The sequence below is a fragment of the Cibotium barometz genome, chromosome 37, assembly GCF_041138505.1.
Source record: "Cibotium barometz isolate CiBa-2024 chromosome 37, ASM4113850v1, whole genome shotgun sequence".
Taxonomy (NCBI): Eukaryota; Viridiplantae; Streptophyta; class Polypodiopsida; order Cyatheales; family Cibotiaceae; genus Cibotium; species Cibotium barometz.
The window spans coordinates 6,689,801-6,761,889 of NC_141082.1; the positions used below are offsets into that span (position 1 = coordinate 6,689,801).

The 72,089-nt window shown below is 43.0% G+C and overlaps 1 protein-coding gene across 1 annotated transcript; it reads left to right on the plus strand.

Annotated features, from left to right (window-relative positions):
* The first annotated feature begins 4,205 nt into the window (after nt 1-4,205).
* Nucleotides 4,206-49,845, plus strand: SURF1 (Surfeit locus 1 cytochrome c oxidase biogenesis protein). Its single transcript, XM_086776515.1, has 7 exons — nt 4,206-4,429; nt 5,561-5,626; nt 24,034-24,131; nt 24,214-24,497; nt 29,365-29,536; nt 48,514-48,803; nt 48,938-49,845. The coding sequence occupies exons 1-7, from the start codon at nt 4,318-4,320 to the stop codon at nt 48,990-48,992; spliced, it is 1,077 nt and encodes a 358-aa protein (XP_086632641.1). The 5' UTR covers nt 4,206-4,317; the 3' UTR covers nt 48,993-49,845.
* The last annotated feature ends 22,244 nt before the right edge of the window (nt 49,846-72,089 follow it).

Sequence of the window (72,089 nt, forward strand, 5' to 3'; positions counted from 1 at the left end):
AAAAAGAGACCTGCCACATGCATATATATTATTGATATTTGAAAGTAGATGTAAACCGACTAAGGTTGCTCACTATGATATGTTGGTATGTACTGAACTTCATGATAAGGTGATTTATCTGAGTTGCACAACATAATCAATCATTGTAATGTCCATGGACTATGTGGGAAACTAAATATGCGCTCTCCTTGCACGGTTAATAGGAGTTGCAAACATCGTTACCCTCGAAAGTTTTATGAGACTACTGTCGTTGATGACAATGGGTATCCAATTTACATGCGGCGAGATGATGGTAGTTTCATCATCATAGGGTGGATAGTCAATGGGTTGTTCCACATAACCCTTTTCTCTCTATAAGATACAAAGTCCATATTAACATAGAAGTATGCTCTACCATTACAACAATTAAGTATTTACATAAGTATGTATACAAAGGACATGATAGAGCTACTATAGAGTTGCAAGATACACATGGAGTTATTGATGAGGTTAATCAATATTTGGACGCATGGTACGTGTCCACATCAGAGGCATGCTTTCACTTATACCAATATGACTTGTATGATGAAAAGCTTGATATACAAAGGTTGCATGTTCACCTTTTGATGCAAAATAATGTGATATTCAATGACCATGATGATTTACGTGATGTAATTAGTTGACAGAAACCAAAGAACTACTCTCACGCGAATGGTTCAAATCTTATCAATTGCATGCAGATGTAAATAGCTTGCTATATGTTGATTTCCCTTGCAATTGTGTGTGGAATACAACTCTTCAATCATGGACTAAAAGAAAAAGGAGAAATATGATTAGACGTATGTATAATGTTAGTTATCCTTGAGGCTGTTTCTTTGAATAATGGTGGTGTTTTTTCCCTTGATGGACCAGGCAGATCAGGCAAAATATATATTTACAATGCCTTGCTATCTCGATTATGTGGAGAGAATCAAGTTGCTTAGGCATGTGCATCATTTGGAATAGCTGCATTGTTACTTTCAAATGGTCGTACATCACACTCACGTTTCAAAATCCCATTGGTTCTCAATGCTTCTAGCACATGTGGTATCAAAGCTAATAGCCCATTGGATGAGGTGTTGAAGCTTACAAGGTTAATCGCCCGTTGGATGTGGTATCAAAGCTAATAGCCCATTGGTGTTGAAGCTTACAAGGTTAATCATTTAGGATGAGGCTCTAATGATGCATCGGTATGCATATGAAGCATTAGACATGACATTAAAAGACATTATGCAAAGTGATATAGTGTTTGGTGGAAAAATTATGCTCTTTGGTGGTAGTAACTTCAGGCAAATCTTACCCATTATGGCAAAGGGATCGCGTGAGGATATTGTTGATGTAACGTTGTTTCAGTCATATATTTGGAGATATGTGAATGTTGGTGACTTCAGGCAAATCTTACCCATTATGGCAAAGGGATCGCGTGAGGATATTGTTGATGTAACGTTGTTTCAGTCATATATTTGGAGATATGTGAATGTTTTAAAGCTTACCCAAAACATGCGAGTCAGACAGAGTGCTTATGATTGTATAGAACTAGAATTTGTCAAATGGACTTTTCAAATTGGAGATGGCTCTATCGGCCATCCAAACAATCAACGTAGAGTGGTAATTCCACCATGAATGTTGATCCATGGGAACTTCCTTTTGAGTTTGGTAGAATGGGCATACAAAGATCTTCCAAAGTGGAGGATTATGCATACTTCTTCAAAGACCATGCTATTCTTGCACCATGAAATCCAGAGGTCGATGAGATCAATGAACTAACCTTGAGTGCATTACCTGGTCTTAAAAGAGAATACCTTGAGTGCATTACTTGGTCTTAAAAGAGAATACCTTAGTGCAGATTTGGTTGTTTCTTCTGAGAATGACAGAATATTGTATCCAATTGAGTACTTGAACAGTTCAAACTTAGGGAGTGGTTACCCTCCTTACCGCTTGCTTCTAAAGAAAAATGCTTCTATCATGCTACTCCGCAATTTGGACCCTCGGGCAGGGACTTTGTAATGGTACCAAACTGATATGCAAGAAATTTCACTCAAAGGTGATAGAAGCCGAAATCATTAGGTATAAACATTGGAGATATGGTCTTTATTCCCAAAATAACATTCATACCAACTATGCTTCAATTACCTTTTAACATGAGAAAGAGACAATTTCCAGTGAGGCTAGCTTTTGGTGTGTCAATAAGTAAGTCCCAAGGATAAATATTGAGTTTGTTGGGACTTTATTTGGTCATACAAGTATTCACACATGGACAATTGTATGTTGCTATGTCACGTGTTAGATCTGATGCACTGAAAGTGTATGTAAAGGATACCATAGAACATGAAAGCAGTGTTCAAACGAAGTCTTTAAAACCAATGTTATATACAAAGAGGTGTTGCAAATGGTATGTAGAAGAATGTAAATGTAATCTATGCCCAAAAGGTAGAGAATGAGCTATGGATACAATAGCCTACAAATGTTAGAGACTACATTCATAGATATCTCTGTATCAATCAAGTAAGTATTTGAAAGAAGAATGTTTGCAAAGATGTGACATATGCAATCTATGTTATTTTTTAGTAAGTGTGCATACTTTGAAGTTGATTGATGTTTCTTTTAGAATGATAATTATTTTATTATGATGCGAAGACATGAAGGTAAATAGGAGTTGGATGGCAAAATTCATTCAATTTATCTCACACTGCACTACCCTTGCCGGTAATATTGAATTGATATGTATAAATTGACTTACATTGTGTGGATTAAATGGTTAACATTGAGGTACCATGCATATTCACAATATGGAGTCTCTATCTATTACTCAAATGGTTAACATTGAGGTACCATGCATATTCACAATATGGAGTCTCTATCTATTACTCAAGGGGTGGTTCAAATTGTTGAGATGGCTGTAGGGCCTCAGTGAATTTCTGTTTGTTTTTTTAACATTTGGATAAGCAAATGTTTTGCTTTTGACTTGCTTTTATATACAGTGGCATTATTTATTTTTCTTGCTTGGCTCGAAATACTGAACGTCGAGAGAGAGAGAGAGAGAGAGAGAGAGCTGAAAATCTTATGTAAATGATTAGTGTAGTGTAGTGTCATATTTGATATCATAGGTATATTGCTTATGATGGATATGGCAAGGAGATCATTTTCATTTATTTATGGTGATGAACAAGATATTAAAGGTATTATTCTCGAGATGGTTGCTATAATATAGGTATCATTGTTTACCATAAGCTATTTAATTTTCATGGCTCAATTGTAGACTCCTGATTTGGGAAGAATAAGCAACAACATCTTTAGTGATCGAATTATTAGAGAGCACAGGTGTATTACGGTATAGAAACTTGCATTTTATGTAGTTTTTATATTTTATTTAAAAAATATAAATTATTATTGATACATTTTTTTTTTGCAACAGGAAATATATTTATTCTTTTGAACCTAGATTATTTCTAGGTTTATATGGTTGAGACACTTACATAGAGAGTTTTAGGCTCCTTGGAATTTACAATCTAGGATTGCGGATCAGCTTCATGTACATGTGATGTTTGTAGACTATGAAAAGCCTAATAAGTTAGATTTTCGGTGCATAGGCACTAGACATTACAAAATTTTTCAATTTGCTGTCTACAAGCCAATTCAAACGCTATTCGTCTCAAATATTAATCCACCGAATGAGTTTTGTAAGGTTTTATTTTTTTATTTGAAAATTATATCTTGCAATAGCTAATGCTATTATCTCAAATATATTTTTTGGGCGGATGGAGGCGAGGAGGATAGGCTTCCAAGGAGAGATAAGCTAGTCGTCTGAAGATTATTTTAATGCTTTGCTCAGGTGTGTTAAGATTGTCACCACTATATTGGGTTGGGATGCTAGATGTATATTTTAATGCTTTGCTCAGGTGTGTTAAGATTGTCACCACTATATTGGGTTGGGATGCTAGATGTATATTTATGTGAAGTTTGGTGCTTTATTCAAAGAAAAGTAAGGCTTTGAGAGCTCCTACATGGATATATATGGCAAGCATGGTATGTTTCTATATAGGTTGCTAAGTTGAGAACCATGAGACCCAAAATAGGCTTTGAACATAAAGCTTATCTCCACTCACCCCAGTCTCTGTTTTTATGCATGCAAGAATACTCTTGCTCGTCATGCCAATAGTTACCCAATAAAAGCCGTCCATTTTAATGTAGTAACAAAAAGCACAATTTGAGGCCCACGGGTGTAGTCCGAGCCTCGAGGTGTCGGACGGCGTATGAAACCTGATAACCTATGTTGTTGCAACCAAGGAGGGGGTGGCGATGATGGGGTTTCTGGCAAGGCTGTGGGCGTCCGTCCGCTTGAAGGAGCTTGTGGGGAAGGACAAGCCAGGCAACGCTTACTACCGCCACTTCAAGAGCGTAAATGGCGCATGTAAACATCTCTCTCTCTCTCTCTCTCTCTCTTCACCATCAAATTTGTTAGAAGGCCATTTTCAAATCATAGAGCTGGTTAAACAGCTTAAAAATCGAATGCTACTTCTACCCTCAACCCTAAACCCTAAACCCACAAAAGAAAAAGGGAAGAGGGTGTATGGTAAGAGTTTTTGTACGAGTTCCTTTGTACAAATTATCTGGTTCTTGCAAGCACAGTTAGAATCGTGCATGGGGATAGGAGGTGGGTGGAGTACATGATCCAAGGGCCCTTCCAGGTTTCTTGTGCTTGAGCAAAACAGGCTCATAAAAAGAAAAAGGAAGCAACATACTAGACATGAAGGTATTGAGCCTCACTGTCACACTTGAGTAGTCACGTTGGTCATGTACTTGGATGAGGTCAAACACTGGGCCAAGTTGCGTGCACTGGCACACCTGCTGGTTGCTAGGAGCTTTGATGCTGAATGCTGGAAAAGGAGGTGGCTGCAAAAAGCCACATTTGTTTGTCGAACAAAGGCTGGCTTCAGAAGCTAACTTCTTGTCCGGGTCTGCCACACAATCAGGCTGCCCTCTGCAGCTGTCCTCTCCTTGGACGACAACTCCACATCAATATTCTGCCAGTAGCCTGCATGTGGAGAGGGGTCAGGCAGGTCGCCTGAAGCCACCTAAGTCGGCATGCATTTGGGCCAGCTGGGTTGCATATAAAAAATATCCTGCCCCCTGCCTGCTGGCATTCTCTGCAGCTGTGGGTGATTTTTTGATACGAAAGAGAGAATCAAGTCTTATGTAGGTTAATGAATGCTCGCCTTTAGAATGTCCAACACAAGCCCTTTGGAGGTGTATTGTGTAATGTTGATTGGCATTTGGTGAATCCCATTTATATGGTGGTTTAAGAGTTTTAAGGACTGGTTTGCAGATAGAAAGTTTTATTGCCTCCGGTTATAAGCTAAGAAATAGGTCAAGGTGTCAATGAATCTGTCTCTCTTGCTCTGCATGCTTTGCTGCAATGCTGTAGCATGTAGCCTGTGTGGCTTGGTTTTATTTTTTTTTCTTTCTTTCTTGTTGAGGTTCAAGCGGAGCAAGAAAGATTTTCTCATATGTTGCTGAATGTTTTTCATTTTTGAACCTTAAGTGGTCGAGAAGGAGGAAGAGAAAAGGCGTTTCAGTTCAAAGAGCCTTCAGCAAGATGTACGTACAGGTCAGTGCATTCTCTTTTATATAAAGAAGTGCATTTTTTGTTGCAAGTGTATTTTGTGGGACAGGATAATAAGAGCTGTCTCTTGAGAAGTTTACAGAGGTACTTGAAAGACAGGCAAGAGTAAGGTGTGTTTAATGCGAGGTTTAATTTTCTGCGTTAAAAGCTCTTGCAATTAAGTAAGAGGAGAAAAGGGTAAAAGAGGGCAGAGCAAGGAACTTCACATAACAAAACATTTCACAAATGCCTCTTTGTCGGAATAACAATTCATTTGCAGTTCGAAGAGAGTAGTTTCAATGTTAGGGCTGATTCTATTACTTCTTTGCATGGGCTAAAGCATAAGAAGATCATGAAAAAGGTTTGATCTGGGTTAAGTAATAGTTGTTATGTTTTTGGGATTTTAGGATTTGGAATGTTCAAGATTTTAAGAAGGATTTATAGACAATGCGGACAGCTTGTAAACATGCTTTCTTTTTATCTAAGGGCTGTATGCTAAAAAAAAGATATTTTTCAGAACTATGCATATGTGCACACCACATTTTAAATCTTTACATTAATTTTGTTATTGTTTGCTTCATTAGTGTGTGTGTGTGTGTGTGTGTGTGTGTGTGTGTGTCTTGTGCACTTGCAAGATGCCCTGGTCCTAAGACTGAACAACAGACTCTGGCACATTGCCCACAGGTGAGATGTTAATGGACAATTACTGCAGATTTCAGACCTATTTCAGAGACACCAGCGCTGCTTGGGGCTTTCTACTTTTGGACAGACCTGTCCAGGATACAGATCTATGTATTGTTTTCATTTGTTTCTTGTACACTAAATTGTACGGGGGTGTACTAGACACTTCCAGTTCCCCTCAGATTTTGGTATTGTAGGCTTTTTTGGTCTTTCGCAGACGCTAATAGACCTCTCTCTCTCTCTCTCTGAGATACGAGGACTCAGGATACTTAGAGATGCACATGTCGCATGCCATGCGGATAACAATTGGCCATCTGAGGGCATGTTCTCATCACCTTACGGTTGAATCTGACAGAGCCGAGGGCATCCCATGAGATGCGCTTATATACAGAGTATGCACCACTGGTAAGGTGGAGGATGAGGAGCACTATTTGTTCAGATGCCCACCCTACTATGAGATCTGAAAGAAATTTCATGCTCTCTTCTGGGATTGATTTGGCCCTCTCTCAGGGGTCCCGCAGAATGAGGACCAGAGATGTTTCGGCTTGTATTTACTGGAGCTTCGCCATCAGAGAGAGGTCATGCTGAGGAGCACTCTGAGAGACAGAGCCTGTCAGGCGCAGTTTAGACCTCCAGTACAGACTTCTTCGGTGCACATGCGTCCACTTCAGAGGCTACCACCCAAGCACGTGACCCTTCAGCTCCTTGTACTCTGATGGTCACGAGAGAGCCATATACATTCTGGGGACTAGACTTCCCCGACCGTGAGGGCCCCAGCCTCTACCCATCAGCTGTAGATCTGGGATATACTCCGACGGCAGAGTACATAGTAGTCTTCATAGCCACAGTTGAATGTGTATGGTTGATGAGGTTGTTAGCAGACATGGAGACAGAGTGGTAAAGTACCTATTCTCATAGATAGTCAGAGTGCTATTGCCGCTGTTGAAAATCCAGTTTTTCATGCAGGGACAAAGCACATAGAGGTTCATTATGATTATGTGAGAGAAAGACTTCATGCAAGCGACATTGACCTTATCTCTTGTCTGACATAGGACACTGTGGTAGATATCTTCAGTGTTCACAAAGGTTCTTTCGAGGAGACAAGTGTGAAGCTTTTGGAAAAGCTTTAAGCTTGATATGCTTTGTGACTTGATATTACTCTATGCATCCACATTTCCATGAAGGGGTGGGCGTGGGGGTGATTGTGATATATATTTTAACGGAAATGTTTATTAGGTCCTAGGATATTAGTTTAGTGACATTCTCCTAGCAAAATATCTCACTTATAGAGTGTGGTGTTAAGAGTATTATTGTGACCATTGAATTAGATACCACATTTCAGTTGTGATTTAATCTTGGGCTCTTGTTAAGGCTTCATTATTATAGGCCAATAAGCTAGTGCAATAGCGACTCGTGGAGTTCTCTCTTCTTTCTTGTGTACTTCCACGCTTGCACACCTTGTCTTGTAGGCTACTTCACGCCAACATAGGGCCTCTCCTTGGCTCATGAGGCTCTTGGTTGTCCTCGCGTAGGTGTAGACGCTTTAGGTGGACATGGATGTGTCTTGCTAGAAATTCCCACTTAGAGGGGGCCCTATTCCTAGTGTCGTCGGGGCGGGTTGTTGCTATGATGGTACGTGAAGGTTCCCCCCTCAAGTGGAAAGGTGATGTGGAAGAAGACAGGGATATAAACCTTGGGTTCTCATTTGGGCATCACCAACTTTAGTCGTGCCGTAGACCAAATGCGCATAAGGATGATCACTTGGTCCCGCAAAGTGTTCTCCATCGAGGTGGTGTCCGAGTCTCGCGGCCTACACTAAGTCTAAGGGGGAAAGAGAAAACAACCACTCCAACATTTGACGGGTGGGGTGGAAGTGGTGGACAACACAGACCCAAAGAGGCACCATCACCTCCACAAGTGAACTGATGTTAAAGGGGAGGCATTGGAAGGAGTTGTTGGTATCCACATGATCTGATTGGTATCCACAGGATTTGAAGCTCAAGCTATGGAGGGTGGAAGATTTCCATGATGTGAGTGTAGGAGGTGTAGCATTTGATGGGTTGACGGTTGTGACACGCAACAAAGCCTTCTTTAAACTTGTGAGTTTATGCAATTCACTTTACTTAAGAGAGAAGAGTTGAGAGAGAAGATAAGAGTCGACACCAAATTGTGTCCCCGTTACCCATTGAAGGCCCCCTTCCCCCCCCTTCCCCCCCCTCTGCAAGCAAGAGTATTTTCTTGTATTACTTTGGAGAACTTGGACAATGATGTGAATGATGATTGGGGACAGCCAAACGCAAGGACGAGGAAGACCGAACAAAGGTTGAACCATATGCTAACCCAATAACACTATAGAAGACTCTTTGAAGCCACTTATGCAAGTCTAGATGTGTTGAGGATATGCACATATGCTGGTTGAAGATGAGAGGATCTTCTATGCTGTATAGGGGATGAAGCATGGGTGCTTGAAGGCTGATTTGTATGCTCTAGAAAAACTTGAAGGCTTTTAGGTACACATGTTCACTAAATGCTTGATGAACTTCTTGAGAAATAAGATGATTTATGCAAGGGATGAGGGGCTACTTATATAGTGCCTTGTGTTGTTGGTTGGTGGATGCTAACTGCTCTTGGCCTGTTTTAAATGCCCATGACTGCCTGAATTCAGAGTTACCACGGAATGCTGTTCCACACTCTTGGAACGTGGGAACGACGTTCCTTGCGAGAGGAAAATCCGAAACGCGGGGGAACACCCAGGAATGTTCCCATTTGTGGAACGGCTAGTTGAAACGTTCTAGAACGTTTCGAAGCGTTCCGCGCGGAGCGAACCATCTGCAAGCCGTTTTGGGGGGGGGGGTGCGTCGACAAAAAATGGCCGTTTCGGGCTCCGAAAGAGCACGTGTCTTTCTTTACTGCGGCACGAGACCATTTTGAGCATGCCGTCTACGTTTTGGCACCATGCAACTTCTTATCTTTGCACAATGCCACCAAGCTCCACCACTTCTCACAAGCAATGTTAGCGCGCTGCTCTCTCTGTGCGACCATCCATTGCCGCATGTGAGTCGATTGAGCAGTTCACTGCCAGCTTTGTTTTGGAGCTCATCGCTTGTGTTGCCTCCGTTTCGAGCCTCTTCTAGCTGCTCAAGCCTCATGCCCTACTACCTAGGGCTAGCTAGTAGCCGCCAAGGGCATAGCCTCCTATAGTAAGGCTTAAGCACTTGTCACTATCCTTCTCCAAGCAGCATGGCTTCGAAGGGGTGGGATGAGGTTGATAGCAGCAACAAATATTCCAGCAAGGGAGGAGCAAGGTAGTGGAAGTGCCGCTATTGTGGCAATGAGAAGAACGGAGGAGTAGATAGAGTCCGTGCCCATCTCATTTATTGGAGAGAGGCCATGGCATTGTCACCAATTGGCCGACCATTTGGTCCATCTCCAGTTTTTGCGTCTGGTTCACTTGAGGCCAGGCCGGTGTCTCATGTGAAGAGGCCAGTATTTTGCTGACATGGACGGGAGCCAGACTGGTGCCACCCGTGTGTTAGCAGGATGGTGTCGTATGGACGGGAGCCAGACTCGTGCCACCCGTGTATGACCTGGACTGTGTTCGACCCATGGGATTGTCACGCCATGGAAGAGCCAGTATTCGTGCCGTGTTTTGCCTATGGGACTGTCACACCATAGGGAGACTCGTGCCTGGAACTGTGTCTTACCTATGGGACTGTCACTCCATAGGAAGACCAGGTTTTTATGTTTTTTTATGTCGTGCCAGTTTTGTGCCGATAGATATTTTGTACTTGTTCCATGAACGGATGTCCATGTTACTATTTGCACATGCACACATGATTTGCATGCTTGAAACTGTTTTCGCATGACATGTATTTGTGTGTTTGCCTGTTTGACGTGTTACTTACTGAGCGGGGACGCCTGCCAGTGAGTCGTGAAGTCTGCTCTGTATTCTGACGAGTTTTGGTGCATGTGAACAGGTGGTAAGTATGTCGCACATGTTGTTTTAATGTTTCAAATTCTAACCTTTTATTTTATAAGGTTAAGTGTTCACATTCACTTAAATGTGGGCAACCCCTTTGGGCACCCACTTAGGGGCCAAGGTGGGGAGCCCCACTTAAGTGAGTGTGGGGGTGGGCGTGGTCACCTACCCATACTCCCCACCCACATGCAAACGTGGGAATCACCAAAGTAAACTTCACTTTAAATTTTATTAAAAAAGGCTTCCTCCATCAAGCGTAGATGATAAATCGCTTCCATCCTTCAAGCGATTATTCACCAACTTGCGCCTTCTCTCCCTCGGGCGACTGTTTTCCATACCAACAGGCTGCGCTTGTTCACTCCCAGGCGGCTGGCTGCCCTACATCCCTCCTACGTTTGCTTCTCCCAGGCGGCTGGCTGCCCTATCGACTGCATCACCAGGCGGCTGCAGCCAGGCCAATTACTGTTCCTCAGGTGGCTGCGCAGGCTGCTGTGTACCCTCTATCAACGGGCTTTGATCTCTGCTCCTACAGGCGACAGCAAACCTGCAAGAACCTCAGCGTGCTGCTCCTACAGGTGGCAGCAAACCTGCAAGAACCTCAGCGTACTGCTCCTACAGGTGGAAGCATTCCTACAGGCGGCTGTCTTTTCCTCTGTAGGCATCCATTACCAGTGGGTTCTGCACGCTTCCTCCTCCTCCTCCTCTACACAGCAGCCACCATCAATAGAAGGATACCGCCGGCTGCTCCTCCACGCCATCTTCTCTCCACACTACAGCCAGGCCTCTCCTCCAAGTGGGTTCTCCTTCTTTCACAGTAGGTGGCTGTGGTCTTTTGTGGTGATACTTGTCTTGGTGGTTCACCACGAGGCAACTATTTCTTCATCAAGGGTGGCTTCATCATACCACAAGTATTGGTTTTCTATCAACCATCTACAAGTAAGTGAATTTCAGATTTCAATAAAGTATTTTATGTTTAAATTTGATAAGGGATTCATCCCGCTCGGCCAACACCCGTTCGGTGCCGGGTTGTCCAAGCTCTATTGGAGAACCTCGGTCCAAAAGTGCTGAGATCGGGAGAGCCAGGCGTTAGTACGAGAGCGCCTGTTTGTGCGTGGTCTTGGAACACCAGTGAGGCGCTCTCCGCGGAGTCCAGTGAAAGCACAGGACCGTAGAGATTGGACCACACTAGTGGTCGTACTGCTTCGAGCTTCTACATCGAAATTCGACTTCGAGCCTATTTGTTTGGTACTGCTTTCATATGTACATGGACATTATCTGGTTCTTGGAACCCATGGAGCATTGTATTTATTAAATACTCCCAATAAATATATCATATATTGAGGGGGGGGTCGGCCCGTTCCGGCCCCAGTGCTGGTGTCCATCTTTCCATTTCATTTCATTTAAATTTCAAGTTGTATTAAGTTGTCCATTTCAAATTTGTGGTTTTAAAGTTGTGCTATTAAGCGTGTGGGTGTCCAACGGAGTCTTTCCCACTTGACGGGATCGGTTTCATTGGTATCAGAGCACGGTTGTTTCCCTCTTCCTAGTTGGCCTGTGTGGAAGGCTCTTTAACAATATTATCAGTGTTCTTCTTGGGTATTTGTGGAATAAGCAATCTTTTTCAAGATGATTGCTTTTTCCACAAATACCATAGGGATTTAAGCTAAAACAATCCTTTTCCAGGTGATTGCTTTTACCACATATCTGCAAGCTTTATCTTTGGCTTGTCCTTTGAATGATCCCTTGACCTTTACAACAAAGCCTTGTTTTGTGACAGCTTGTATTGACCTTTTCTTCTTCTTCTTTCTTTCTTCTTCCTATAAAGAACTAATGATTCCCTCCAAGGTAGGATTAGGAATGTTCTTCAATACTCCTCCAGCATGCGTTTGAGAAGCAGTGCCACGGCATCATCTTCAGTTACTGGAGATTGAATTGCAGCTTGTCCTCATCCGCTTGACATGCACAGCAAGAGATTCTCCTTTTTTCAATTGTAACTCAAAGAAAGTAATTTTTAAAGAACTTTGAGTTTTTAGTACTAGGCTGTAGCTCCCAAAAACACATCAAGTTTATCCCAAGCTTGAGTAGGTGATTCAAGATAAAAAATGTGATGGAGGTAGTCATCACCTTAGCCTGTTACGACCCTGTGTTTTCCTTTGGACAGTGAGCAGGTGGGCACGGGCACGGGATGGATAGTGTGAACGGCACCAGCAAGAAACCCATGTGTGGCCAGCCCAAGTGTGAAGAAGACAAAAGGATTTAAAGTTTATAAGGTTTTAAAACCTTGGATTATTTAAAATAATAAAGGATGCGTTTTTTTAAAAGCTATTGCGTTTAGTTTTTCGAGAAAAGCAAGCTGAGGCGCCTCCTTATAAAGCGAAGGGTGGCGGAATTCAAATGTGACGTGGTGGTGTGAGGCGCATCTAAGGCTGGTCGCTAGAGAGCGCAGGTAGCACTGGAGAGAGAGAGAGAGAGAGAGAGAGAGAGAGAGAGAGCAGGGGTCAGCGTTTGGTTTACTTTCCTTCGGCTAAGGCGAGCATTGGCCTCAGATGGTGGTGTAGGTGGAGCGATGGCCTCAAGTGGTGGTGTAGGCAGAGCGATGGCCTCAAGTGGTGGCAGAGGCGGGGCGCTAGTGGACGACGATGGCATGGCCTTCGAGACAAGCTCGGGCGTGGAAGTATACAACAGCTTCGACACCCTAGGAATCCGGGACGAGCTTCTGCGGGGCATTTACGCCTACGGCTTTGAGAGGCCCACGGCCATTCAGCAGCGCGCTATCCGTCCCATCATCCTGAACTGTGACGTCATCGCTCAGGCCTAGTCCGGCACCGACAAGACCTCCATGATCGCTCTCGCGGTCTGCTAGATCATCGACACCTCCGTTAGAGAGTTCTCTATTTTTCTCTCTTTTGGATGCACGTGGGTTGGTTGAAGGAGAATAGAGATAGGCTTTTCTCTATCTTCTCTCTCTGGGTTATGGAAAAGCACAAGGTGTTGCTATGGAAAACAACCCTGGTTTTGGCACCGTGATTGGATGGTGTATCTGTGGGTTTCTAATGGAAACAGGACATTGGTTTTCAAGAGGAAACAGGACTTTGGTATCGAGGAAACATGCCTATGGTTTATGGGATACAAGTCTTTGGTTTATTGGACACAGGTCTTTGGTTTCATGTGGAAAGCATGTCTTTGGATTCATGTGAACAGGTTGTAGTCTTCTCGAGGTTACATGCAAGCTTTGACTATAGGGAAGGACATATGGTTTGGTACAGCCCTACTGCCGTTTGGGAAAGGGTTTGAGGGATACATGGTAGGGATGGAGAAGACCTTTTCAAGCAGGGAGGTGTTGTACAGGTGTGCCTTCTCCATGGTATGCTGTGCTGTAATAACGAGAGTTCTCTTTTGGAAGTCTTGGGTGAAACTATAAGGGATCCTGTTGGTGGAGTGAAACCGGCCTGACGGGCGGTGAAACAAACACTCGCACATAAAACACTTCAACTCCATTGAGGACCTAGAAAAGGAAAACAAACAGGGGGAGCTAGAGTGCTCCTGCAAACAGTACACGGACACCGATTGGCCCCAAAATGCAATGGCGCCCCTTGCGGTATTTCTTTAATTGATTATAAGAGCTTTGATTACAATAAGGCTGGAAACTCAGCCGTCACAATAGAACCCCTGAAGCTTGCAAAAAACCTGCATCATGGCTTCTTGTCCACTCGGCATCCACAAACAAATCCAGCCATTGTTCACATCGAAAGACTCTCTCACATTGAGTCTGCATACAGAAGCTTTCTCCCATGATCAAGGCTGCCACAACCATCCATAGCCTCTCACACTATGAACAACATCACACCCTGACACATCCAGTGCTTCTGCATCACAACACAGACTCCCAAACTCTCTCTCAAAAGAGAACTCGTATCACAGCACATCATACCATAGAGTCGACACACCTGTACCAACCTTCTCTACCTTCCAAGGGTACTATCCATCTCTGTCATGGATTCCCTGTCCCCTGTCCAATCAGTAGCAAGGCTATACCATACATGTGTCCAGTCCTGTACCTTCTGCCTGCATGTGACCTATCTCCTGGAGAAACCCAAAAACATGTTTCCTCCAGAAACCTATGACCTGTTTCCACATGAAACCCTTAGGCATGTTTCCCTTTGAAACTTCTGTCCTGTTTCCATACAGAACCATTCATGGCACCATTCAACAACAGTGCCAACAACAGCATACATCTAGTTACCTGTTCCCTCATGAAACATCTGGCAACATAGAGATGCCCATAACTGTAGGTCCCTCTGTTCCTTTCTAACAGGAAGAAAACAATCTGCCCCATGAGCACGCAGCCATGCGAGCTTGCTTCACTCCCATGCCAAGAAACATAACCAAGTGACCTGTACTTGCAGACAATAACCCAAGTACAAAGCTGAATTTGCAGCCAAACAAAAACAGCCCATAAACAGTCTCAAAACATTCCTGTTGCAAGGAGGATCAGCACCATGTGCACCTCTGTAGTCCTGGCCACCTGAGAATCCAGGGAAAACAGCCCCTCCTTTCTGCAAAAACACGCCGTCCTCCTAAAAGCACACGCCTGGCTGCCTATGAGATACACTGCTGCCTGTACGATGCGCCTGCACCTGTCCGTACAGGTCAACACCTGCAGCAGCCGCACCAAAGTACCCTGGTGATGCGCCGACTGTACCAGATGAGGCGCCACCTGCAGCTGTACGATACTGTACTGCCCTACCTGTACCTGCTGGACAGGACTGCAATAGTACACGCTGCACACGTGTGTACCTGCTGGACAGATCTGCGCCGGCATCTGTTTGTTCTGGTCTGCACCTGCACCACAGCCATCGCCTAAACCTGCAGCAGCCGTACACTGTACCTGCAGAGCAGCCGTACACTGTACTGCAGTCGTACAGATCCACACGGGCTCTTCTGTGCGCAGCCAAAAACCAGCAGCCCACATATGCAGTCTGACGACCATGTTTTCCTTCTCTTCCACGTAGCTTCCTTGCACGCCTCCCCAAAAGCAAGAGAGAGAGAAAGAAGAGAGTCGTGGGCCTCCAAAAGTGGAGTAGCCTCTATAAATTGCTTAGGGGCCTCCCAAGGTTTTAAAACCTTTAAAACTTTAATTTTTTTGCCCACCAAAGGTTATAAAACCCTTTTTAAATTAAAGTATCTTTGCCCCCTTCACACTTGGGGTTGTCCACACATGGGCTTCCTTTTTAACTCAAATCTGATGCCATTCACACTGTCCACCATGTCCCCGTGCACACTTGCATACTGTCCAGAGAAAAACACAGGGTCGTGACATACCCCCCTCTTGAAAAATGGCAAGCGTCCTCGATTGCACTCAATGGCACAGTAAAGCATCTTATGAGCAAAGACACCCCATATGGCAAAAACAATGGCCCTCCAATGCATCTGGATGATAAAACAATCATCTTGCACAATAAGCCACACTATCACACCAAAGTGACAAACACCTCTTGCTTGTTCCTTCAGAACCTACAGCAAAAGTCTAAAACCAAATGGAAACATGTTAACTATGTTAGCCAAAAACAAAATCATGCATCATTCTACATATGGCACACATATGCATGACACACACATGCATTCGCAAACAATATGCTTCTCAAAATGCTCTACCTACTCTAGAGTAACAGTCTAAGGGCTGCTCGCAAGCCTTACGCCTATGGGCATCCCGCAGGACCCACGATCGATGGTACAACATGAGCATATGAAAGCACTCAATGCATCCAAACACTACATCCACTAAGTACTTCCCACATATGTCTCATGGCCATCCCGCAAGAGTTACACCCAGTGGTGCATCCATGAACATCATAAAGCACTTGATGTATCATACCAATATACATGTAGCACACGACACAATCCAGAGTATTACCCAATGTATTCTCTATGGTACCAGGATCCAATGGCACCAGAATATAATAATACCTCATGCATACATGCACAAATAGAGTTCAATCCATATATGAACCAAACCAACTCTAGGACTGCTCGCAAGACTTATGCCCTCCATAGAGTTATCCATAGTTGCAGTTATAGTTCAAGGTGCGCGCGACTGTGAACCATACTCAACCATCATCTAATGTGTCTAGAACACAAGATCATAGAAGTCCCATAAGCAGATGTACTGTCAGCCTCAGTACCTTCGGGTGAATACAAAGATGTCACCAAGCGACTCCTAGATGACAACTGAGCCTGTCTGTAACAAGGGAGCGGAGGTGCTACCCCCCTCTTGAGCATCAGGCAATGCTCCAGACCTATGCTCTGCTGAACCTGAATGAGCCGTAACAAGAGTCGACTCCAACTCAAAGGCATCAAGATAAAGCTGCAAATCCTGAGGTGAATCTGCGAAGTCACCCTCCTCCATCCACTTCGCATCCATCAGTGAACCTCCTCCACAAGGGGCGCCACTGCGTTTTGGGGCCAATCGGTGTCCGTGTACTGTTTGTAGGAGCACTCTAGCTTCCCTTGTTTGTTTTCCTTTTCCAGGTCCTCAAAGGTGTTGAAGTGTTTTGTGTGTGCGAGTGTTTGTTTCACCGCCCATCAAATTTCTGAAGGCTGATTTTACCATATGCCCTGTCTGCTCTGAATAGATCTTGTTCGGTTATGGGCTCTTCTTCATTGGTTGCATCAACATCAGAGGAAGAGGTCTATCTTGCTACAAGAAACAGGCTGGAAACTACCATGCCCTGTCTTGTGAACAAGCAATCGACTTGATCCTAAGGTCTCCTTTTTTTTTTGTTGCTCTAAATGTGTCCTCGTTTATGCAAATTTGAGAAAGTCTGGCTAAGTTTGTAATTACTCGTTTTGGTTCACTAATTTAATTAATCGAGTCTATGTGATGTTTGCTACCCGTTTTCGTTTCCAATTTCATGGGGTGCTGGTTTTGTTTCCGTTTCCCGTTTCTAGTGACTATGAAACTCTCTCCATCTGCTCCATAGCCATGGTTGCCTTCACCTTCAAGCCACCATAGCTCCCCCCAATTCAACATGGTATCAGAGTGGGAATGTTAATATGGAATCAGCATCTACCTGACACAAACTTCAAGCCTATCTACGCTTCTCTAGCACATTGATCGCAGGCACCTCCCTATACAGTTGCAACCTTGCTACGGTGTGTTGCTCACCTTTAGTTGCTGCTGCTACTCTCAACGCCCGCCTGTCTACGCCAACCTGCAGCTACTATCAACAAGGTTTTTCAACACTGTCAATACCCGCCACTCTATTCGCTTGACACCTCAGGGCATAAATCAAGCATTAGAGTGCTGCTATAGCCTCCTATAGCATCATTTCCAAAAACCCCCTTGTTTGGAAACCCTATTTTTTCCTCGGGCATGAAGTGAAATTTTTTAGCAAGTACAAGCTCTCACATGTTCATAGACAAGTTCAATGGCCAAGGTTTCCACACCTGGCAAATGAAGATAAAGTTTCATGTGATGAAAGAAAATCTGTGGGGTTTGGTGAAGAGCACTACCAATGCAGGCATGGCCGTTTCTGGACCCGTTTCCCCTAATGAGATAGGGCATGGCCGTTTCCGGCTGTTTCTAGGTGTGAAGGGGGTGCGAAACGCGTTTCCACGTTTCCCACCTCCGTTTCTCACGATTCTTGTGACTATGGAGAGTTTAGAGTGTGAAGACAATGCTAGAGAGAGTGAAGTAGGCGACTCAATGATGGGATTGTTGACTGATTTCTTCAATGAAGTACATGCACCTTTATGGGTTACAAAGGTTGCCCTAATGACACCATTGCTTATGTCAGGCGCACATATAATATCTAGATATTATTCTTACTTCTGTAAGAGTGGGTTCACACAAGTGTCACCACGAAACGTTTCAAGTCTGAAACATTTCACCCCGAAACGCAAAGTTTCAACCTGAAACGTTTCACTTTGTGAGATAGGCACCAACTGAAACACCGGACCAAAACGCCTATATATATATATATTTATATATAAAGTCAAGAGAGATAGATGCTAGGTCTACTATTTGTTAGTATAAAATCTTAAAACTACTCACATAATACATTACCACGAGTGATAACACAAGTATAAAAGACATCTCTACTATTAATATTTAAACTTCAAATCTCAAAGTTTCAAAAATTTAGACGTTTCACTTTGAAGGTTTCAGTGGGCGTTTCATTGAAACTTTGAAACGTTTCATGTGTTTTAGAGGTTTCACGTTTCAGGCTACCTGAAATGCATTTCACGGTGACCATGGTTCAACTTCACACACATACAAGACTCTTACACACTACCACTCTCTAAGAGGTGGTTCACACTCTCACACACAAGCAATACCTTGATCCCAAAAGGATGAAACCCATATGTGGCCAATCACAATTTGCATGGCATGGGACATGTGAACACTCAGGTAGCCCGGCTATTGTAGCTTCGGAGGGCCAAGGGGTTTTGCAAAACACTTGACCATTAATGCAATAAAACACTGAAATTGACCATAGCCTTAAACATATGCCTCTTAATCCACATAACTGTAAAAGAGAGATGTGCACAACTGACACCGCATAAAGGTCAGAATGGGCCGATCCCCCCCCCCCCCTTCCCCTCTCTCCCTAGTGGAATATTTTATTACCTAAGGAGAAAATATCATGTACAAGCTTTGAGGGTCTTACTCTTCCCATGGGAGATGCCGGATTATCCATATACAAATGCCATAACACAGCCCAACACGAGGCAACCATAAAATTCAGCCAATACACAGAGGTACAGGTATAGGGGCTGATGCAGCTGGCACAGTGGATGGTACAGCCGGTACAATGACATTTTTTAGAGAGGAGTGAAGTAGTGTAGGCTGCATAGAGTGATGTAGACAAGAAGGCGAGCAACCAACATGGTAGAAGAGAGTGGCAACAAGAGAGAGCCTCTTGAATAAAGAGAGCGGCTCCAATTTATAGATATGGGGCTCCCATGAGGAAAAAGGAAGGCTATAATGACAAGTGGAGAGCTGAGGTGACAAGTGTGAGGCCACTTGTCCCGCTTTGATCCACTTCCTTGCCATGTCCCAATGTAAGAGATGGTTGCTTCCATAAACTTTATCTCTAAAAATATCCCAACTGGTATCCCATTTGTCATAGGTACTCAGGCAACTCTTGGTATTTGCTCAATTCTTGATGTAATGACGTGAACAAAGTTTCCATTGGAGTTGGGCCAAAAATAGCGATCCTTTGTATTGCAAGATAATTCCCCATTCTCAAAGCTTGTACTTTCCAGATATTTAGATGTCTTGGAGTCCACTAGAGCCCTTTCATACCTGGAAATGTCTAGGTTGGTGATAGCTATCGGAAGAATCCATCCTAAGAGTGAGCTTGAGGAAGTGATCTCTGGAGAAGTTTGGTGAGAGCTCCGAAGGTGTGATCCATTTGCAGTGGGTGTAGAGGATGAGAAGATCTAACTGGATAACCCATTCTCAAAGCTTGTACTTTCCAGATATTTAGATGTCTTGGAGTCCACTAGAGCCCTTTCATACCTGGAAATGTCTAGGTTGGTGATAGCTATCGGAAGAATCCATCCTAAGAGTGAGCTTGAGGAAGTGATCTCTGGAGAAGTTTGGTGAGAGCTCCGAAGGTGTGATCCATTTGCAGTGGGTGTAGAGGATGAGAAGATCTAACTGGATAACCCATTTGGTGTCCTCACGAGAGAGGTGGAGAAAAGGGGAGTCCAAATTGTATTGTAGGGTTGGGAGGTGGTCCACGTGGAGCCCATATTGTGAGAACCAAGTGGAAACTCGGGTATACCAGACTTTAGGGTTGCCCTCGAGTGCTCGTTGTCTCGAGGACTACAGGGCAAGCCTCGGGTACTTGTGGAGATCCATGTGAGTGATGTGATGGAGGTATGCGATCGTCTAAAAGAGTGTATCTCCACTACAATTGGGGTGAGCAAACACTGCCTAGACAATGTGGTGTGGGAGTGATGGTTTGTTGCGGATCATACGGGAGAACATCATGACGTGGGGTCTCTCAACTCGTTGCCAATCCTCATCGGATAAATATGGCTCCAGAAGGCTGCTCCATACATCAAGGCTGGTGTGATGAGGGTGTCAAAAAGCCAACCCTTCGTCCTGGACTGTTGGAAATGTGCTTGGAAGCACTGCCGCTCAAGTAAGCTCAAGGCTGCATATCCCCATGTCACTTTGGCATGTGCTGCGTGAACCATGGTGAAGTGTGGGCTATTGAAAGTGACACCAAGGTAGATATAGGATGAGACAATCTCCAGAGGATCCCCTCTGTACGTGAAGGGGCGGGAGGTATTGAAGACCATTACCTTGGTTTTACCAAGGGTAACAGTGAGGTCCCACCGAGTGCAAAATTCTTGCAAGGCATCCAAATGTGAAGCCTCTCAGCTGAATCTGAAAGGAGGATGATGTCATATGCATAAAGTAGTAGGGGGATCAATATGCCTGCCAGTGAGGGACCAGCCCCCTCCTCCCCCCCACCCCAATCTATCAAAATGAAGCTCGAGATCTCATCAATGTAGAGGCCAAAAAGAGTGGGTTATAGAGAGCTGCCTTGTTTCACCCCAATATTGCTGGAAATATCTTGTGATGTATCTCTTAGGGCTTTCACTCGTCCGGTGACGGATTCATGGAGGACGATGATTCTCCAAACCATGTCGGATGGGACTCCTATCTCCTATAGATGTTGTAGGAGGCAGGCTTGAGGTATAGTATCAAAAGCTTTGCGAAAATCCACAAAGCAGTAGTAAATCCTTTGATGTCGTGCTCTGCCCTCCTCGATGATGGCACAAAGGGTGAAGATGTGGTCAAGGGTAGAGTAGCTCCTCCAACAGCTTGCTTGTCTTGAGGCTCTGCATGCCTACTGTCTCTGTGCAAATGAACCAAGTTCCACCTCTAGCACTGATCCATAGAGTTTGGCCAATGTGTGGCCAATCATGATCGTCCTGCAATTATTTGGATTAAGTGGATCCCCGGCTTTGAAGATGGGGGTGATGGTGGTTGTGGACCAAGAGGGTGGAAATCCTTCACAAAAGGCTCTATTGAACATGTAGGCTAGTAGGGGCACCATGGTATCATCGGCATGTGAGATGTACTCGCGGCAGTGCATCCCTCGTGGTCTTGGGCCTGCCCATTATGTAGTCTATGGATGGCCTTGAGAACCATGTCCTTTGTGAAGAAGGCGCAGAGAGAGAGAGAGAGAGAGAGAGAGAGAGAGAGAGAGAGAGAGAGAGAGAGAGAGAGAGAGAGAGAAGAAAAGAAGAGAAAAGATATATTAACCTTCGGAGAGTGATAGAAACTCAGTTCGCTGGTTTTATAAAGCATGTTCTTTTGGACTAACCTTATACAAACCTGCACCTACTCTTGGGCACTGATGACGTGAGTAGGGATGTCACCAGCCTGGACATTTCCCAGTCTGAAAGGGGTCTGGTGGACTCCAAGATGTTTAAATATTTGGAAAATACAAGCTTTGGGAATGGGGGATTATCCTAGAATACAAAGGACCACACTCCCAAAATTTAGGAGAGTTGCTATTTTTAGCCCGACTCCGATGGAAATTCTGTAGATACCAAGAGTTGGCAAAGTGCCTATGACAGAATGTCTACCAGCTGGGATATTTTTAGAGATAAAGTTTATGGAAGGACCCATCTCTTAGATTGGGACATGTGGCAAAGAGGTGGACCAAAGTGAGACAAGTGGCCTGACATTTGTTAGAAAGTGGATCAAAGTGAGACAAGTGGCCTCACACTTGTCACTTCAGCTATTGTGTGGCTCTCCACTTGTCATCGTAGCCTTCTCTTGCCATTTTAGCTCATGGGAGGCCCAAATCTATAAATTGGAGCCCTCTCTCTTCCGTTATAGGCTGCCCTAATGATGCCTACTCTCTTTCTCTCTCTCTCTTGAAGGCTACCCATGAAGAATACCGACTGTTGGGGACTGTTTTGGAGGCTTCCATCGCGAAGAAATACTGAAGGCAAGGGTATTTAATCATTTATTATGATTTCTAGCCATTGTACTTGTTGCACCAGCATTTGTACTCGCTGTACCAGCCACCATACCGGCTGTACATCCATTGTACCTGCTGTACCAATCATTGTACTTGTTGTACCAGCATTTGTACTTGCTGTCCCTGTTGTACCAGCCACCGTATCGGCTGTACCAGCCACCGTACCTGTTGCATCGGCTGAATGGAGTGTTGTACTTGTTGTACCAGCTCTATTGCATGAAGACCCGTGGTTTTTGGGGAAGAATCAGTACCCACACGGAGGTATATGGATTATATTGTTGGCTCGGCATTTCTACAGCCTATGTTCCGGCTTGGTAGCCTTGTGTTGGGCTGTGTTATGGCATTTGTATAGGGATAATCCGGCATCTCCCGTGGGGAGAGTAAGGCCCTCAAAGCTTGTACATGATATTATTCTCCTTGGGTAATAAAATACTCCAAGGGGGGGGGGGTCGGCCCATTCCGGCCTCTATGCGGTGTCACACGTGCAAGCTCCATTTTCAGCATTTGTGGATGTTTTGTCCAGCTTTATGTTTTATGCAAAGTGATGATGGATATGTGTTAAGGTTGTGGCCATGTTTAAGTGTTTTAACATGCATTGATGGTATCAACAAGTGTGTCAAAGGCCTTAGTCCCCCGGGCACCCGCCGCGAGTTACAAGGGATGTCATAGCTTATTGTCCACGCTATGCATGATAGAGTTGATGAACCTACACTTCATGTTCGGACAGACATTGGAGTTAATGGTTGCACTTTTGAGTCGAAGTCTTTTTAAAAGTTTAGCTTAATGTTTGGTTCTAGCTCTTAGTGCTTTAGGTCCAGAGTTTACAGTTCTCTGTTTTGCTATTTTGTTTTTGTTTGTTTGTTTGCTTGTTCTTGTTTTTTTTGTTAATGTCTTAATATAAAGTCTTCGTTTGATATTATCTTTTGATTTCCTCTCCTTAGTAGCTAGGTTTGTTAGTTTATTTATTTCTGATCTTTCAAATGCTTTGTTTTTGTCTTTGTCCTTCTTCACTATTATTTCTTTCTCAAATCTCTCAATTCGTAAGTTCAGATTTTTCTGACCTATGAAGGTATATATATATATATATATATATTAACGTCTACAGAAAGGCCAGATTGGCCTATGAGAGAGAGAGAGAGAGAGAGAGAGAGAGAGAGAGAGTTTTATAAATGTTTTTGGAAGTCCAGAATGGTCTATGATACCAAAATGGTTTGAAATGTACACGGTTTGTAAAAAATGGAGAATGCAGTGTAGCATAGTTGGTAAGGATTTAGGTGCAAGGTCGTGGGTTCAATTCTTGCTCGCTGCAGCTAGTGGATTTGCTTGATGTAACATACAAATCCCACCAAAAACATCCCCTAGAGCTATAATCACAAAGATGAAAATGAAATGGAATTGTGAATCGTGATGTGGGGTGAGGTGCACATGTAAAATGTGCATGATGGACCTTGATGAAATTTCTCCATATTCTTCTGTTGGAGGGTTGTGAACTGGCTCTATATCGAGGTAGTGGGGTTAGAAAGATGTTGAAGCATCTCATTTTTCGAGGGGCCGTGTGACAATCCCAAGAAACATGTCTCTGATTCTCCTCTTGGTCCTTCGCTGTCCCATACTTCTGCATAATCATAGGAAAGCATGTTAAGGTTTTGATTGGGTTTAGTTTTTTTATTTGGGATTATTTTCCATAAAGGTAAAAGCTAGCTTGCCACTAGAGCCTAAGTCTGTTTCCAGCATTTCAGGAAATACAAAATGGCGGTGGTCTGCAATACTGCTTTTCATACCAGGGCTTTCTGCTTTTGGCCTTGGCAGTTGGCAGCTTATGAGGCGCCAATGGAAGGTACGTACTGCAACAATGGCGTAACTTCTTTTATAATTTCCATTCTTTCATTGCTGTAACCTGAGCTGCCACATGTGCTCAGGTGGAGCTGCTTGAACATCGACGAAATAGGCTGAGAGATGACATTGTTCCTCTTGATCTTGCTCTCAGTTCTGCTCAAGCGGATTCTGGGCAGAAAAGTGAAACAGAGGAGATACGTGATAATGTTCTTCAATCTTTAGAGTACAAGAGGGTGCAATGTGAAGGGGTCTATGTGGAGGATAAATCAATGTTTTTAGGTCCGCGTGGACGTACCAACCATGGTGTAACTGAGCGGGGTTACTATCTTATAACCCCTCTTCTTCCAGTGCAAGAAGAGAGTGGGAAGTAAGTCTTTAAGATTTCTGGAGGGACCTTTTCAGTTTTATTATACTCGTATCTTCGTACAAGCACAATTTATTTCTTTTTAGTGATCAAATTGTTTCTCTCCTTTGCAAGGGCCACAACTCTAAGGAGGTCATTAAAAAGGTTTTTTCACTGCCAAGTGATATTTTTTGGTTCAGTATTCCTACAGTTTGTGTACAGTGCGAAGTGTACTTAACATCCTTAACCACTATGCTCCTCATCCGACACTCACTACATGTTAGCTTTCTCTTTATTTAGTTGCACCTCAGATGCTTGAAGTTTTTGTTTGAGTTCACAGTTTTCCTTCTGCAAGCCTAGGATTTGCTGTGGAAAGATAAAAGAGCCACTCATTCCTGAAGAATTTTGAAGCAAGGCTTGTTTCCTATGAAAACTTTGGATGGTGGCATGTCTCTCTCTCATGTCTACCTGCATCTTGTACAAGGGCAATACTGCTTTTGGTAATACATATACCTTAAGGGGGAGGGTGGGCCCATCTTCAACTCCTAGTGTGATTTGAATGTGCGAATCTGAAATTTCTGGTTTTATATCTTTAATCGTGCACTTAATCAAGTTTATAGAAGTGCTCTGAGAAGACGCACCTCCCAACAACGAGAGAGAGAGAGAGAGAGAGAGAGAGAGAGAGAGAGAGAGAGAGAGAGCTCCCTGCTCCTGCTGCCCAGCACCTCCTCCCTTTGCTCCTTCTCCCCTGACCCCCCAGCCTTGCCCCCCCCCTCTCCCAGGCGCATCTCTCCTCCAGCCATCCCCTCCTTCCCGTGGCACCCTACCAGCCCTCCCAGCTACCTCCCCGCCCTTCCTCCGTCTTCTTCTTCCCCTGCGCTTTCGGGGTGTGGAAACTGTTACCCCTCCCCTTTTTTCCTGTTTCCGCCCTTCCTGTTTTCCCTTGGTCCTCGTCTTGTCCTGATTTTATAGCGCCCCCCCCCCCCACACACACACACAAAAGCCCCCCTACCCAGCAGCCCAGGTTCTTTGGTTTTCCTGTTCATCTGCCACCCTGCGCCCCCTTGGAGGACACTATGGCAGCTGCTTCATCTACCCCGACCGATGCAGCACACAGATGTACTTTTTCTACCGTGGAATTCCAGCTTTTGGCCTCTTCTATCACCACTGTAGAGGATACCACTTAAGTCGGCAAGGGTGTTGGCAGTTGCTAGCAGGTGGGCAGGTTAGAGACCTCGGCAACCAGGGCGGGATCACTGATATTCAGATGCTACCTGAGGATAGAGTTTGACTCCCTGAACTTCGCCTGCGAGTGTCCTTGACCAGAGCCCACTCCTAGTACGGGAGGCACAGCTCTTCTTGGCATGCTGGCACCATGGATTCTCACCTGTTGGCACATGCAACGGGTTTTTCGGTCATAGTATGTGTTGCCCAGCTTGAGCGAAGGTGGCTTGGCGCATATTGAGCCAACCTCGAGCTCAAGGAGGCCTGAACTTGATAGATCCTGTGACCTAGTGCAGAGCCCTTTTGGGTGAGCTGATCATGGATGGATTGGTCGGGGAGGAGTTGGAAGGATCTCCTGATCAGCCGCATTTCCTCCGCCTTCCTACCCATGGAGGCCTCAAGACACTGGGGATTTGATGGATCTTCTCAGAGGGCCCCCCCCCCTCTGAAATCTCAGCACTTGCTTTTCAGCGAGCTTCTTCCACACCTGGCAGGTTCTCTATCCCGCCCTCATTCAAGGTCCCCTCCACTTTCCAAGAAGAGAGAGAGAGAGAGAGAGAGAGAGAGAGAGAGAGAGAGAGAGAGAAATGAAATGTTATATTAACGTCTTCAAAAGGCCAAAGTGACCTATGAGACCAAAGTTACAACCATGTGACATCTGATACACTGTCTGGAAAAGAAAAGAGATAGCCCCACAATACATCAGTAGGGGGGAAGCTAATGCTACTAGTCAAAATGGGGTACATGAGTACATGGATACGTGAATACATGAATATGGGGGAGTACAAAAGTGACAATGAGTACAACAGTATATGGCTGGAGTCGTAATCATCCTAGGAGCTCTGGCATGGGTCTCTGCCGGATGGCCCGGATATCTGCCATAGTGAGATGCCTGGTCGGACGAGCCTGATGCCTTGCAATGATGCTTTGAATCCTCCGGTGTAGGCACCGTCTCCGATGTGAGGGTCCGCGAACCCTCGGGCGTCTAGATCTGCCCAATTGGATAGCTCTCTCAACTAGAGTCCCACGGGGTGCCCACTACTGGGCTGTCGGCTGTGTGTCCTCCCGGGTAGTCCCTCTAAAGAAATCAGTAATCTGTCTTTGTGTGGACTCCCTGCTAGTCGGGCGTCTGCTCCTGATAATGGACTCTCTGAGCCTGCGGATCTCCAGGAGATAAAAACCCAAGCATCGCTGATCACAATAGTCCATGACTCTAGCCAGTGGTCCAAATCCCTCTCTGAAAAGGCAATGGTAGCGCCCTCGAATCTCATAATATGCTGTGCAGCGACAGATGTAGTGCTCCTCCGTCTCTGGCGCTATCCAACAAATTTGACAAATCCTGTCCCCTGGAGGTATGCCTCTAAATCTGCCTGTCTCTATTTCTAACTGATGTGAAGAGGTGCGGATCTGCCCAATGGCGCACCTCAATCCATGAGACAGATGGGTATCCATGTAGCGCGGTCTAAGTATAAAGCCATCCTCAGTGGTGCGGAGAAGATGGTCTCTATAGAAAGCCATCTTCGTCCCCAACTCCTGTGAGGGCTCTAGCCATGTCCTCCTAGTGTCCAACTGAATGAGGTCCTGTCTGATGACTCTACTAATCTCAGAATGTGTCAAGGTGAGAGAGGGTGCCTCCAGAGATTACTGGAAGGGTGGAAGTCTGTCTAAACTGAACCCGTGGAGGTCAAACCAGGATGCTATCTGCGCATACCAACATGAAGTGTCTCCCTCCATGGCTAGCTGATGAGAGGACTCTAAAGCAAGTCGTGCATACCGGTGTTGGGAAGCTCCCAGGTGCTATGAATGAAGGACACTGATCTGGCAAGAGCCTTGACTACGATCGGTGGTGCTCCCATCTCGGCTCTAATATGGCCTGGAACCCATCATTTTTGCCTTCCCTCATAGGACACCTATGGCGCCCGATCTCACCTCTGTGGGGGACTAGCTCAGACTTCGGGCACCTGGCTGAGTTATTGTCAACTCCCGGAGCCGACACAGCAGGACCACCTGGACACCTTGAGAGGAGCCTCCATTATGATCCGCGAGATCGACTTTGCCATTCCCTGATTGGATTCTTCCTCCCGAGGATTGTTGGGATTCAAAGCTTCATGTGTGTGTGTCCGCCTTGTGTAAACCCCAGTTTGTGTGTCCATGTATATGTGCATGTGAACACTCTCTTATGAATGTGCGTTAAAGTGTGTGTGAAACCACTCTTATGAGTGGATAGGATAAGTGTGCCATGTGTCACTTGTCCAATGTATGTGTGTGATTGGTTTGGGTCAAAAGATAAGGCTCTAAACCTACAAAAGCATTGTACTTGGTGAGGATTTTGTATTAAATCTAATCAATCATTGAGTTGTGCAACATTACTTCTCTCTCTTGAGCTTTGTATCTCTCTCTCTGCCCTCTGCACACACAGTCACTATGGACAGCTTCGATCCCCTGTAACCTAGCCTTGACACCTGCATATCTGATTTCAATAAGGATCCCCCCGATATCTTGTGGATAGCCTTTTTCACATGCACCGGAGTTCCTCTTGTGTTTTTTTTTGGTTTTTCACATGGCAGCCTCAGGAGCACTCACGGGATCGGACCAGGCAGCTTGACAGAATTCCAGTGGCAGATTGGTGATGACCTTCCCTCCCCCCCTCAGTGGGTTTGTGTGGTCAGAATCCCCTCCCCCCCCCCCCCCCCCCCCCCCTCCCCCCCTGCCCCTCTTGAGGTTAGAGGGGCTGCATCTTAATGCTTATGGCTTTGGGAGAACAGTCCGTTGGTCCACATATAGTTGTAAGTCTGCATGGACAACACATTCCTACTTTGAGCATTGTGGAAATGCCATTCATTCTAAAATAAGCATGCGATGCCTGGAGCATGAAAGCTGAATGCACAATATGGACAACATGCATATTTGGTTCTATGTACATTATACTACATGCTTTTTCAGGTTTCAGAGCTCTCTCAATCGTGGGCGACTGATGAGAAGATTGGGTTGATGTCACAAATCTCCCATTTGATAACATGTATATTCTTTTATCTTGGATTGAGGTTTCAGGGACGGGGATTTGTGTAATTCATATGTGTCCTTGGACTGCCACCCATATGATTTACCACCCCCCCCCCCCCCCCCCCCTCCGCCCCCCACCCCTCTCCTCCCTCCTTCCTGCCCAGAGACTGACACCAGTGAGAGCTGGATCTAAAATGTGCTGGGGGCAGAAGCAGGCTACCAGCTGGATTTTTGACTCTGGTGCATGCTGCTGCTGCGCAACTCCAGCCACCTCCCCCCCCGTCCTTCCTGCCTAGAGGCGCCCTGCCATGGGCTGCACACAGCAGGGAGCCAAGGAGTCTGTCATTGTATAAAGTAGGCTGGAGCTTTTGTGAGAGTTCCTCAAAATCAGTTTAGAATATGATGCAGTATAGTCAATGGTGTGGTTAGTGAGAATGGACATGCTATGAGATCATGGGGGAATCTGCATGACTTGATTGAATGCCTAGCTAATCACCTTTTGTAGGCACCTTCTGAAGTGTTGTCTGTCTTGTTCTTCTTTTCTCATGTTTTAAAGCCATTATGATTTGAAGCCATGATATTTTATGCCCTTGTTTAGTTTCTTCTTTTTTCTTTCACAAAGAAGGATGTAAAGTAGGTGAATAACACAATGTCCTCTCCTTAGTGTGCAGGTCCCTGTATTAGTCAATCGTGGTTGGGTACCCGGAAGTTGGCGTGACAGGCCTCCAAAACCGACATCAGAAAGAAATCCTGATGTGGATATCTTGATTGAAAATGATAAGGCTTATAAAGGGTTTTTTACATTGCTGTGGGGTAAAAAACATGAAACTTCAGAGGTCAGTTTGTCAGCCTCTTTGGTGCAATGCTTCTAGGAAAACTGTCTCTGTGTGTGTGTGTGTGTGTGAGAGAGAGAGAGAGAGAGAGAGAGAGAGAGAGAGAGTTGATGTCTATGGAAGGCCCAAAGGGTTTATGAGACCAAAAATGATACTTATGATTTATGAGTTAAGTGGATGCCAAAAATACATGAAAACAAAAAGTCTTCCTAAAGAAACAGGGCTGGCTTACTATGCATGCCTTGTATGTAAAATGAAATGGGTTGAGATTATCCTATGTCACCCTCCTGAATGGAGTATAGAACATCAATGCCAACTGCATCAATAGAGAAAGAAAGACGTTATTAACATCTACGAAAGGCCCAAAAGGTCTATGTGACCAAAGAGATGTTTCATGTGGTTCATGAATAAAGATGGCAAGGCAACATGAAAGATGAAAAAACTAGCTGCCGAAATAAAATACTGGGCCCCCGGTGTGTATACAAGCTATAGAATTAATATATAATGTGTCATCCTCATCATGGACCAAGTACGTGGCCTCAATGGGACTGCCTCTCTGTGTTGTTGAAGCAAGTCCCACATTTGGAGCTGGTGAGTGCAGGATCTACATTGCTAGGATTTGGGACGGCTCACTCTCGGGAGGAATTATGCTCTCTGGGAGGACTCCCCAGATGCGCGGTGCCAGCTTGTGTCTGTCTGAGGGGTGCTCACTCGATGGGGATGACTAGCTTTGTCATGGTTCATTTGTCCTGGTGGATCTTGTATGGGCTGCAGGGCCCTCTGGTGAGGGCAAAGAAGTTAGTGATAGATGTTGGTGCGGTATCTCGCATCTCAGGATGCTACCTCGATAGTGTCTCTATAGTGCCTCAGCTCTAGTAGGTATAGTCACATGCATCTTTGATCTCTTTAATGTGTCAGCCATGATAAGGGCCCGAAACTTTCCAGTGGGGGTGTCGTCCTTTTTTTTTAAATTTAATTTTCCAAAAAAAGATCCTTCTATTAGCTAGAAAGAAAAAACCAGCCGTACGGCTGAATACAACACTGCTAAAAAAGCAATCCAAATATACATATGAGATAAGGAAGGGGGGACTCTTTCGTCGGCTGGCCGCTCTATTGGGGGGAGGCTACAACTGAAGGCAGAGGAAAAAGCCACACTAGGGGCTGTAGTGCCAAGAAACTCCACCGTACTCCCTGGATAGGTAAGGTCCAAGGGTCCAGGCACGGAAAAAAGCCTCATGCCGCTACTATATGCACTCCAAATCACTGGTCAAACGCTCAAAATGTCCCTGTAGGGTGTATACGAGGTCCACCCAGATGGAATGGATGTGGCCAGGATGTCGGCTATGCGTTTAGCATAGCAAATAGCAGCTGCAAGGTCAACTGGGTCATATTTGTGAAGATCGGTGCGCAACGTGGAAGTAAGTCCCTCGACAAAAGCGTGTAGCTTGTCTTCTGGGGTCAATGTGGAAATCTGTAGTACCAAGCTGGTAAACTGCGAGATATAAGAGGCCAATGATCCAGTTTGGCATAAGCGAGATCGTGCTTGAGAATCCGCATTGGCAGGTACAAACTGCTTACGGATGACACGCTCGAATCTGTCCCGCGTGTTGACGGTCTTCCCATCAGACAGTCGCCGTTGCCACCATAAAAATGCATTGTCTTTTAACAAAGACGCGGCGAAGGTAATCTTTCGTGCATCGGTGAGGTCCGTGGAATCGAAGTACAAGCGGAGCTTGTACAGCCATTGGTCAAGTGTACGCTTATTGCGTTGGCCGGAAAAGGGTTCGGGAGGTTTTATGTCCAGCTTCTTAGTTTTAGATGCTTGTAACAAGCGGCTTCTACCTCTGGGGGTACAATGTCGGTGTCTGGAAATGGTACGTCGATCGAAGCCGTTGAACTCGCAGGTTGAGAGTGTCGGGATTGCATCTGCTGCATCTACGACGTAAGAGTCTCCAAAGTCTTTTGGAGTTGACTTTGCATAGTTGCCATTTGGTTCTATATCTCTTGCTGCCATTGGGTGAGAGCAAGTTTGTCTTTAATGATTGGTTCATCCGCCATGGTAAGGGAAGCAACTGGATTACTTTGTTGAAGCTCTTGCTGGCGTCGTTGTGCCCTAGTGAGAACCATCACCAAAAGAGTGAGTGGGTGCCATGGAGGAAGGCTGAGGGGAGGTTGTCAATGGAGGAGCAGGAATAGACCACCCAGTGTAGTGTGGTCGATCAGGAGGAGAGAGTAAGGGGCTAGGATCGGGACTGGCAGAGCTGGTGGTGAAAGAGTGGGTGTCCGAGGAGTATATGTGGGTGTGGAGGGTCGAACAGTGAATTCCAAAGGAGCCTGCTCAGGGTAAGTATTAATCTCGTGGTAGATGAGAGATGTCTCCGGAATAGCGAGGCCAAGATAAGGGTGCCGCTCCAAGAGGAAACTGTAATGATGCAGGTCTCCGGGTGAGGTATGTATCTTGAAAATCCACACGTCAAATTCCCGGTCTCACGGGATGTGGGTGTGGCAACTTGGATTCGAAAATACGCTGGAGGAGCAGGAGCTAGCTCTGGAGCAGGAGAGGTTACAGGTACGGGAGGGGGGGTGTCCTGAATATAGCTGAACTCGTATGGTCCCTCGGCCACAAGCCACCACTGTAGGAAAATTTACTGAAAGACGGTGAAGTGTGTCCAGTGAATATGAGTTGGTGTTTTCAGCTTGTAACAAGTGATATTGGCCCCGGATATATGTTGTGCCCGAAAAATAATGAAGCGGTGGGTTTCTGAAGTATAAAGATGCCACATATTAATGTTTACAGGCACAAGGAAAGATCACACCTGAGACAGTGTGGTCTCCAGGGCTCCGCTTACTATACCAAAGAGTACATACAAATGGGTCCCAAAAGCTTCGTTAACGGCTACCCCCACTGCTCAATCTCGTTCAGACAAGAAGCCTCGTAGTAGGAAAGCAGCTACCCGCCCGAGAAAAGGCAATGTAACATCACGTTGGATTCCTAAAAAATTATTAGTAGCCGGGCTAGAGCGAACAGGATGCAAAGCCGGCTGGTCGTTACGTAAACGGGCACGCCAGGTTGGTTTTTTTTTTCTTGTGCACTGATCGGCTGGCCGTGTTTTTTTTTTCTGTGCACTGGTTGGGCTGGCCACTTGTTTTTCTTTTGGTGCATTGGTTGGGCTAGCCGTTTGTTTTTTTTTTGTGCGCTAGTCGGGCTGCCACTCGCTGGGTTCAGGTGTGCTGGGTGCTGGCTGTTACGACCCTGTGTTTTTCTTTGGACAGAAAGCAGGTGGGCACGGGAATGGGATGGACAGCGTGAAAGGCATCAGCTTGGAATCAAGAACCCATGTGTGGCTAGCCCAACTCTGAAGGGGACAAAAGGTTTTAAAGAAAGGAACAAAAGGATTTTGAGTTTATAAGGTTTTATAACCTTTTTGTGACTTAAAATAATATTATTTTTGGAAGTATGCGTTTTGCTATTCGCTTTTAGTTTTTTTTTTGGGAGAAAAGCGAATTGCATCCTTGTTATTAGGGAGGGTGGCAGAATTCGGGGGTGGTGGTGTCGTGTGATATGGAGCATCACCATGGCGATCACAGGCTGACTCTCTCTCTCTCTCTCTCGTTCTCAGGCGATCAGGCGCTACATGCTGAGCAAGCTTGCGCAGGTCTGCAGGACAGGAGGACAGCAACAAGCCGGCGGCTGCAAGTTTCTCTCTTGGCATTGCCACGTGGGCTGGACTGCGCTTGCTCTCTCTTTATCTGGATTAAAGCCTGTTGCAGACACGTGGACTGAGCAGGTGGCGTACAGGTCGGCAGGACAAGAAGCGCACGTGGCGGTTGCATGTGTGGAAGCAGCAAGGCGGGCAACCCTCTGCAGCGTGGAGCAGTCCGCATGCTAGTGGCGGCTGCGTGTGTGGAAGCAGCCAGGCGGGCGATCCTCTGCAGAGAGCTATGGTGCAGGTTCTTACCGAGTTTCTGCAGAGAGCTATGGTGCAGGTTCTTACCGAGTTTCTGTAGAGAGCTATGGTGCAGAGAGCTTAGACGAAGGACCGGGGGTGCTCTACAAAGGAACCGGGGTCCATGATCAAGGCTTGGTTGATGGCATATCTCGAGCTGTGGCCGGTGGCATCTCTAGCACCGTCACCTCACAAGCTGTGGCGAGACTTGGATACAGAAGATCAAGCTAAGATGCACGGGAGGATGTTCATGGAAGAGATGTGTTGTTTCTTTTCATCTTGAACTTATGTGTATTCAGGGGATTGCTTGACACGTCTTCTATCTTTCTCTCTGGGTTATTGAAAGGCACATGATATTGCTATGGAAAACAACCTTGGGTTTTGGCACCGTGCTTGGATGGTGTATGTGTGGATTTCTCATGGAAACAGGACATTGGTTTTCGAGAGGAAACAGGACATTGGTTTCGAGGAAACAGGCCTATGGTTTATGGGATACAGGTCTTTAGTTTATTGGATACAGGTCTTTGGTTTCATGTGGAAAGCATGTCTTGGATTCATGTGAACAGGTTGTAGTTTTCTCGAGGTTACATGCAAGCTATGGCTAAAGGGAAGGACATGTGGTATGGTATAGCCCTATTGTTGTTGGGAAAAGGTTTGAAGGATCCATGGTAGAGATGGAGAAGACCTTTGGAAAGCAGGGAGGTGTTGTACAGGTTTGCCTTCTCCATGGTATGCTGTGCTGTGATAACGAGAGTTCTCTTTTGGAAGTCCTGGGTGAAACTATAAGGGATCCTATTGGTGGAGGATTCTACAAGTTGTACTTTGTACTCAAATTTGATCAAGTAAAGAAATACCGCAAGGGGCGCCACTATGTTTTGGGCCAATCAGTGTCCGTGTAATGTTTGCAGGAGCACTCTAGCTCCCCTTGTTTGTTTTCCTTTTCCAGGTCCTCAAGGGTGTTGAAGTGTTTTGTGTGCGAGTGTTTGCCGCCCATCAAATTTCTGAAGGCCGGTTTCATGGTTCCATTGCCGGGATTTCGTCTACTTCCTCAAGGAGGCGAGCCCGTGGTTGTCACATCAAAAGGTTCTACATGAGGAAAGTGAAAAGGAAGTGCAGGAGACAGTGCCGGATTGTGTGTCTTTGCCTGTATGAGGTGAAGAGCAAAAGCTAAAGATGAAGCTCATGAGAAAAGACACCAAGGACAGGAAATAGTGGCCAGGAACAAGAAGCAGTTGAAGTATTATGGTGCAAGAGATGGATTGAAGGCTATGGCTTTCGACACTTTGTCAACAATGGTATCTTCACAGAGGCTTCATGGGTTTGGAAGGCAGCTTCTTTCTATGTTTAGCAGTAGTGATCTACTATGCTTCTTTGGGACTTGTGCTTACCACTTGGGTGGAGTGCAAGCAGGTTTTTAGTGCATGTGGATGTATCAGATGAGGCTCAGACGGAAGCGGAGGGACTTGATGAGGTTCTTATTCCCGAGCAGATACTGGCACATAAGGAAAGAAAGGTACAAGGTAAAGTTTTCCGTCGCTATCTTGTGAAGTTCAAGAACTATTCATAGATGGATGCGAAGTGGATGGAGGAGGGTGACTTAGCAGATTCATCTCGAGAATTGCAGCTTTATCTTGATGCCTTTGAGTTGGAGCTGACTCTTGCTACGGCTCACTCAGGTTCAGCAGAATTGGGGTCTGGAGCATTGCTTGATTCTCAAGAGGGGGGGTAGCACCTCCACTTCCTTGTTACAGACACGCTCAGTTTTTCATCTAGGAGTCGCTTGGTGACATCTTTGTATTCACCCAAAGGTACTGAGGCTGACAGTACATCTGTTTATGGGACTTCTATGATATTGTGTACTAGTCACATGAGATGGTAAAGTTGGGTATGGGTATGGTTCACAGTCGGCCGCACCTTGAACGATAACTGCACTATGGAAAACTCTGTCAACATCTATGGTTTTTGCCTTTGGAACTAAGGTATGACTGAAAAAGATTGGGACATTGATCTTTGTCATATGGTTCTGGCTGTTCTTGACCACAGGATCGGTCAATTGGATATTGAGATGATGCTATTTGTGGAGTTGGTTTCCTTTGGAATGGGATGGTTTGGTTGAGCTCAAAGTCTACGGCAACCTGAGCTAACACTTCGAGACTCTATGAAGGGCATAAGTCTTGCGAGCAGTCCTAGAGTTGGTTTGGTTCATGGATATATGGATCGAACTCTATTTGTGCATGTATGCATACACTTTTTGAGGTATTATTGTATTTTGGTGCCATTGGATCCTGGTACCATTGAGAATACATTGGGTAATATTGTGGATTGTGTTGTGTGATGCATGTATATTAGTATGATACATCAAGTACTTTATTATGCTCATGGATGCATCACTGGGTGTGACTCTTGCGTATGGCCATGAGACATATGTGGGAAGTACTTAGTGGATGTATTGTTTGGATGCATTGATTGCTTTTATATGCTCATGTTGTACCACCAGTCGTGGATCCTATGGGATGCCCATGGGTGTAAGGCTTGCGAGCAGCCCTTAGATTGTTACTTTGGAGTAGGTAGAGCATCTTGAGGAGCATATTGTTTGCGAATGCATATATGTGTCATGCATATGTGTGTCATATGTAGAATGATGCATGGTTTTGTTTTTGGCTAACACAGGTTACGTGTTTCCACTTGGTTTTAGACTTTTGCTGCAGGTTCTGAAGGAACAAGCAAGAGTTGTTTGTCACTCTGATGTGAAAGTGTGGCTTTTTTGTCCAAGATGATTGTTTCATCACTGAGATGCATTGTTATTGCGACCCTATGTTTTTCTCTGGACAACAAGCAGGTGGGCACACGGGCACGGGATGGATAGTGTGAACGACATCAGCTTGGATATGAAAAGGAAACCCATATGTGGCCAGCCCAAGTGTGAAAGGGACAAAAAGGGATTTTGAGTTTATAAGGTTTTATAACCTTTGATGACTTAAAATATTAATATTTTTGGAAGCATGCGTTTTTGCTATCTGCTTTTGGCTTTTTGGAGAAAGTGAATCGCATCTTTATAAAAAGGCGAAGGGTGGCAGAATTGGGGTGGTCGAGTGGCGTGTGGCGCTTCTCTTGGTTTTTGGTCGTGACTATGGTGGCGTTTGGCACTTCTCTCTTTGGGTGGTTGGTTGCCAGAGAGTACATGCGACTCAGAGATCTTCAGAGCAGGACCTTACGCCATGCTGTACGTGCCTTAGGACCTTACGCTATGCTGTATGTGGACTCAGGTGGTGGCGTACAGGACAGGAGGACAGCAACGGGCGCCAGGCGGGCTGCGTGTGCGGAAGCAGCCAGGCGGGTTGCGTGTATGGAAGCAACCAGGCGGGCGACCTTCGGCAGAGTGGAGTAGTCCACATGCACATGGCAGCTGCCTGTGTGAAAGCAGCAAGGCGGAGCGATGGGTTTAGGTGTAGGCAGAGCGATGGTCTGTGGTGGTGGTGCAGGTGGAGCAATGGTCTCAGGTGGTGGCGGAGGTGGGGCGCCGGTGGACAACGATTGCATGGCCTATGAGACAAGTCCGGGCGTGAAGATGTACAGCAGCTCCGACACGATGGGTGTCTGGGACGAGTTCTTGCGGGGCATCTACGTCTACGGCTTTGAGGGGCCCTCGGCCATTCAGTAGCGCGCTAACCGTCCTATCATCTAGAGCCGTGACGTTATCGTCCAGGCCCAGTTCGGCACCAACAAGACCTCCATGATCGCTCTCGCCGTCTACCAGATATCTCCGTCAGAGAGTTCTCTATTTCTCTCTCTCTCTCTCTCATCATGGATTGCAGGCTCTGATTGGGATACAGATGATCGAGCTAAGATGCACAGGATGATGTTCTTGGAAGAGATGTGTTGTTACTCTTCTTCATCTTGAACTTATGTGTATTCAGGGATTGCTTGACACGTCCTCTATCTTTTTCTCTCTGGGTTTTGGCAACCGTGCTTGGATGGTATATCTGTCATGGAAACATGACATTGGGTTTTTTTTCGAGAGGAAACAACACTTTGGTTTCGAGGAAACAGGCCTATGGTTTATGGGATACAGGTCTTTGGTTTCAGGTAGAAACAGGTCTTTGGTTTCATGTGGAAAGCATGTCTTTGGATTCATGTGAACAGGTTGTAGTCTTCTTGAGCTTACAAGCAAGCTGTGATTGTAGGAAAGGACATATGGTTTGGGTGAAGTTCAAGAACTATTCACCGATGGATGCGAAGTGGATGGAGGAGGGTGACTTAGCAGGTTCACCTCAAGAATTGCAGCTTTATCTTGATGCCTTTTGGAGCCGACTCTTGCTAAGGTTCATTCAGGTTCAGCAGAGCATGGGTTTGGAGCATTGCTTGATGCTCAAGAGGGGGGTAGCATCTCCACTCCCTTGTTATAGACAGGCTCAGTTTTCATCTAGGAGTCGCTTGGTGACATCTTTGAATTCACCCGAATGTACTGAGGCTGACAGTACATCTGCTTGTGGGACTTATAAGATATTGTGTACTAGTCACATGAGATGGTAAAGTTGGGTATGGTTCATAGTCGGCCGCACCTTGAACTATAACTGCAACTATGGATAACTCTATGAAGGGCATAAGTCTTGCGCGAGCAGTCCTAGAGTGGTTTGGTTCATATGTGGATTGAACTATATTTGTGCATGTATGCATACACTTTCTGAGGTATTATTATATTCTGTTGCCATTGGATCCTGGTACCCTTGAGAATACATGGGTAATACTCTGGATTGTGTGGAGTGATGCATGTATATTGGTATGATACATCAAGTACTTTATTATGTTCATGGATGCATCACTAAGTGTGACTCCTGCGGGATGGCCATGTGACATATGTGGGAAGTACTTAGTGGATGTACTGTTTGGATGCATTGAGTGCTTTCATATGCTCATGTTGTACCTCCAGTCGTGGAATCTGCGGGATGCCCATGGGTGTAAGGCTTGTGAGCAGCCCTGAGACTATTATTTTGGAGTGGGTAGAGCATCTTGAGGAGCGTATTGTTTACGAATGCATATATGTGTCATGCATATGTTTGTCATATGTAGAATGATGCATGGTTTTGTTTTTGGCTAACACATATTACGTGTTGCCACTTGGTTTTAGACTTTTGTTGCAGGTTTTGAAGGAACAAGGAAGAGTTGTTTGTCACTTTGACGTGACGGTGGGCCTTATTGTCCAGGATGATTGTTTCATCACCCAGATGCGCTTGAGGGCCATTGCTTTTGTCATATGGGGACTCTTTCTTCATTGGTTGCTTACTGTGTTATTGAGTGCAATCGAGGACGCTTGCTATTTTTCAAGAGGGGGGTATGTTACGACCTTGTGTTTTTCTCTGGACAACAAGCAGGTGGGCATGGGCATGAGATGGATAGTGTGAACGGCATCAAGTTGGATATGAAAAGGAAACCCATATGTGGCCAGCCCAAGTGTGATTCGAGAGGAAACATGACTTTGGTTTTGAGGAAACGGGCCTATGGTTTATGGGATACAGGTCTTTGGTTTCAGGTAGAAACAGGTCTTTGGTTTCGTGTGGAAAGCATGTCTTTGGATTCATGTGAACAGGTTGTAGTCTTCTCAAGGTTCGAGCAAGCTGTAACTGTAGGAAAGGACATATGGTTTGATACAGCCCTACTACTGTTTGGGAAAGGGTTTGAGGAATCCATGGTAGAGATGGAGAAGATCTTTTCAAGCAGGTAGGTGTTGTACAAGTGTGCCTTCTCCATGGTATGTTGTGCTGTAATAACGAGAGTTCTCTTTTGGAAGTCCTAGGTGAAACTATAAGGGATCCTATTGGTGGAGGACTCTACAAGTTGTACTTTGTACTCAAATTTGATCAAGTAAAGAAATATTGCAAGGGGCACCACTGCGTTTTGGGTCCAATCGGTGTCCGTGTAATGTTTGCAGGAGCACTCTAGCTTCCCCTGTTTTTTTTCCTTTTCCAGGTCCTCAAGGTTGTTGAAGTGTTGTGTGTGTGAGTGTTTCACCGCCCGTCAAATTTTTGAAGGCCGGTTTCATGCATTGGAGGGGCATTGCTTTTGTCATATGGGGAATCTTTGCTCATACGATGCCTTACTGTGTTATTGAGTGCAATCGAGGACGCTTGCTATTTTTCAAGAGGGGGGTATGTTACGACCGTGTGTTTTTCTCTGGACAGAAAGCAGGTGGGCACGGGCATGGGATGGACAATGTGAAAGGCATCAGCTTGGAATCAAGAAAAGAAACCCATGTGTGGCTAGTCCAAGTGTGAAGGGGACAAAAGGTTTTAAAGAAAGGGACAAAAGGATTTTGAGTTTATAAGGTTTTATAACCTTTTCTGACTTAAAGTAATATTATTTTTGGAAGCATGCGTTTTGCTATTCGCTTTTAGTTTTTTTTTTGGGAGAAAAGCGAATTGCATCCTTGTTATAAGGGAAGGGTGGTAGACTTCGGGGGTGGTGGTGTCGTGTGATATGGCGCATCACCATGGCGATCACATGCTAACTCTCTCTCTCTCTCTCTCTCTCTCTCTCTCTCTCGTTCTCAGGCGAACATGCGCTACATGCTGAGCAGGCTTGCGCAGGTCTGCAGGACTGGAGGACAGCAATGAGCCAGCGGCTGCAAGTTTCTCTCTTGGCACTGCCTCGTGGGCTGGACTGCGCTTGCTCTCTCTTTATCTCTCACTTGGGAGGAGGTGTAGGATTATAGTCTGTTGCAGACAGGTGGGCTGAGCAGGTGGCGTACAGGTCGGCAGGACAAGAAGCGCAAGTGGCGGCTGCGTGTGTGGAAGCAGCAAGGCGGGTGACCCTTTGCAACGTGGAGCAGTCCACATGCTGGTGGCGGCTGCGTGTGTGGAAGCAGCCAGGCGGGCGACCCCATGCAGAGAGCTATGGTGCAGGTTCTTACCGAGTTTCCATAAAAAGCTATGGTGCAGAGGGCTCAGACGAAGGACGGGGGGTGCTCTACAAAGGAACCGGGGTCCATGATCAGGGCTTGGTTGATGGCATGTCTGGAGCTGTGGCCAGTGGCATCTCCAGCACCGTCAGCTCACAAGCTGTGGCGAGACTTGGATATAGAAGATCAAGCTAAGATGCACGGGAGGATGTTCTTGGAAGAGATGTGTTGTTCCTTTTCATTTTGAACTTATGTGTATTCAGGGGATTGCTTGACATGTCTTCTATCTTTCTCTCTAGGTTATGGAAAGGCACAGGGTAATGCTATGGAAAACAACCCTGGGTTTTGGCATTGTTACGACCTTGTGTTTTTCTCTCTGGAAAACAAGCAGGTGGGCACAGGCATGGGACGCACAGTGTGGACAGGCATTAATTGAATGTGAAAAGGAAACTCATAAGTGTGGCCAGCCCAAGTGTGAAAGGGGACAAAAGGAATTTTGAGGTTATAAGGTTTTTAAAACCTCTGATGACAAAAATAATAATATTATTTGAAGGCATGCGTTTTTGCTATTGCTTTTAGTTTTTGGAGAAAAAAAGCAAGTGGAGGCGACTCTTTATAAAGGGGAGGGTGGCGGATTCCGAAGCGTGGAGTCGTGTGGCGCTTCTCCCTGGACATGGTTTCCTCCCACGCATGTGTGCGCGACCAGTTACGTGTGGAGGTGTGTGTGCACGTGGGCATGTTGTCGCCTGCTATTCTATGGCCATGTTGGCTGGCAGTGTTTCAGTTACACGTGTGGTGTTTCTTTGGCGACTGGCGGGCTGCAGGAAAGCGCAAGGTTGCAGGCAGCGCACGGCTGAGTAGGAGGCGGGGCTGGAACGCGCCTGTTTGCTCTCTCGTTCGGAAGGGGGTGAGAAACCTGCGCATGACTGCAGGGGAAAGTTGGCAGCTGCAGGACAGCACGTGGGCTGGGCTGCAGGACTGCTTTTAACTCGTGGGAAGACGGGCAGCAACACGTATTTTTCTCTCTTGCTAAGAGTCGGGCAGCAGCACATACAGGACTTTTCCACTCTGCAATAGACCAGCGAACTGAACCACCTTGTCTCTCTCTCTCTCTTTGCAAGGAGGCGGTGCTGTACTGAGCACGCTTTCTCTCTTTTGCTTGGATGTATGCGGGCTGGCTGCAGGAGGCACACGGCAGAACTACAGGAAGGCTGTGGCGGGCTGGGCTGCGGAGGTGCTGAACTGTAGGAAGCTCTGGACGGCGAACAGGGCAAGGCCTGGGCTACAAGTGGCTACAGATTGCACAGAACTACAGAGGTGCAGAACTGATCGTGGGTGTGAGGAGGACCATGCGCTTGATGTTGGGTGCAGGGTGGAGACTTGAAGATGATTATTTATCTTTCCCTCTCTCTCTCTTTCTCACCTTAAGGGCCTTGCATGTTTTCTCTTCTGTGTGCCATGGAAGCATAAGAGACTCTGAAACAAGAGAACAAGCTACAGATACACAGGACGATGTTCATGGGAGAGATTGTGTGATTTCTCTTCGTGATGAACTTATATGTGTTTAGGGATTTGCTTACAGGTTCTCTATTTTTCTCTCGCTTGGTACTATGGAGAAATACCTTGGTTTTTAGCACCGTGCTTGGATGGTGCATATGTGGATTTATCTGTCATTGAAACAGGACATTGGTCTTTCGAGAAGAAATAGGTCTTTGGTATCGAGGAAACAGGCCTATGGTTTATGGGATATAGGTCTTTGGTTTATCGGATACAGTTTGGTTTCGTGTGGAAAGCATGCCTCTGGATTCATGTGAACAGGTTCTAGTTTTCTCAAGGTTACATGCAAGCTATGACTATAGGAAGGACATGTGGTTTGGTACAGTCCTACTACTGTTTGGGAAAGGGTTGTGGGATCCATGGTTGAGATGGAGAAGACCTTTTCAAGCAGGGAGGTGTCGTATAGGTGTGGCTTCTCTATGGAATGCTTTGTTGTATTTGCGAGAGTTTTTATTGGGAAAGTTGTGGGTGAAAAGCTGTAAAGGGATCCTAATGGTAAAGGATTCGACAAGTTGTACTTTGTACTCATATTTGATCAAGTAAAGAAATACCGCAAGGGGCGCCACTGCGTTTTGGGGCCAATCGGTGTCCTTGTATTATTTGCAGGAGCACTCTAGCTCCCCCTGTTTGTTTTCTTTTTCCAGGTTCCCATGGGTGATGAAGTGTTTTGTGTGCGAGTGTTTGTTTCACTGCCCGTCAGATTTCTGAAGGCCGGTTTCAGGCACCGTGCTTGGATGGTGTATCTGTGGATTTCTCATGGAAACAGGACATTGGTTTTCGAGAGGAAACAGGACATTGGTTTTGAGGAAACAGGCCTATGGTTTATGGGATACAGGTCTTTAGTTTATTGGATACAGGTCTTTGGTTTCATGTGGAAAACATGTCTTTGGATTCATGTGAACAGGTTGTAGTTTTCTCGAGGTTACATGCAAGCTGTGGCTATAGGGAAGAACATGTGGTATGGTACAGCCCTACTGATGTTGGGAAAAGGTTTGAAGGATCCATGGTAGAGATGGAGAAGACCTTTGGAAAGTAGGGAGGTGTTGTACAGGTGTGCCTTCTCCATGGTATGCTGTGCTGTGATAACGAGAGTTCTCTTTTGGAAGTCCTGGGTGAAACTATAAGGGATCCTGTTGGTGGAGGATTCTACAAATTGTACTTTGTACTCAAATTTGATCAAGTAAAGAAATACCGCAAGGGGCGCCACTGTGTTTTGGGGCCAATCGGTGTCTGTGTAATGTTTGCAGGAGCACTCTAGCTCCCCCTGTTTGTTTTCTTTTTCCAGGTCCTCAAGGGTGTTGAAGTGTTTTGTGTGCGAGTGTTTGTTTCACCGCCCATCAAATTTTTGAAGACCGATTTCATTGGCTGCTGGCTGCCCACGTGGCTGGTTGAGGCCACGTGTGTGGAAGGCTTAAGTATAAGCCTAAAAACTTGGGCCTTTTTTTTTGGTGTGAAACGTCACCGTGAATAGTTGTGTCTTCTAAACACGAAAGGTGGCGCCCCTTGCTTGGATAGCGATTCAGCCCGAAAGGAATGCCTCCACGGAAATACGGGGCAGCCTGCTAGCACATGGATGCAACCTTGGTGTGAGTCTCTGCTTCCCATCGTTTTTTTTAAAGACAAATTTTGGGAAATGAATAATCAGGTAAAATTGGGCGAAAGGGTCAAAATTAGATGGGGCATTCTCTCCTGTTCTTCATACCAGTGTTGCCAGGCGTTTCTGAAACGGCAGGTATGAAACGGGTTTCATACGTTTTGAAACGTTTCATAAAAGGTAAGAAACGGGTACAAAAAGGTTTCATACAAAATAGAAAAAGCATGTATATTAACTTGAAATATACAAAAGAAAAAACCGTTGACATAACTTATAAGAGACCACATTGAATTCATTTCAATAAACACAAAATACATGTAAGATATGATGATATCACAAATCACGTGGGTGATCATCACTGATGACTAAACAGAAATCAAAAGGATCACCACGTGGGTGATGAGTCATGACTCAAAATCCAAGATCAAAATAAATAACATGTCCAAAGTTCAAACTAAATAACATGTCCAAATAAAATGATACTGGCAGCTGCTAGCTACTATCTGTATCCTCATGCTCATCCTCATCTGCATCTTCTGCCTATGGAGCCTCACTCTCAAGGTCACTGCCTCTGCAGTCTCACTCTCAAGGTCACTACCGGCCATCCCACTCACACCCAATGCGGGAGATAGCTCTCATTGCCTTCTTCCATCGAGGAGTCCTGACAATGTGGAAGGATAATCCACATTGAATAAACAACTTCATCAACTCCCTCGTTGCCTCTTTCATGGCAGCCTTTTGCATCCCTGCCTGTACATGTCCTCTCTTGAACACTGGAAGACTAGTTCTTTTGGCTCGAGGTGCTGAGCTAGAACCACCTGCAACACCACCTGCAACCTCACCACTGGTATCTTCCTCTCTGATACTGCGAGTCCTCTTGGAGACACTTTGACGGGCTTCAAGCTCTCCCAGATTGGGGATATCCTCAAGGGGGATACCTAGCTGCATGGCCTTCCAAGCCTTGAGGCTATCATAGATTTCTTGTGGCACATGCTTACATGGCCCAATGCCAAAACCCTTTGTTTGTGACAAATGTGCCTTCAGCCTGGTGACACTGCCATGGTGCTTATCAGCACAAAAGTTGCATTTCCACTTTCTGGAGCCCGAGCCACCATATCTAGACTCGAAGGTGACATTGTTCCAAAGAGAATCACCTGTTCGAGGCATCCTACAAGGCGGGGATAAATGCATATTGTTGGCCCTGCAAGTGCGACACAGAACATAAACTAATCTCATTATATGATTCATGATTTTAACCATCATCTTGGCCAACAATAGAGCAAGGGGAAGAGAAGGTAGATAGCCTTAGAAGTTAGGCCTCAATAGAGCAAGGGTGGACCGTGGAAGATATGCCATAAATATTGATGGAAGAGAAAAAAGTGTGCTGCTTTGTGAGTTGTGCAGAGAAAACCAACATAAAGCAAAACATGACATTACCCCTTTGGAAGACCTCCGCAAGGCCCAAGGACACCAAGGAGCAGGCGGGCTGACACGAGCGATGGAAGGCTGGTAGCCTAGCACACAAATCGGCGAAGTCACAAGCGGCCGCCACTGGGAAACGTGAACGAAAGTGCGCGGTTCGATTCACGAAACGATTTGTTTTTTAGGTTTTTAAAATATGCATGATGAAAAAAACGCGTTTCGTACAGGACGAAACGTTTCGTACGTTTCGAACTTGTACGAAACGCGTTTCTATGCAACTGTGTTCCATACAACTCTTGCTATCGCTAATTCTAAGGTTAATTAGCTGATTTAGGGCTTTTGGTTTTTTAGGGTTAGGTTTAGGGTTTTTTGGATGTGGGCATCCTATAGGTTGGAGCTTGTTTGCTCTGATACCACTGTGAGGACTTCCTAGTCTATTAAGACATAATTAAAATTGAATACAAGAACTAAAGATAATTAGAGAGTGGAAAGCTAAGTTGTTTGCATTGAGACACAAGGCCATGTTAAATAGGGCTCGAAGAGGTACAAATGTAGAGGCTCATCCGTGACGAAAGGGTGTGACTCTTGAATGAATAGTTATGTCTTTTGGACGTAGAGGTGTGTCCTTTAATCAATAGATGTGTCCCTTTGAAGAGACGTGTCCTTTGATGATGACCCATGTGACAAGGTGTGACCCTTCACTGGCGTCCTTTCAATGATTAAGAGTAATTAAGGGTAATTAAGTCACAATCGTGACAAGTTGCTCCCTTACGGTAAGGGATCTCAAAGTCGAACTCTTGCATGAGATCAACCCATTGGCCTTTTGACTCTTTAGGTCGGGTTGATCACAAATATACTTCAATGAGTGGTGATCCGTCGAGACAACAAATGGAGACCCATACAAATAGTGTCTCCAGATTTTCGTTGCATGGATAATAGCCAGAAGCTCCTTTTGCTGGGTAGGATATCTCATCCGTGCGTTTGAAAGCTTCTTGCTCTCAAAGGCTATGGGTCTTCCATCCTGTAACGAGGCTGCACCTATTGCATAATCAGTGGCATGTGTTTCAACTACAAAAGGTTAACTAGGATCCATGATTCGCAACATAGGCACTGAGTGACTAGCTCCTTTAGTGCTCTAAAACACCGATCCGGCTTGTCACTTCAAACCTCCGGAGGACTTATCTTGCCCTTCTTACTTCTCACCCCCTATAAAAGCTGAGTCAAAGGGGTAGCAATCTTGGCATAACCCTTGATGAACTTCTTGAAAAAGCCAGTGAAACCAAGAAATGGAATCGGCCATTTCATGACCTTTCCGAACCTTATCCGGATCAATTCTCACACCATCAACAGAGATGATGTGACCTAGATACAAGAGTTCGTGCTTGAAGAAGTCATACTTTGACTCCTTCGCATAGATTTTCTCTCGTCTATGTATCTCCAAGACGACTCTGAGATGTTGTATGTGCTCTTCCAATTACCTATTGTAAATCAATGTCATCTAAGAAGACAACAAACCACTTTCCAAGATATGGACAAAATAAATCATTTATCATTTGCTGAAAAGTAGCAGGAGCATTGGTCAACCCAAAAGGTAGGACCAAAAACTCATAGTGGCCATGGTGCGTCCGAAACGCAGTCTTAGGCACGTCCTCAGGTTTAATCCTTATTTGATGATAGCCTGACTGTGATCAATGGTGGTGAAATACTTAGCACCCCAATGACGATCTACCAGGTCATCCATCCTCGGCAAAGGCATATGGATAGGGGGGTGCTGGGTAGAGGAAGGGGAGGGAAGTAGGTGCAGGGACCTCTCTCTCTCTCTCTCTCTCTTTCGCTCGCTATCAATTCTCTGATCTGCACTTTGAGATAGGGTTGTGGTGTCCGCGTATCTCATAGTTGGGCATCGAAGTATGTAATGCTCGTCAGACTCAATCTCCCCAGTACTACTTAGCTTGCATATTGGTCGAGGAATGCCCTCTGCTCTCCCTGTCTCAATCCGAAGGCGGTGTGACGACACCGTGAGATGACCAATGGTGATCCTCATGGTGTGGGATGTGTCTTTGGAGATAATTGGAATTTGGTCCTTACAATAAATCCATTCCCAGTGACCCTCAAGAAGTGCTCTCTATAGTATTGAAGCTTCAAGGAAAGCTTGGCCAGGGATATCCATGTTTGGTGTGTATGAAGTTGAGTCGGATCTAGTTGAATGATGCTGTTGATCTCCTGTCATGAGAGATCAAGAAAAGGGAGTCCAGGCGGTACTCAAAATGGGGGAGGCAGTCTGCATGAAAGCCATGTGACTCCACTAACTGGTGTTGCATGCATACCAACAACTTCTATGACGACTGTCTAGAGGCCTGCAAGACATGTACGTATGTGATGGCCTGGAACATGGTGTCTATGGCTGATCTGAACTTGGCCAGTACTATGGCATGTGGCACTAATGGCTTACTCCTTATCATGTGTGAGAGCATCATTACCTGCAGTCTCTCCACTCTCATCCAATCCTCCTTTCCCATGTCTGGTCCCAGAAAGACGCCCCATACATCACTGCTAGCGGGCAGACCAAAGTATCAAACAGGCAGCATTTTATACTAGGTTCCTAGAAATGGGCCTGAAGACAGTCTCTCCAAATGACCAAGAGTGGCATATCCCTGTGCAAATCATGCATGGGCGGTCAGGCGCATGGTGAAAAGGGGGTGGTAAAAGTGATGCCCAAATATACATATGATCTGGCCAACTCAACCTCATCTCCTATGTATCTGAGAGTATTTGGCTGCAATGGAATAGGTGTTAAAAATCGTAGTCTTGGTCTTCCCAAAATTTTTTGTGAGATCCCTCTCATCTCACAAGGCCCGCTGCAAAGCATTCAAGTGTTGCTACAACCCGTCGGCTGAGTCCGATACGAGGACTAGGTCATTGCGTATAAGAGAACGAGCTTGTGCCGGCTAATGGGTCAATGAAGCCCAAGATCTCATCAATGTATAGCCCAAAGCAATTTGACCCCAATAGTGCTAATCTCTCTCAAAAGACCCCCTAGTGCAGATACCGGCCGGTTATGGACTCGTATAGTGTAATCACTCCCCAAATCATCTCACATGGGTAGTGGAGCTCCTGTAAACACCTAAGAAGTGGTGCTCTGGGGATGGAGTCAAAAGCCTTGCAGGAATCCACAAAGCAACAATAACCCGCTGCCGGTGTGCCCTAGCCTCCTTATCATGGCTGAGGGTAAAGATATGATCCATTGTGGAATAATTCCTCCTGAAGCGTGCATGTCTTGGTGCTCTTTGTCTCTGCGTTTGCCAGTGTGCAAATCTTTGCCTCCAATATATCATCCCCATAGATCTTGGCCAAGGTATGGTCAATCATGATAGTCCGGTAGTTATTGGGGTTGGTAGGCTCTCCTCCCTTATGGATGGGAACAATGGTGTTTGTGGTCAAGGAGGGGGGAAGGCCTTCACACAAAGCTGAGAGAGAGAGAGAGAGAGAGAGAGAGAGAGAGAGGTTGCTAAGTGGCAGCATTTGGGTAGAATTTGATTGGTGTTTGTTTCAAAATTTGAACCAGGTTCAAAAACCCAAATTGAAGGCAATGAAGGTGGTTGGTGTGATTAGAGGCAGTGAGAATCCTAACATGTTTGTACCAGCAAATGAACCTGCATCAGGGCAGTGGTTCTTTGTAGATGTTCCTGCAATGGCTCTTGCTGTCAATCTTCCGGAAGATACCATTTACATTGAGGCTTTGCAGGACAAGACAGTTGATTTTAAAGGAAAACAATATCCAGACCCTAAAGATCCTGAAGCACTCATTACCTCATCAGTCATGCCTTCCGATCATTTGAGTTATGCTTTCACATGGTAAGCCGTTTGAAAAAGCATTGAGATATATATTTTTGGCTTTCAACCTGTGTTATTCTTGTCTACCCTATTCTCCTCTCCCTCCCTTCCCCCCTCTTATTTCTCTTCCTCTTCTGGCGTGGATTTGGGTACAGGTTTACTCTCTCTGCTGCAACTACTTTTATGGCATGGAAGAGGCTTTTGAAATAAGGGTTTTGGGCATAGCAGGTTTTTCTGGCTTGTGGTGACACTGTTTTTCAAGCTAAAGGAATTGTTTGTGTTATCGCTTTTTCTGCATCTCTAGATGACCGAAGTTCGAGAAATTTGCACCACAGATTATAGTGAGAGCAGTTACCCATTGCCACAGGGGTAGCAGAAGGGGATTGGTTTGATGGTGGGGGTCATGAGGCATTTTTGGACGCCCAACTGCCTTTTTACAATCATGTTGATCATTTTATGCTGTATATTGTCGAAGGCTTACCCTTTCCTACCATCATGACATACTTACTTGGAGGGTCCTGACACGTTTTCTAGGGGAAAGGACTTTTCTTTTCTTGAAGGTGGTTTGGGGCTTCCCTGAGGCCCTCTGGGCCTTTAGATCCACCTGTGTATGGTCAATGTTGAGGACAAGTGGTGCTTTTGGAATATGCAATAATATGGTAGTGCTAAGAGCTGCTACCCAATTTTCCAAGGAAGGGGAGAGTGACAAGGTGACTGGTTTGCTAGTGATGCCTTGTGGGTACACATGCTTTTACCAGGTGCCCATGATTTCTGAAAGAGAAATTCAGTTCTCGAGTAAAAAGGCATAATTAATCTTAGCGAAGGGCCTCAAGTCAAGATATTCATCAGCCTTAGCGCGTGGCTTTAATTAAACTGCATAGAACGAAGGGTCCATATTGATTCATGTTATTTAAATCGATTGCCTCTCTTGATTAACCAAAATCATTCACTCCATTGCTAAAGATGGGTACAATAAACTATTAGTAATATCTATGGAAGGCTTTTATTTTTACTTCACGATTTAACCCCCTTTACCAATTGGTTAATGAAGTAGACTTCTTGATATCCTTTCAGCCTCTTCTTTGTTGTTACTTCGCTCCCTCACACATGTTTTGCCCAATTCTCTTATTAAAATTTAAGTTACACGAGGCAAAGCATGGAGGATCGTTGTTCTTCAACACATTAATTTGATATTCTTGTGTGGGAGTTTGTCATGGACATCGCTTGTGTTGTATTGAAGCTTGATTAGATGAAGAGGTTAGGGAGTTACTTGTGAAGGCCATGAGGCTTGTATGGGTATTGTGGGGATAGGGGGCCCTAGAGATAGGGTTGGTGGCAACTTGCAAAGGGGAGCAGGGGGTCATTGACAAAGGTTGTAGGAAATAGTGGGTACGTGTATGTTCCGTTCAAGGAAGCTGTTATTAGAAATGGTTAAATGAGGGGTTGTAGAAGTGGAACTTTGGCTTGTGGGGGGCTCTTGGCAACTCGAGAGTTAGGTGTAGATAAGAGGATTTGTGTGTGCATGTGTGCGTGTGCCATGTGTAGATGTGCACATGTAATGCTTGGTGTGCTTTATTTAGGTGGAGGGGGAACAGTAGTTGTCGGAACAGGGGCAGGATGTAGTTGTATGGTAGTGCTTTTAAGAACTTGGGCTATTAATTGTTTGGTTGTGTCATAGTTAGGTAATTGATATATCTTACATGCATCTCCATTTTGAATAACTTTACCTTACATCTAGATAGGATACATCAATTCATAAAAAGCTAAAATATATAGTGAACCTTGGCACCTAGATATAACGAGGGCTTGACATAGTTTCTCCATCTTGCATGTGTCTCCCTTCTCTTCTCTTCTCCTTGTCATTCCTCCTCTCTCTTGTGCAAGTGAACATTTGCAAGGTGATGGATGTTACTTCCAACCCCACCAACCTAGGGTTAAATGAAAATGCAATTGTCATTGGCCATCTAGTTCACACATGGCCGTCCCAAACATAAAAAGTAAACCTCTAATGAACTAATGGCCTTATAGTTTATTGGTCTTACAACTCTCCAGTATTAAAGTATCCATGAAGGACATCATTTGGAGTGAGAAGTCTCCATAAGTATTCAATTGAATCGTTACGGGTATTCATCCAAGGTATAGATAGGGACACTATTGCTTCATAGCTTGATCATACATCTTTTTGGTGTCTCTCTCTTTGATCTTCACTGTATAATATTAGGGACAACATATATTAACCCCTTAAATGGATTAACATATTTTTCTTTATATTGTCAATCATGTCGTTGAGATCGAATGAAAAATTATAATGCAGACAAATAAAGCACTTGAGGTGCTTGCACGAGATGTTGCTTGATTAGTTCCTAGAAAAGAGGAGATGGGTATTCAGTATGATGAACACATGCTCTTTGCTTTTGTTTTGCTTTGTATTGCATTGTTTGCTGAAGCTGATGATGATTATTAATTTTGCATGTGTTCTTGACATGTTATTGTACTTCCAAGTTCTTGGGGGATTGATATCTTTGGATTCGCTTGTTGTACATGTTGACTACTTCGGCATTAGAACTTTGTGAATAACATTTGTTACTTTGGTTGAAGATGTGGAATAAGTTATGGGTCCTTTTTGAATCTTGTTGAAGACGTTGGCGCGGGTTTAATGGAAGCCCCTCTACACTAAGAATCATAATACTGTAGTTGGTGATATTGCAGATGGCAAGGCTATGAAGGCACAAGGTTCTACAAATAAGAGAATTTGTGGTTTTCAGTGAATCATTTTTGGACTAATTATCTAATTCGAAATTTTTTCTATATTTATTTATTTTTCTGTCGATGAATGAAGCAAAGGAAAACCATTCATACATGATACTAGTATGCTATGATGTATCATTCACTTATATGCGTTTGGTGAAATATATCAAGTTTTTTTTTGTATTTCAGTGTAATTTTTGACGAGCATTTTAAAAACTTGCAAATATTTTATGCCAAAATGCTAGAAAACGGGTGTGACACCTGTCAAAAAGTAACACTGATTGGGCTTTTTACTTGTCTACCATATGTTTCTATTTGTATGTGGATCATTACCTACTTGTACATGGCCAATGTACACGTACTATTGTAACCATACGTTGATATAGATTTTTGTTGTCTCTAGTTCTTGGTGATCTTTATACCACTTGTGTAATCCAATCGTTTTGCATCCATTCATTGATGTTTTCCTTGAGTCTTAGCTTTTTTGAAACGATGTATAAGATGCTCCATACGGTTCTTAGATAAGTGAACTTAGATAAGTAAAGACGATTTTCCAAGTTGCTTGCATTGCTTCCATTGATGATGTGCCTATTGGGCAATGGACTTGCTTGGCGAGGTTTCATTGAGGTGCTTCCCTTTTAGGAGTAGCTGGTTTCTTATTTCTTCTGCTGTCTGTTTGCTCCATCTTCCAAAGACATTATGCTTGGGAATCCATATGATTGAGATGGTGTCACAATATCCTTATGCCTTCAAGAGACTTTTGGGCAAGTTGATGCATGGCATGGGTTCTTTGTGGGTAATGCTTCGTGCCATTTTTTGTCTTCTTACTTAGGTTAGATTATCTAGTGCAAGGATGTGGTGGGGGAATTTTCTCTCTACACTTGTCAAAAGCCCATGCTTGCATAGAGAGCTTCATTTTGGCAATTATTACCCTAAATAGATGTCTTCGCATTCTTGACCATGGAACTTGAAATGACACAACAGTCCATTATTGAACTCTAAGATTCCATGAACTCTAGGATGTTGCCACCCAAAGTAAGGGTTATAAATTTTATATGAATTGACTCGTCCCAAAGTCCATTATTGACCTCCAAGATTCCATGATGAACGATGTTGCAACCCAAAGTAAGGGCTATATTGCTTATATAAATTTTCTAATAACTGACTTGTACCATTTGGCAATTTGAACCCTTCTATAAGTTCTTGTTCAAGCTTATTATGTAAGTCCCATGTGCGTGAGATTTCATAGCCAAATCAAAGAGAAAAGGAGAGAGAAGGCATCCTTTACACGCTTCTCTGTGATGTAATGGCTATATCATTTACCATTAATATTAATGTGTGGTTTTGCATCTTTGAGGAGAATGCCCACAATTTGAATAAAATTGAGCCTCAATCCTATAAAGAACTAATACATCTTTTATTGTAAAGTCACACTTCATCCTTTTATGCTTTGTTTTCTAAGTCCACTTTGAGGAAGATGGCCTCCAAGGTCTTTATCCATTCTTGTCCTTCCTTCCCAAAGAGAGATTATGGCATCTAGGATTTACCTCCCTTTAATAAATCCGTTTTGTTCTTTTCTAATGAAATCCTTCATCGAGTCTCTCAATATCAAGGCTAGGGCTTTGATCACAACTTTTGTGAGAGTAAGGAAGGGAGAGCTTGAAGGAGAGAGGAGCTGTGTCAAGCTTGGATGACTTCAAAAGACCCGAGCTTGGAAGTAAGGTAAGTTCCCCACCACTGTTTTTTCTTGTTTGTGCTATTTTTATGTGAATGAGGGAGTTCTAGACAGCTAAATTGGGCCATACATTTTTTGGCGCCATTTCCAACGAGGAAATCTTGCTTCCTCCACTCTTTTTAGAGTCTCCGCTCCCTTATGCAAGGAGTAGTAATGTTGTGTAGATTATTAAGAAGATAATGTTGGATGTTTTGCGAGAAAAAAGAATGGTTGTTTTTATGTTTTTTGTGTTGATGTTTATGAGTACTTGGGAAACCTTGAGGAAAGAAGATATTTAAGTTTTGTACACTTCTACATGTTTTGATTTCTACATATTCGGGTTGTGAAAGTGTAGGTTTTCTATTTTTGTGTCTTTCTAAAAAGAAAATCATAAAAATCATAAAAAAGATATTAAATCGAGTCCCATTCAAAGGAAAATCAGAAAACTCATGCTCAAACTGGAAACTTTGGATAGGAAAAAAGGTCATCCATCCCTTTGAATCTAAAAATTTATTATTTACTAGTTTTTGACATCTACTAGTTTTCCATGCCCGTGGGTGAAAATCAATTTTCACGTCTGTGAAAAACTCATTGAAATTATACCATAATTTAAGGAATTTTCTTGCCAAATATAAAAAGGTCCTTATTTGAAATAATCTTATCCTAATCCTAAAAAATCTAAGTTTTTCATGTCCGTGAAAAACTAAAATACTGGTTTTTCACATCCCTAAAAAACTAAAAAACTTCTGATTAAGGATAGATTTGTGGCATGAACCATCACTGAACATCAAAGAACATTAGTGTGCATCAATACAATCCTCTAAAAAAAATCTAAAAGGTCATAGTTTTTCACGTTGTGAAAGTCTTTTTCACACCCATGAAAAAGCAGGTAGTTTTTCACGTCGTCAAAAACTTAAGACCAGGTCCATATTTGTGTATTTGCAAATGGGTATGCATATGCAATAGTGTGTGGGGTGTGTTCATGTGCTCGAAATATGCAAGTGAATGTGCAATTATGTAAGGGTGTGTGCACATGCATGTGCAAATGAGTGCACATGGGTGGGTGTGAGTGAATGAACGTGTATGCACGAGGGGTGTAGGTGTGTGCATGTGCAAAGGTGCGTGCACATGCAATATAAATGGGTGGAGTGTGTACATGTGTGCAGAGGGGAGTGTGTGCACATGCATATAGGGGTGCAATTATGCAAAGGGGTGTGTGCACAGGTGAATGTGCACAAACAAGGTGTGTGCAAGTACAATTAAAAATGTGGTGAAAATATGTGTACATGTGTAAATGGACGTGCGTGGGGTGCACGTGCGAGGTGTACGTGTGCACATGTCAGTGGATGATACTCGTATAAGTGCGATTGTCAGTGGAATGTGCTTGTCTCTGTGCATGTGTGTGCACCAGGTATGAAGGGTGGGTGCACATGTTGCAAATGTTAGAATGTGTACACACGTGCACGTGTGTGTAGTGGGTGCATGTGCGTGTTTTTTTTATGATTCTTGATATGATTTTTGGTTTTTGCTTTTTTTAATCATTCTTGGTGATGGTAGTGACTCTACACTTGAGTGTGGAGGGCTATGTTACATATGTACACATGGGCTTAGGGTTCAAGCTTATCATGTGCACACTCAATAGGCACGAAATCGTTTGTCCATCCACGAAGAAAGCTTGGATACCACTGTGGGGCCGGCTTTGCTAGCACGCTTGATGAGTTGTGTCTTGTAAGTTCCAACTTGTGAGTTTGTGTTACGGTGTGATGCACATAATGTTATGGGGTTGTGGGGATCCCTCTGGGACTAGGGTGGAGCGCACAGTGTAACACTTGGCACCTTGGGTGGCTCGTAAAAAATTATAATTATTTAGGATGCAACCCCTATGCATAGAATTGATATGGAATGTCCAAGGGTTCTTTCGCTACTTCATTGGCGGGTCTAGCATGCATGTCATGTGCTATCCCTGCTCTCTCAATTCCTCCTTAGTCCTTGGGGGTGGTGTCGGGGACGCAAGACCTTGTGTCTCACACCCACTTGGATTTGATGTTTGAGCATACATTTGTGAGGGTTCAGGATGTCATGGGTTTCTTTGATTTTGGCACCTAGATGTGGAGGTTTCATTTGTAGAATCCTTGTGTTACTAAAAATTTTGTCAGGATCCAATGAAGTGTCAAATTATGAGGTGGTAATATGGGTACCGAGGTCAATCCCTGGATCTTTTTGGCTTCCAAGGTTGTGTGGATGGTGAGGTTTTTGGGACCCAAATGGACATGTTCCCTTTATAGAAGCCTTGAGCTTTTATCAGATTGATGGGGATACAACGAGGTGCGAGAGTTGTGTAAAACACTATTGCATGGGGCTCATTGGAAGATATCTGCTCACGGTCGGGATTTAGGCCAAATGGTGGCTACCATGTCCTTACATGGGCATCGTACTTTCCTTGGCTTAGCAAGGGTACTCTTGGTACCATTCTTTCTTTTGGCGATCTCCCTAAGGGTTGCAAAGGTTGAGGTTTAGGGGTTGGTCTTTGTCTTCGTCTCATGGAAAGATTTAGGATCTCCATAATGGTTTGAGGGGGTGGCCAATGCGACAAGGTGAGAGTGTTGTGTAGTGTTAGAGGTTACCCGAGGTGGTGCCTCATAAGTGGAGGACAAGGCTTGGGATATTGATAGGTTTGGGGTGCTCTCATCCACCAAGGGTACAATAACTACTCCAAAGGGGAGCTTGAGGATCGTAGTCCTTCTTTGCCAACTTCTTTACCAAAGCTGGCGATGTAATCCATGGTTGCGATCCATCCCCTCTCGAGGATGATGCTCTCTTTCATTTACCTCGTGGGTCACATAAAACTTGTATGATGTAGGTTTAGATCCAATAAGAGACTCCACACTTCAAAACAACCCTGATGGTAATAGATTGAGAATTATTTACCGAGGTAATGGTTTGCTGTCGAGACGGACGGTGTGAGGGGTGGGTGGCCTAATGAGGTCCATGTCTCCCAATATAACATATTGTGACTAGCCCTAATGTCAACCACCAAGACATGCCATGTAGCTAGGGAGTCTTTTTAGGGGAACTCTAACTTAAGACGAGCTAGTTCCACTATTGGTTCTGTGTTGAATGCATCGAGCATAAACATGGATGTGATTTTGGGATTGTCCAATTGTGTAAACCTTGTCCCATGCTTGTGTGGAAGAGTGTTACAAAATAACGTGAATCCAATACTTAGAGTCTACGGGCTCTAGGGGAGGGGCTTATATTCTTGGTCCTCATCTTCACCACCATCAAACATCTTGTTAGATAGATATCAACATGGTGTGAGCTTCTATATTGCATGTGATTTGAGCAGTTCTATCAGAGTAAATGGCGAGAATGCCTTGACCCACGTGATGAGTCTTTCCTCTTTTTAAGTTTATTTCAAAGGAATGGTTACCTTTGTGTATGTAAATGTGATTGGTTTTTAAATCATGAACCAGCTGATACAAGTTTCACCATATAAGATTACAAAGACTGTCGTTCCTTTATAAATGATAGGTAACACGATATTCATTTCATTGCTCTCAAAATAGTGTCCCAAAGAAAGTGGTTTTGCAAAAGTTGGTATTGAACCCTAGCCCTTGATCTTGATCTTGATCCAATGGCTCAAAAGATTCCCATAAACCATATAAGCTTCTCCCAAAGGTTTTTATAGCCGTCTTCACTTTATTATCCTTTGGATCTTTTGATGAACTCCCCTTTTTATCCAAGCACTTGTACCCTTGTTGGAGATTTTTGTTGGCTTTTCCTCTTCTCGTGATATTTCTCCTTGATTTGTTTGAAGCTTTAGTAATTTCCAAAAATTAAACCTTTGACCTTCTTTGCACCAAGCCAATGGAGACACAGCCTAGTGGTGGTAAGGTGTTGAAGTCCCATGCATGAGGTGCTGGGTTCAAAACCTGTTGGATATTGAGACGGCAGCATGAAAAAGCGCACACACACACACACACACAAGCACAAAAGATCCAAAAAAAGCGTAAACCTTCATTTTTAATTTTTTCTTTAAAATTTCTACTCCTTGAGTGGTCTCCAAAGCTCTAATACCACTGTCAGGACCTTTAAGACACTTGGAGAAGAAAACTCTAATTTCTCAACACAAAAATTAGATCATAACATATACTTGGACAAATTGAGAACATAAACCTTACTAAACTAAATAAAATATACAAGAGATATAGAGTAGAGGTCATCGTAGACACAAGATTGGGTTGAATCTCCCTTGGGTAGAGTGTGGCCCTTGTGACACTCTCCCATATTTTTATGTATTAGAAAAAGTGCTTGCTTTTCAAAAAGATAATTCCAAAAACAAAGCACAAGCAAGTGCTTTTGAGTTTATGATCGTGCAAGCTCTAGAAAATTATAGCAAGCATTAATATAAAGTCTTAGGCCTACCAAAAGTATATAATACTATTTGGTATATACAAAGGTATGAGACCTTAGACTTAAAAATATAGATGCCTAAATATAAAACCATAAAAGGTGTTCACATGTCTTCCAAAATATCTCATAGTGGTCTATCACATGTTTCGCCCGTGATTAACACATAATCCGCCACTCATTCTTTGCCTACATCCAAAATAATAATAGTCAGTACACACACCTAGTTAAACACATTAATCCTAACCATATCATACCAGTGCACACAGAGCTTATTAAACACATTAATCCTAGTAGACATCATACCAGCACACACAGCTTGATTAAATAATTTAATCTTGGTGGATAATAATAAAAAGCGTATCCTAAATAAAATATCCTAAAATAAAATAATGGGCGTCTCCATAGAGGTTACATATGCAATGCGCTTCATGATGTAAATGATTATGGAAAATCTCCAAGATTACGACTTGTGTAATGCCAAAAGATAGTCAAACACCAAGCTTACAACTTGTGTAATGATGGTGATGTATATTTAGGATAGGGAATTAGCGTAGAGTAGCTGATTGGTCCCCCGAACATTAGTTGGGCGGCCGGGCATTGTGTAAATAAGTATTGTATATAAGACATTTTTACTAATGAGAAAACACATTATCTCATTTCGTAAAGTTGAGGTTCAGTCTTCTTGCTTTTGTGATTGACTTTCTTCTATGATTTTTCTCTTCTTCTTTGTGTTACATGCATACTTAGGGATTGTGTGGGTGAGTGATGGTGTTGATGTATGCTTCTTTCTCTCTCTCTCCTTATCTTTGTTGCATGCATACTTAGGGATTGTGTGGGTGAGTGATGTTGTTGATGTATGCTTTTCTCTCTCTCTCTCTCTCTCTCTCTCTCTCTCTCTCTCCTTCTCTTATCTATTCTCTCATACTCTTACTCACCATGGCATAGAAGTAGAGGTTAAGGGTTGAGCTTTACATAGCTCTCTCTCTTTTCTCCCCACCCATTTGCAAAGCTCCTTTGTGGTGAGAAGCAAGGTTGAGGACCTTAGCTCTCCATAAGAGAGAGTTACTCAACCTAGCTACCACAAGAGAGAGTTACTCTACCTAGAGTGGCTTGAGATACAAACTAGTATGACCCTTGCATTCTCCTCTCCTTCTCTCTATCTTGCAATGCTTGTGTGTTCTCTCTCGTAAATAAGCACCTCCCCATGGAACTAGTATGACCCTTGCATTCTCATCTCCTTCTCTCTATCGTGCAATGCTTGTGTGTTCTCTCCCATGAACAAGCACCTCCCCATGCAATCAAGTTCTAGTTTTTCTCTATTCGGATGACAAATAGGGAACCTAGAGAAGAGGGTAAAGAGCCAATGTCTGGGACTACCTCAACACATAGGGATCTATTGTGTGGCTTTGAGATTGTAGCAAGCCTACAATCTCAAAGCCAAGCTGTTAGCGAAGGATAAGTGCCATTGGAAACTACACTTTAGCCCATAACCCTAGCCATATCCTAAGACAAAGGATTTTACGCAACCACTTCCCTACATCCCACAACCACATCAATACACAAAGACAAGCTAAGGATGGCATCTGAATGCGAAGGGGTGTTGCCACAAACATAATACTTGAGATCCAAAATTGGGTAAATAAAAGCCCATCCATATCTCAAGGATGCTGACCAAATTTGATGAAGCTAGATATCCCATTCATTAGAGAAGTTGGATCAAATTTGTGATAAAGCTAGAGATCCCATTCACTAGAGAGGTTTGAACAAATTTGTGATGCCATGGGAAGGATTGACTATCCCACCAAGATCTATTCATTTGGAATTTTTTTTGAAGGCCAAGCAGGCTACTAGGTTAGGTCTCTAAACCCACATGAAAAGGCCAGCTACTACAAGGTCTTCAGACACACGTTCATCATGATAATCTCACCCAATGGAGCTAGATTTAGACCCATTGCACAGATCTATAACCTTCAATAGGAGGAGGGTGAAACAATGCAAGACTATATTCTTAGAACCAACAAGTATCTCCACATAAGATGTTGCAAGGCTAGATGATTTATCGCTCTCACTGATCAATTTTATAATCGGTTGTTTAAAGAGAAAGAGGCTTCACGCGCGACCATCTCTATAGGTCTAGACACTACATCTTCAATGAGTACTAGTCACCCTGCTGCTGCTGCAAGAAATATATCTGATGGACAATCTACAAGACAAGGACGCAAAAGTCATCCACTCGAACTAAGCATGGATGAATTGGTAGAGAATATGTTCAACCGTTTAGGCTAGCTGTTGGTAGAGATAACCCCAAGGGTAACTTGAAGGACAGCCCCCAATATAGAGTGTAATGCTGAGGCCTAGAGAGAAATAATTTTGTGCTCTCATTAACAAACACCATGGGAACCACGGTACAACCCATTGTTGGTTCTAGGGAAAACTAGCACCATAACCTATGCTCTTGTGCCAAAGCAACCACCACTAGCCTTGCTAGACCCAACATAATAGGCATAAGCTCGTAGGTCTACATATCAAAACCCCATACCACATGAGGTATGCAGATCACGACTAATGCCATACCCACCTCTAGTATTACCACCCAAACTAGTTCCTTTTGGTCACACCAGTCTAATAGTACCTAATACATTTCCACCAGACTCCAAGAGTCCAAAACAAGAGAGCTATGAGTCATATGAGCAATCTAATTCATATGGATATCTAGAGAAACCACCAACCATAGACTATACCTTTGTTCAAAGCCATGGTGTAACAAAGAGTGAGAGACCTTACCAATATGACACACAAGCCCCACCTCTTCAATGTTTTCATTATAATAAGGGCTTGCACTATGTTGCTGAGTGTCCTCATAGAGCTATGTAGAACCAAGTACCCTAACTCCATCTCCGAATCTAGTGCCAAACCCCAATGTCATTCCATAAAGAGGCACATGTTACAAGTGTGTATTCAAACATGCTTGAGGTGTGTATATTTGGGTCTTGTGGATGTCATTATGATGTGATATCTTATGCAATCAGGGCATTAACTTCTCGATGTGTCATATGCCACTTGGATTGTATTGTCTATGGAGGACACATAACTAGCTTGGTCAACAAAGATGAGCATTCTTTGCATTTTATATTTCAGTGATCATGGGAAAAAGTGTAAATGAAATAAGCCCAAGAGCTTGTAAGGAAGGTGAAGGCTAAAGTAAAGTCGGTACTTGAGCAAGTGAGATTGAGTACAAAACACTAACCTGAGCCGATCCTTAGCCCCATCCTAGAGTAATGAGGGAACCTTAGTACCTACCAAAGGCCTTAATAAGACCATAACCATTCTAAAGGAGGCCACAAAAAGAGCCAATTTTGGAGCCTCTGCCTATACCTCTAGAACTAATCCAACTAGTTTTAGAAGCCTATGCCTCTGGAACCAATCCAACCACTTCCGCATTACTAGATGCAGTGAAGGAGGACCCAATGGGGGAGGTGAAAGTTGGCTTTCCATGGGTCATCATAGTCCCCACAGTATAGTCTCGGATATCATAGGTGACTTCATTTTGAACATTAGAGGCACTGCCTCCTAAGGAAGGATCAACGCATATCCCTTCACAACCTTCTTATCCTTGGACGTCTAAGTCCTAATAAGTTCTCTTTTACAAGTCAATTGTCAACTTTGTAGACACTTATCTAACTAGATGAATGGGAATTCAAGAGCCCACACAACTTAACCTGAACTTGAATAGGAGGAGGATGAGTTGTGCTGCTCTCCTTCCTCCATACCCAAGAAAAAAGGACTGCCAAAAGGGATCAAGCTGTATGGAGTTGTATGGCAAGGGCTCCAAACACCTAGTCTTGGATTCGCTTAGTCAATTTACATAATTAAAGGCTATAATCACTCCCCATTGATTTTTCAGAAATAAAGAGAGAAGATTAACTCTTATTTTTCCTTCAACATTGTGCCGATTCCTTTTCTAATGCTTGCATTCTTTTAAAATGTGTGCTAGCCTATAGCTTCAAAATTTGATTCCTTTTTCTCTCTTCTTTCAATTTTACGCCTCAGCTTTTTCCCTCTTCAAACTTTTTCTCATTGATTGGCTACTAGTAGGAGCTGATTTGGTATTCAAAAAAGCTTTAAAAGTTTTAATATTTAAAAGATTAAAAAACTTAAACTTAAAAACTTTTAACCTCATAAATATTAAAAGCTTTAAAAAAATATATCTTAAAATATCGCTTATCCTATCTAAAACTTAATAATAATAATAATTATTATTATGAAAAAATCATCAAAATTTTAAACCTTTAAAATTTTACTACCTTTACCAAGCATTTATACTTACATTTCAAAAGATTTAAACTTTAAACAAAAACATTAAAAGCTATTAAAGTTTCAAATCTTTACAAGCTTCAAAAAGTTCTACATTAAAACTCTTAAAAAAAACCCAAATGTCTAAAAGCAAATTTGCCATTACAAAAAAACAAAAAAACTATTTTGAGTACACTTCCAGGATTTTACTACCATTGCTTTTGTAGATTAAATCAAGGATTTCAAGCGCAAAGGACTTTCATATTTCTCAATTTTTTGTCGATATTTCTTCTTCAAAGCTTCTACAAAGACTAAATTAAGGGTACATTGATTTCATCAAGCCTTACTTTTTCTACAAGTCAATCAAAACGAGGATGACTTTTCTCTCGAGCAAGAGGGTTATTATTTACATAAAGGTATTTTTGATGATCCAGGTATGCCTAAACTTATTAAAAATATATTTTCACCTCATATGTGCCTTTTAAAATAATAATAAATAATTAATTAAAAATGATAAAAATGAAAGTATAAATTAAGGACAAGAAAATAACATATGTTAAAATTAGCTTCTAAATTTTATGGACATTTCAAACAAGAAGAACATCTTGTTTTTAAGATTATCATTGATTATGAGATCATCACTACATGCACTGGCAATACTTATGTCAAATATCTTAACTCATCCTATTGAAGATGCTAAATGGATGCAAGAAAAGTCTTTCCATTCTTACCAAAATCTCATCCACTCATATCATCCGTGCAATTGAGGTCAATTGCAACTTGAGCAAGAGGGAATGTAACCTCTATGGGGATGCCCATTATTTTATTTCAAGATATTTTATTTTGGATGCGTCTTTTATTATCATCTACCAAGATTAATTTGTTTAATCAAGCTGTGTGCGACTGATATGATGTCTACTAGGATTAATGTGTTTAATCAACTATGTGCACGGCGCTAGTATGACATGGTCAGGATTAATGTGTTTAATTAGCTGTGTGCAATGACTATTATTATTTTGGATGTACGCTAAGAATGAGTGGTGTATTATGTATTAATTGTGGGTGGAACATGTGTTAGACCACTATGAGATATTTTGGAAGATATGTGAACACCTTTTACAGTTTCATATTTAGGCATCTATATTTTTGTAAGGTTAAGGTCTCATACCTTTGTACATACCAAATAGTATTTTATACTTTTGGTAGGCTCAAGAGCTTATATTAATGCTTGCTGTATTTTTGTAGAGCTTGTACGCTTATAAAGTTAAAAGCCCTTGCTTGTGCTTTGTTTTTGGTATTATCTTTTTGAGAAGCAAGCGCTTTTTCTAATATACATGAATATGGGAGAGTGGTACAAGGGCCACACTCTACCCAGGGGAGATTTTACCCAATCTCGACGGTGACCTCTAATCTATCTCTCTTATTATTTTATTTGGTTTATTAAGGTTTATGTTTTTAATTTGTGCATGTATATGTTATGCTCTAATTTTTGTGTTGAGAAATTAGAGTTTCCTTCACGAATCTTAAAGATCCTGAAGTAGAAGGCAAAGTGAGACTTCATGTCCTGGCAGTGGTATGATGGAAGGCTTTGTAGGATGTCTAAAAGGCGGTCTTGAACATATCCTTGAAAGTGAGAATGCACCGGCCTTGCATCTAATGAACTTGCTTGTAGTAGTCAAGTATTTGGTGAAGTGTGGAACCCTTATTGATGTCAAAGGCCATGCTCGTAGACCTTCATCGAAGGTGTGCCATTCTGGGAATTCTAGCAAAAGTACAATGATGAGCCTGAAAAAGCAGATGATGGTGGTGTCCACCAGATCTAGGTTCGGCACAACTTCATAATCTTGGATGAACTTGCGCGCATAGTGCGAAGCATCCAATCTTCAGTAATGATAAAGGGGTGGTTGTTGGGGATCCATGAAAAGTTGAACTACAGGTTTTGGATTCTTCTCTCGCTTTTCTCAAAAAGATCCTATGCCCATTTGCGTCATTAGATTAGAAAGTAATTATCTTGAGAGAGACCACGGGGTATAGTAGTACAACTTTCAATATCTGGCCTTCAAAAGATACAGGCGTCACCACACAAGTTGTTCGCCCATAATATCATGTGTTATTAGGGCTACATTGGCCTATGGTCGCTTATAGCCTCCCTTGTCTACTTGCAATAAGATTTGGACCACTGTTGGTACTTTTACTCTCTCCAGATAGAGCTTGATGAGGTTAATGTCCAAGAGATCTTCAGTGATCTTATAGTGTCGATGGTAGGGTTTGAGCATTGCCTTTGGTTGAATATTCTAAGCATAGTTGATTACGAAGTGCACAGACATACGGATTATATCCATACATCATTGTTTGCAACCTCTTAAGTACATTATGATTTAAAGAAGGCATCCCATGAAGCCTATTCTCTAATTCATACTCTGTATCATACACATATAGTTGGGCAAATCGAGGAGTCGCATCTCGTGTTTCATCAGGTATTACATAGCCAACACGATGATAGGTAGTACCATGGATTTGAAAATTAAATACTCCTCCCCCCCTAGTGAACTGATTATCCAAGTGAGCACCCAGGAAACAAATGCCAAGGCATTATTGTTGTAAGAGAGGATATTCTTTTTGTATTCCTTGCATTATCATTACCAAGCAACAACTTAGCCAATGTAGGAGGTGGATTTTCCAAAGGTAGCAAAGAGACATTCCCACTTCTATAGCACTGTTTGCCTACATATTGTCTTAGCTTTCTTGATGCCTCACATTTCCAAATTAGTGCATTACAAAAATGGCACTTATAAGTAAGGGCTCCTAAATGAGTGAAGCGTGCAATCTCCAGAATACACCACCATAGTTGCTAGGTGATTAACTGTTATATGCACATTATGTGTGCATATACTAGGAGGCTTACCCACATTAGGCTTGTGAGCATGGAAGCATGGGAACAAGCTCTAGTGGAGCATGGGTTAGGACTAACCTTAAGGGTTAAGGTTTGGGTCAGGCATCCAAGGGTCACACATGGGAAATGGGGAGTTAAGAGTCACTTGAGGGCCCTCCTATATAATAGGGGCATGGGGCACACTCAAGGGGGGCTTAGGCTATGGTCTCTTGATGTTATCTTGAGGCTAGATTATGTTATGCTCTCTTGTGTAGAGGATCATAACTACTCACCTACCATTTAACTCTATAGCTACATGCTACGGGATTGGAGTTATACCTCTTAATGGTATGGGACATCAAGCTACATGCTACTGGATTGGAGTTATACCTCTTAATGGTATGGGACATCAAGGTAAAGGTATGATGTACTTCATTATAATTCATGTGTGCATCCCTTGGGGGGCTCAGGGAGGGTGGTCGGGTGGATGAGTTTATGTGCCTGATTTATGTATGTTTATGCATAGCAATTATCTAGAGAGATCTTAGGGTTTTAACAGTGGCATCAGAGCAATCTCTAGTTAATTATTGTTGCTTTTTCTTTCTTATTGTAATTTTTGGTATTTTTTAAAGTAGATTTTGATATTTACTAAATAAAAATGTTATTTTGTTGATTTGTGTTTATGATTATCACATGGATCGTCAATATGGCAATTGGAATGCGTGTATTCAATGGACGAATCGACGTTGCGGGAGAATTCCGTGAGTTTAATGCTATTTTTTTCTATTTTTGTGGTTTAATATAAGCATTAATGGAAAGTTTTACCAAAATACCACATATTTTACTATGGATATTTTTAGTAGAATGGATTTCTTGAATTTCTATAATTTTTAGGAATTTTTTCTAATTTTTTAGAAAATTTTTGAGCATTTTTATGAAAAAGATGTATTTTTTATGCATTTTTGTGGGTTTTTCCACGAGTATGCTATCAAATTTCTCCGATTTTCTACTGAAATGCAGTAGGGGGCAGCATGTTGATGCATGAAATGCTCTCCTGTGTACGTGGGATCCTCTTCGTCTCTCAAATCAGAATTTTCTCTTCTATTTTCCTCTCCCCTGTGTGCACGCCTCTTAGTTGGCCACGCCTCTTAGTTGGCATAATTAACTTTTAATTATGATTAAAAGATTAATTAAATTGTTAATCCTCCTCTCTGATTTACAGAGAAGGAGGGGGTGGAGAGAGAAAGCTTTTTTGGAGAAGAAGGGGAGAAGAGAGGTGAGAGGAGAAGAGAGGTGAGTGGAGAGGGGAGCCTGCTCCTCCCTCTCTCTTGTTGCACAGCGCACCGAGGGGGGGTTGCTGCTCTGCAAGCGGCCAAAAAATGCCACCCCCTTACAAATGTTTTTTTCAAAGCTTTGAGCCTTAAAAGCTTTTATTTAAATTTTATTTTTTAAATAGTTTTTTTTAATTAAAAAAAAACTTTTCAAAAGCTTTTTAAAAAAGCTTGGAAAAAAAGCCAGAAAAAAAATGAAATTTGAGATAAAAATTCTCTGAATTTTTTTCAATTTATTTTCTTGAAAACTCTTGGCTTTCCACATTCTTGGAAACCTTCTGGCTTTCCGAATTGCGGAAAATCTTTTGACCTTTCGGATTCCGGAAACTTTTGACCTTTCACATTCTGATTTTTTTTTTTGTCTTTTCATTTTCCCGAAACTGTTGGCTTTCCATATTCCGAGAAAACCATTGGAATTTTAAAATTTTTTGACCGTTCGTATGCATTCGGGGTAAATTAAAAATTCTTAAAAATTAGTGGAAAATTAGACAAAGGTTATTTTAAATTTCTTGAAAATGTGGGGTTGGTGTTTGGCATGTGGTGTGTCCATTCGGGCACCCATGATCATTCAAATTCCTTTAAAAATATATTTTTTGACCTAGAAAATTAGAAAATCCATTAAAATTATAAATTTTCATTGGATTTGAGAATTGTTCGGTGGAATTGGAAATTTCGTGAACGATGGGATTCTCAGGAAAAAATAGGAAATTTCTAGAAATTCTTTTTAAAAATCCTAGAAATTGGTATTTTTTTAAATATCAATGGTATTTAAAAAAATACCATTGGTATTTTTTTTAATATCAATGGTATTTTGGTAAATTTAATTGCTAATTTTTTTTTTGAAAAATATAGGTTTGAAAATGCCATAAGATAGGTTTGGTGGAATTCAAAATTATCGTATTTTGAGGCCCTATAAAATTAGGAAAAATTAGAAAAAATTTATGATAATTCTTTTTCTCGAGAATTTAATATTTTCGAGGGTTATTTAATGTTGAAGTACGTTTTCTCGTGCGCTGACATTAGATAGATGCGGGTTATTCGCATATTATTAATATGATTGTACCTTATATTAGTAGTTATTTTTGTTTGGATTAATTCTAAACGATGTTTTCATGATTTTTTTACCATTGTTTAGCCATTCTTTTTGGACATGTTCCTTAATTTCTTTTGATGGCTATAATCTGCGTTCAAAGTGTGTTTCACCTTTGACACGTTTCCATGATAATTTATTTTGCACTTGTTTAAGTGTGCTTTGTGCTTAATTTCTTAAGCCTAAGACAAATTCTATCATGGGTTATTGATTGGTTTATTTTGGTGGATTTTATTAGATGTTTTCCAAGTTTTATATGGACTCATCAGGTTCTACCTAGATCACTCATGTTGTCTAGGGGTTTTTTAAGGAGTGATACACACATGTGTTTCACTTGCTTACTTTGGAGTTTTGCTTGAACAACATCACGTTCATATACTCCGGATTGATGAGTTGGCCACCAATTTTAATGCTTCTTTTGGCATGATTAATGTCCATTAGATGGCATGCATTGATTTTTATGATCAACTATGGTTTTCATGGATTTGAGGAGCTTCTATGCTTTTATCCATGGTTTTATAAGGATCTTTGGATCTTTTGGATAATATCATGTGCTTTGAAGGTAGCATTTGCCTTCGTTTTTTGCACATAATTTTGGAGTATGTTCCTTGTACTCTTGTACATATTCCAACTTGGATACCTAGGTATTTATGTATCTAGGTGAATTTTCATTTTTCTACCCTAACTTTATTGTGTTTATTGGGTAGTTATCATTAGAAAGGTGCCAATAATTCAAATTCTTTTCTCATGATGTACTCGATAAGGGTTATTCCTTGATGTGGTCTCAGGTATATAGTATTATGATGTGGTCTCAGGTATATAGTATTATTCCTTGATGTGGTCTCATGATGTACTCGATAAGGGTTATTCCTTGATGTGGTCTCAGGTATATAGAGACAGATTTTAGTATGTGAAAGTCTGGGATAAGGCCATCTTATTTCTCTTATAACGGATTTTATTCATATCTCCTAGATGGCATACTAGGGAGTTTCAAATTGTTAAGGTATGTATGGGTGGTATCATGGTGGTATGGGACGCTAGCGTAATGCCATGTTTTCCTACTTTATGCCGAATGGTTTACAACGAGGAAACTAAGTATGAATTCCTCTGATCATCTGCAGTTTGATGGGCAAACAGAGCGTATGAATCAGATTATAGAGGATATGCTTCGTGCATATGTCTCTAGAAAATCATCATATTGGGAAAAATATATTTCAATGATGGAATTTGCCTATAACAATTCCAAACATACACCTATTGGTTTTAGTCCGTGCATACTTATGTATGGGTATCAACCTAGGGCACCTATTGATGGTGGTCTTAAGGACATTGAGCTTGATGCATCGAGGGATTTCTTGCGTGATATGCAGAAAATGCTGACCGAAGCTCGAGATTCTATCAGGAGTGCTCAGGATAGGGCACGGTTTTATGCTGATAGGGGACGCTCATCTCAGTCTTTTGAACCAGGAGCGTTGGTTTATTTAAAAGTTCCTAAAGATTCTCAGACTTTGTCAATAGGAAATGCTCGAATTTATCTCCTAGATATTGTGGTCCATTTCGAGTTATACATCGGATTGGCACGGTTGCATTTGAACTTAAACTACCTCCACATGTTAGAGTTCATTCCAGTCTTTTATATCAATAGATTGAAAGGGAGACTGGGAGGTGAGGATAACACAGTTACTCCTCAAGAACTCGTTGAAGTCGAAGAATTATCCTATGTTCCACAAGAACCTGATAAGGTACTTAAATTCAGGGAAAGGAAACTTTGTAGTTGACTAATCCCTGAGGTTAAAATTAGATGGAAAGATAGGAAAATAGAGGATTTGACTTGGACGGTCGGTTGAGATTGTTCAGCGTAGTTCTTCTTTTCATTGCAAGAGTGCAATGTTTTGAGAGAGGGGAAGTATGTTATATGCACATTATGTGTGCATATACTAGGAGGCTAACCCACATTAGGCTTGTGAGCATGGGAGCATGGGAACAAGCTCTAGTGGAGCATGGGTTAAGACTAACCTTAAGTATTAAGGTTAGGGTCAGGCATCCAAGGGTCACACATGGGAAATGGAGAGTCAAGAGTCACTTGAGGGCCCTCCTATATAATAGGGGCATGGGGCACACTCAAGGGGGGCTTAGGCTATGGTCTCTTGATGTTATCTTGAGGCTAGGTTATGTTATGCTCTCTTGTGTAGAGGATCATAACTACACACCTACCATTTCACACTATAGCTACATGCTACTGGATTGGAGTTATACCTCTTGATGTTATGGGACATCAAGGTAAAGTTATGATGTACTTCATTATAATTCATGTGTGCATCCCTTGGGCTCGCGGGTGGTCGGGTGGATGAGTTTATGCCTGATTTATGCATGTTTATGCATAACAATTATCTAGAGAGATCTTAGGGTTTTAACATTAACATTCTGAGGAAATGATAATGCACACCTATAGAGTGACATTCAGATTTAATATCTTTCACATCACCAATGACACAAAAGAGCCTCGTTCAATATCTCTCTGTGGCTGTGCATTTCGGTGTTCATTGATAGGTTCTTGAAGTACCATAGCATTGGCAATTGCTCTGTTTCTTGTGAGTAAGTGGATTCCACCATGGATTCCTCTATGTTCCTCTTCATTTTTAACCCTTCCAAATGTTCCAACTTCATTTTCATTAACGTAATCCATTAAATTAGCAACATTTTGTTTTCGAATGCAAGCCCTTGTCCTTGAACGGTTATGACGAGACACACGTGTTGCATCCAAAACTCGAAGCTGATGAACTTGGTTCAAAGTCAAGTATATACATCTCCTAACCATCTTCAAATCTCCTTCAAAACACAAAATAGCGAATACTAACTTCCTTTTTTAACATTCTTAACTTCAAACACCAACATAATATTCTACTTCAACAACCATTATCACACATGTGACCTTGCTCCAAATAGACTCAGCTCAATAATAATGTAATTCTTAGAGAAGTTTTTAATACATACGTGAGTATAACATATACAAACCATTTCCTACATAAATAAGTGAGCATAACATATACAATCCATCTCTTACAAAGATAAAGGGTAATAACATATACAATCACAGAGATAGAGAGAGAGAGAGAGAGAGAGAGAGAGAGAGAGAGAGAGAGAGAGAGGAAATAGAAGTTGAGACATAGTAAAAAAGTGTGATAGAAAAAAATAAAAGAGAGAAGTATTGAATTTGAGAAAATGGAAAATTCATACATATAGTCAAAATGGAGAGCCAAATCTGAAAGTTGCAATACAATTTGTGCCTTGAGTGAAAACATCATTACTCTCACAAAAACCCTAGGCAACTACCCAAGCTTCTAACATACGGGTCACCTTTTTCATAATAGTATTGAGTCGATTAACAGATATCTTAAGACTCAATACCTCCAAGCCTAAAGTATGCACTTGCTCTTTTAGAGAATCCACTTGTTCTTTACATTGCCATCCGCCTAGATGTTCCCCAATTTCAACATGCATATTCTCCATGAAAGAAATCATGTCTAGTTGGTTAGCCTCCATCTGACCATTACAGTCAAGGACGTGGTGGAGATGATGAGACAACTCATCTCTTAGCGTATCTCCCCTTTGGTTGCCACTTCCACGGATCTCATCCCAAAGAGCTTCTAAGTACTCTTTGCAAGCAACCTGATTTTTCTCAGCCTGCTCGCATATGTTCGCAATATTTTGTAGACATTTAGAGTTTGGTTGTCCAGATGGAGACCTTGATCTAGCAAGGTGTTTTGCAGCTCGAACATTCATCAACTCTGGTGGAGTAGATAAAGCTACTTCTTCATTGGAAGAATTCTTTGCAGACAATACATCTCTTGAGTGGTTGCTATCATTCTGAATCTCCATTTTCTGAAATTCAAAATTAATATCTTAAGGCTCTACAAATATCTCTTCATATCTTTTGCAACATATAACCAATCCTAGAAAATTACCTATACACATGTAGATTCCTCCTTGAAAACTATCATAGAGATACATATAACTGTCTCTCTATATTTTATGTATTGGCAAAATTATAAAATTTTTAAACTTTTTTAAGAACGTTTCTCAAGTTAAAAGAACTATTCTCTAGGCTACTATAGTTTGTAAATTCTCTAAGACCCATTATACTCTCTCTAGAACTCTCTATACAATTTCAAAGGTAATAGTCTAATAAATGGAATGTTTCGAGCTTATGTAGCAAAGCACACCAATATTATAAACTGTTTAAACGTGGTAACACACTCAATGAGATTGAAAGAGAAATAGAGAATGTTTTAATGTGCTCTCTCTCTCTCTCTCTCTCTCTCTCTCTCTCTCTCTCTCTCTCTAGCCAACCAAACAATAAACACACAAATAGATAAAGACAAAAAGGCCAACAAAGAAACCAACCTCAAGTTGAACAAAGAATTAGATTCACCAGCTCTAATGCTATCATCCTTGTGCTTCCTTCTACACAATCACATGGAGAAACCAAAAAAATAATAAACTTATGATCTCTCTATTTTTCTAATCCAAATACACAATAAAACGTAAGAGTAACTATTTGTGTATTACATGATTGTATGAGAGAAAGAGAGAGAGAAAGACAAACAAATAGAGAGGGGGAGAGATAGAGAGAGAGAAAGAGACATCCATCAATAATTTAAAAGCTTATTACATTATCTTTACCAACTTCCTTAATGGAATGCACTTCAGAATTTCACTAAAAATGAAACACTTTTCCTCGGAGGTCCTACATCTACTACCCATGATGTAAAAGCCATCTAGTAATCCCAATGCCTCTTTGATTAAGAGGAGCTTGAGATTGTCATCTAGCCTATAAGGGTCCAAG

Bases quoted from the DNA above. Each gene is read 5' to 3' on its own strand.
- SURF1 (XM_086776515.1), top strand. From the start codon at position 4,318: ATGATGGGGTTTCTGGCAAGGCTGTGGGCGTCCGTCCGCTTGAAGGAG. The intron at 5,627-24,033 runs GTCAGTGCATTC...CCAGCATTTCAG, and splicing joins TCAGCAAGATGTACGTACAG to GAAATACAAAATGGCGGTGG. The intron at 48,804-48,937 runs GTAAGCCGTTTG...ATTTGGGTACAG, and splicing joins TTGAGTTATGCTTTCACATG to GTTTACTCTCTCTGCTGCAA.